This window comes from Acanthopagrus latus, chromosome 13 (assembly GCF_904848185.1).
Source record: "Acanthopagrus latus isolate v.2019 chromosome 13, fAcaLat1.1, whole genome shotgun sequence".
NCBI classification, from domain to species: Eukaryota; Metazoa; Chordata; class Actinopteri; order Spariformes; family Sparidae; genus Acanthopagrus; species Acanthopagrus latus.
In genome coordinates, this window is record NC_051051.1 from 17,698,887 (window position 1) to 17,768,530 (window position 69,644).

The 69,644-nt window shown below is 41.2% G+C and overlaps 2 protein-coding genes and 1 long non-coding RNA gene across 5 annotated transcripts; 1 reads left to right on the forward strand and 2 right to left on the reverse strand.

Annotated features, from left to right (window-relative positions):
- The first annotated feature begins 578 nt into the window (after positions 1–578).
- Positions 579–6,125, forward strand: LOC119030973. The gene is made up of 2 exons (XR_005078479.1): positions 579–951; positions 5,570–6,125. It is a non-coding gene; the product is annotated as an uncharacterized LOC119030973 (long non-coding RNA).
- Positions 6,126–10,130: 4,005 nt separating this feature from the next.
- On the reverse strand, positions 10,131–43,519 carry LOC119030965 (cell adhesion molecule 2). Of its 3 annotated transcripts, none has more exons than XM_037118995.1 (11): positions 43,344–43,519; positions 16,269–16,406; positions 15,982–16,149; positions 15,680–15,799; positions 14,543–14,698; positions 13,789–14,067; positions 11,630–11,680; positions 11,366–11,434; positions 11,056–11,205; positions 10,701–10,787; positions 10,131–10,522 (listed from the first exon to the last, which is right to left on the reverse strand). In XM_037118995.1, exons 1-11 carry the CDS (start codon positions 43,498–43,500, stop codon positions 10,362–10,364), a joined length of 1,536 nt encoding a protein of 511 aa, XP_036974890.1. In that variant the 5' UTR covers positions 43,501–43,519; the 3' UTR covers positions 10,131–10,361. The 3 variants fall into 3 exon arrangements, with proteins under 3 accessions (XP_036974890.1, XP_036974889.1, XP_036974892.1); XM_037118994.1 differs by having other exon boundaries at positions 10,701–10,802; XM_037118997.1 differs by lacking the exon at positions 43,344–43,519 and adding an exon at positions 17,628–17,728 and having other exon boundaries at positions 10,701–10,802.
- On the reverse strand, positions 24,403–25,269 carry LOC119030971 (histone H2A). Its single transcript, XM_037119003.1, has one exon. It carries the CDS (start codon positions 25,176–25,178, stop codon positions 24,792–24,794), a length of 387 nt encoding a protein of 128 aa, XP_036974898.1. The 5' UTR covers positions 25,179–25,269; the 3' UTR covers positions 24,403–24,791.
- Positions 43,520–69,644: the final 26,125 nt, after the last annotated feature.

The following is a 69,644-nucleotide window of genomic DNA, read 5'->3' on the forward strand; positions in this document are numbered from 1 at the left end:
CACATTCAGTAACTGTACTGCTAAAATTAGCGCTGTGTTGCTAACATCCGCATAGTATCATGTTAAGTGATTTTACTGTGCACAGAAGACACTTTCACCATGTAATAATTTTAGTGCATGTATACCACTCAGAGCAGCACTGCGTCTCCCGCAAATGATTGAGCACCATACCTCAGTAACTGAACGTGAACCTCAGGGCTGAATTATTAACTGAATGTCGGATCATTTGGCTGCTTATCAGTTCAGGGAGTTGGAGAGCACTGAACGATTCGGTGAACGAATCTTTTGAATGAATCATTTTACTGAACGGATTCTAGAGATTCAGTTCAGTACAAAAAAAAACTGCCATTCCCATCACTAGTGTTGGAAGCTTTTGGAGCCGCTGGGACGAGGAGGTGAGCTGTCGGACGTCTGAGCCATTGGGATTCTCTGATTGGCGGTGTGCTAGCGAATAAGCGCGGTGTGTGGGAGGGGCGGAATGCTGTGTGCGCATTGGTTTTCTACGCAATCCGATCAGTCATTTCTTGTTTTCATGTTTTGGAGTACTGGCATGAGACTAGCTGTTAGTATGTCCGTTCAGGACGAGTTAATCTGTGTTCGTTTGGTAATGCCTCTCTGCATGTTTAGTATGCAGCTGTTTTTGTCTGAAATAATTAAGTTTCGTTTTGATCGAAAGTAAAGAGAGTCGCGTGCATAAACCTCTCGTTCTGCGTCTTTAACACTAGAGCCACCCGCTTATCGCATCTCGCGCAAAAGCAGAACGTACACGGTACTGTGGAGCTGGCAGCACGTCGAAGCGGTGTATTCAATTCAATTCAACTTTTCTGCCGAACGGTCAGACAAGAGGGAACAGAGTGGTCGGAGAGAGATCGGATATGGCAGTTGGACGTCTGGGCGGTGTGTGTGGGCCTTAAATGTCCGCTGCCGTGTGTAGATTTGACTCTAAAACAGGTATGCTTCCTTAAATCTAGCTCTCAAAAGCCTTGGTAAATGTAGCTTAGCCATGCTAATTTTATGTTTATTGTCAGGGAACGCTCATCAGCTGGCCGAAATCCACCGGTGGCTAATCACTCAACTCTGCCACCAGCTGATTGGGACTGCTGCTGCTTTGTCGCTGCGGCTGTTTTGTCTCTACCACATTTATGCACAACTTTGTCTCTGCTGCTGTTTTGTCGCGGCTGCTTTGTCTGTGCTGCTGCCTTGTCGCTGCGGCTGTCTTCGTATAGGACAGTGGTCGACAATATAAATGGCCCGGTGACCCGGATGTACTTTTAAAACTGTCAGGGCCACTAGAACGACTAGCAATGGCCCGGTGGGGCCAGTGAAAAATAATGTCTTGATAAAAGATACAAAGTAAAAATGTAATAAATCTAATTTCACGTTAATTCCATGTGGTTTGAAATGATTTCTGTGAAATCGTCTCGCCAATCAAAGTCTCAGTGTGCGCAGCGAGCGCTGTGCCCTGGGACGTCAGCATACCACCTGCAAGCAACTGCAATGTGCACAGCTCGCTCGCTCCTGCGGAACGCGTGCCGCTCGCTCACTGCTGCTGATTGAAGGTTGTCACTAGAGCCGATAAGAACCTTTTTTTCGGTGCGGTGAAACTTTGCCCTCAGTGCGCTTCATGTTGGGACCGATGCGGACGTTACACGCGGGCCAGAGTACGCGTTGGGTCTCGGTGCGGCTACAGTCGAGCTCGCGGTCCTTTTATGTGAACGCGGCCGGTCCTCGAGCAGCTCCAGCTGCTCGGTGTGCGCCACAGCGGTGGTGCGTGTTTAGACCATAATATATCCATGGTTTGGAGCAGAGAAAAAACAAACGTGTGTAAACACAAAATAGAGCTGTAAAAAAAGAAACAATGATTAGTTTTGCATCAGTCTGTGGAAGCAGCCTAAAAGTGAATGAATGAGAACAACAGTTCTATCATTGAACTACTGGAAGATAAAAGTAATGACTACATGACTTTCCCTTTGTGTTGAGGCATATTACTGCAGTCAAGCCACCCTCCACTCCGAAATCCCCGGTCAACCTAGCCGCCAGTTAATTTGCAGTGCCTGTATACAGACCATATTATGGTAATGCAGTGCCAGAACAGAATTCAAAATAAAAGCAGACACTTATGAAGGCAGTCTGCAATTTCACACAAATACAATCAATCAACCAGTCTGTTAATTTATTGGTGAATTGTTTAAATGATTAGTTAATTACTTAATTGAGCATTTAAGGAATTAATTCATTGATTATTTATTGTTTGTTTGTTTGTTTGTTTAATTCATATTACCATCCTTATTCTGATCACACTGAAACCTTAGAAGATGGGGGCCATGACATTTCATCTGTTTGTACAATTAGTCCAACATAAAAATAAACACAATAGCTGGAGTTTCTGATGAGAATTTCAAAATAAAAGCCCACTTAATAGTCAAATATTTTCAATATTTCTCTCAAATTCAGATCCACAGAGGGAACTGCCAGTTTCCACAGACTCATTTCACTTCAGACTGATAGAACTCAACCTCAGAGACTCGCTCATAATCCCAGGAAGTTCTGATGTGGATTTTCAAAATAAAACCCCTGTCAAATGTGTCACTTTGGCTAATATTTCCCTTTGATTTCAGATTTACTATAAAAGAAAAATACCTGTTTCTCTTATTTCAAAAATCCACATCAGATCCTCCTGGAATTATCAGAATACAACTCTGACGTTGAGTACTATCAGTCTGAAGTGAAATGAGTCTGTGAAAACAGGCAGTTTTCTTTTGAAGTAAATCTGAAATCAAAGGGAAATATCAGCAACGATGTCACATTTTAGAGGGCTTTAATTTTGAAAATCCACATCAGATGCTCCTGGAATTATCTGAGTGCAACTCTGACATTGAGTACTATCAATCTGAACAGAAATGAGTCTGTGGAAACAGGTAGTTTTCTTTTAAAGTAAATCTTAAATCAAAAGGAAATATTATATAAATCAGATCTTCCTGGAATTATGAGTGAGTCTCTGGGGTTGAGTTCTATCAGTCTGAAGTGTAATGAGTCTATGGAAACTGGTAGTTTCCTCTTAATGTGGATCTGAATTTGAGAAAAATATTTGAGATTATTTATATATTAAGTGGGCTTTTATTTTGAAATTCCTCATCTGAAACTCCAGCTATTGTGTTCATATTTTATGTTGGACTAATTGTACAAACAGATGAAATGTCATGCCCCGCCAAGGCTTCAGTGTGGTCAGAATAAGGATAGTAATATGAATTAAATAATAATTCATCAATCAATCAATTAACTGACTGGCTGATTGATTGTATTTGTGTGAAATTGCAGGCTGCCTTCACAAGTGTCTGCTTTTATTTTGAATTCTGTTCTGGCACTGCATTACCGTAATATGGTCTATATACAGGCACTGCAAATTAACTGGCAGCTAGGTTGACCAGGGATTTCGGAGTGGAGGGTGGCTTGACTGCAGTGGCATATTTACCATTTTAACTCTGTTTTTACTTAATTGTTAAAGCACAGTGGCGCTTAAATACTGCCCGGAGGGCCAGTGCCAAATTTCCCTTGTCTACCCCTGTACGACGTTGTCTGCTGCTTTGCCAGACTTTGTCTCACGCAGTGACTGATTCATTGCTGCCTTTTTCTGCGGCTTTGTGCTGCTTGGCGGCGCTGCTGTCCACCGTCCACCTCTTTTGTGCCACCTACTGCCTCTTCTACTTCCAGTGTCCCTGTAACAGAGAGGCTGGTGTTTGTACCCCCAGCGTCGTGAGTTGAAGCTGTTAGTGCGTAGACAGCCCAATCACACCTTGCTTGCTATTAGATCAGAGGTGATTCAGTGGGAGCTTGAAGGGCTACCTGGTGGTGTGAGGGGCCGCAGTCATTCAGTTGTCAGTGTAGGCTCCGTTGAGGCGATGTTGCATCCCTGCACAGTTGGTGGCACACTGGACACTGTCAGTGTTGTCAGCCTTCCCTCAGGAGTTACTACGATGTCATCAGGTATAGAAAACATGTCCTCTCATACAGTTTCCCCTGCTGTACCCCAGCAGGTGGGAGAGACGGACCTGTCGTCACTGTCTGCTGATCAGCAAAGTCAGGTGAGGTCTCTGCTTGGGCAGGACACCTGTCTTTTCAGCTCACGATGGAGATTTGGGTTGTACTGACCTTATCTCCCATGACATTCCCTTGGTTCATGATGTTCTGGTTAGGCAACGCTATCGCCATATTCCACCCTCAGAATATGAGGTCGTAAAGGAGCACATCAACCAGCTGCTTTCATCACAGGTAATCCGGGAGAGCAGAAGCCCCTATGCGCGCCCCATCATGTTGGTGAGGAAAAAGGATGGCAGCCTGCGCATGTGTATTGATTACAGACAGCTTAACAGCAAAACCAGGTACATTACCTGGGACATGTGATTTCTGGTGAACCCAAGTAAATTTGAAGTTGTAGCTAATTGGCCGATTCCCACTACAGTCCCAGAGTTGCAGTCTTTGCTTGGTTTCGCCAGTTATTACCGGCGTTTTGTGGAAGGCTTTGCTAAGCTGGCAGCACCCCTGCACAAGGCTGTGGCTGAGATTTTCCCCTCCCTTTCATTCTGGAGGTTAACGCGAGCCATGGTGGTTTGGGAGCAGTGCTCTCTCAAGAACAAGCAGGAAAGGTGAGACCAATGGCTTACGCCAGTTGAGGCTTGAGGCCCACCGAAAGGAACATGGTGAAATACAGTTCCATGAAGCTCGATTTTTTGGCTCTTAAGTGGGCCATTACCGAGAAATTCAGTGAATATTTGTTGGGTAATAAGTGTGTTGTCTATACTGACAACAATCCCCTTAGCCACCTGTCTTCTTGTGTCTCAAAAGAGGGACCGGAACTCTTGCTTGCTCCAGGTACTATACTGCTATAACACAACTACCCATCAGGCTACTGGAGAGTCCCCCTTTTTCCTAATGTTTGGCCAGGAACCAAGGCTGACAGTGGACTTCCTGTTGGGCTGAATTGAGAGTCCGGTTAGTGGAACTGTTCATGAGTGGGTTCAGGAGCACCAGGTTTGGCTGCAGGTGGCATTTGAAGGTGCAAGGGAGCGCTTGCAAAATGCTGTCTTACCTTTGTAGTATCACAGCGAAAAGTATAATGCACAGAAATAATAACCACTAAAATGGAAGGACTACATCTCCCAGCATGCTTTGGGGGTCTTTCCGGCTTCTTTGACATGCTTAGCCCACTTTTCAAAGGATCTGATTGGGTCAAAGCGCCTGTCCGTCACATAGTGTCACTCATACTTATCGCTTCGTGATTCGCTAGTGGTTTACTTGGAAAAAAATGTGCAGAACTTGATTTTATTGGCTCTTATGATTCCAACAAGGTGTCATGCTTCAAGATTAACCAATGGGGAATGAAGATATTGCCATGCGAAATGACAACAAGGCTCTGTCGCACTGAAAACTCATAACGCACAGTGACGCACTGGAGGCTGACGACGCACCACTGCTGTTGACACAGAGAACATACGGACTTAGCTGTTTGTTCAATACCCCAGTGCAGTTGTAGGTCAATATATAAATATATTGTCTATGTTTATGTCAACAGTGAGGATGAACATGAGCACCCAGGGCCCTCTACCTCTGGCTCCCAAGGTCTCTTCCTGCTCTGACTCAGAAGGCCCTCAGAGAGCAGCTTGCAACTGAAATGTTGGCTCATCCTCCACATCTGCTCCAGGGTCATCCTCCACGCCTGCTCCAGGGTCATCCTGCATGCCGTGTTATTACAGAACTGACGCGAGTCAAAGTAGGAGGTACTGTAAGAGGTGCCAGAAAACTGGCATAAAAGGGTGAAAACTCCCATTTATTGCAGGAAATGCAATGTCCCCCTGTGCCTCACTTAAAAAAAAAAAAAAAACTGTTTTGAGCAGTGGCGTGACACATCCGGCTGCCTCTACCAGTGGCTGTGTAAGCCAAGGATTTGTGTCTGATTGTAAATAGCTGTTTGCAGAATTTTTTGTTTTTGCACTTTGTTGTTGTTGCTGATTTCCATCATTATTATTGCATTACTATTTTTTATTACTATTTTCCTACTATTATTATATCATTAGTTATTGTTGTATTATAGTGAATAAATAAATCTGCTCATGTTGGAGACAAATGTAGTCCTTTTGTAAGGTTTCTTTGGGGGGGGGGGCTTTTTTTTCAAAAACAGGTTTTTCTTAGACCCATAATGACATTTAAATGAAATGAATTTTACAACTTGGTACCTAAGAAATTTCAAATAGCCAAACTTGAGGACGCCTTGGCATCTCTTTACTAAAACCTCTGTTAAAAACTTCTCATAGGTGATGTCCAGATGTTGTTCCTTGGCTTTATTGAGTTTTTAGGCTACTGTGGCATTATTTTCCAAGGGATATTTACTATAGAATGTTATAATGCAGATAAAACTTGTCATTACAGAGATATACCCTATTTATTCTAAGCATGACATTTTCGAGCAGGAGCCTCAAAAAGGGACTCAGGGAAGACTTGTCGCTGAGTGAAGGTCAGTTGGTGTTCTTGCATGACTTCAGTGCCGGGGGGCCCAATAAGATCCAGGATCGGTGGAGCTCTGTGAGGTATCAAGTGTCAAGAGCACCTAGGGAAGGTGGCTCAGTGTACACCATTGTGCCAGTAGATGACCCGACCAAGGTCAAGCATGTCTACCGCAACATGCTGAAGGCAGTGGTTGGACTGTCCTTGTTGTGCCTCTTCTCACAACTCACCTGCGGAAGAGCAACCCTCCTGTGGATGAGCATTGATTTGAATATGACTTGCTGGTTCTTAGACAACCACCTTCTGTGCACCCTTCTGTTATGCCCTCTACCAGATCAACCACAGTCACCCCAAGTGCCAGTACCATCTGACCCAGGTTTTCCTGCAGGTACCTCCTCAATAACTCCATATGCTGGAGCATCGACATCTCTGGAGGTTCCTCCAGTCAGCTGTCCTGGCCCCAGCCATGAGGCCCCACGCAGGACTATGCGGTCAACTGCTGGCCACCACTCTAATGTTCGGTCTTCCACAGCCAATGGGAGAGGTGGCGCCTGCTGACCCTCCTGCTTTTGTGTCTAATGCAGTTTCTGCTCTTTTCAGACCTTGGAGCTAAATTTGTAGCACTTACCTTGATTCCTCCATCACTGGGGTGACGATGCAAGAAGGGGGGGGGGGGTAGAATGTAGCAGCATAGAAATAGGGCTGTCTTTCTGCAGTTAATTGTGCACAGCTAACCACCAGGGCGGCAGTATATAAGTAAGGCCCTCCTCTGTGCGCTCTCAATGACGTGTCACTTAGTGATGGGAACGGCATTTCTTTTTACTGAACTGAATCTCTAGAATCTGTTCAGTAAAATGAATCGTTAAAAAGATTTGTTCACCGAATCGTTCAGTGCTCACCAACTCCCTGAACTGATAAGCAGCCAAACGATCCGTCATTCAGTTAATAATTCAGCCCTGAGGTTCACGTTCACTTACTGAGGGACGGTGCACAATCATTCGTGGGAGACGCAGCGCTGAAAGTGTCCTCTGTGCACAGTAAAATCACTTAACATGGTGCTACAAGGATGTTAGCAACACAGCGCTAATTTTAGCAGTACGGTTACTGAACGTGAATCATCTCCTCTGGTCTGGCTGAGTGAGAGACACAGCGGCACTTTCAGCACAGTGCGGGAACGACAATCACGTCCTCAGAGTCAGTTCTCTGCCGGCAGTAGGTTCGCGAATCATGAATGAATCACAGCGCGAACGTGATTCACGTCCTGGCGTCCCTTGTTCGCGAACGACCTGCTGAGGACGTGAATCACGTTCGTGCTGTCACTGAATCAGCATGAACGTGAATCACGTTTGTGAACGTGAGTGACGGCAGCTGCTGAGAATCATATTCGCGAACGTGAGTGACTTTTACTGAGCAGTAAAATCACTTAAGATGATGCTATACGGATATGAGCAACACAGCACTAATTTTAGCAGTACGCTTACTGAATTTGAATCATCTGCTCTGCCCTGGGTGAGTGACACAGTGTGATTTTCAGCACAGTACGTGAACGAGAATCACGTCCTCAGCGTCAGTTCTCTGCCTGCAGTAGGTTTGTGAATCATGAACGAATCACAGCGCAAACAAGAATAACGTCTTCACAGTTCTCTGTGTGTGTCACGGCAGTTCCACTCCCGGCCGGCATGATCGCGGCTGAGCTCAGCTGAACTGAGAAAGGAACAAATCAGTCCATGAAGTGATCCCATTCACTTCGTTCACTGAAAAGATCCGTTCGTTCGAACAACACGTTTGCGACCGACACCACACTAGTGTCACTTCTGGGTCAGAGGTGTTTGCCCATGCAGGTGATGCTCCGAGCTGCTGCGGCTACTGCTTCATTTCACTTATCGCTCAGTGTCCTCATGCTTAAGGCCTGTGTTTTCACTGCAGAGCAGCCACCGAGTGCGTCATACTCTGTGTTCCGTTTGATGCCTGGTCTTCCCTCTCTGCGGTTCACTGAATGCTAGTCTGTAGCCAAGCCCGGATCCGAACCGGGCCACCTGAGCCGCGGCCCGGGGGCCTAAATGAAAAGCAAAACAAAACAGGAGAGGGATAAAAGACATTTGCAACTCCGACAGAGCAATCCGAACATCTCAAGCTTTTTCACCGCATCTAACTTTAAGTCTTGTCAGTGAAGAGCAGGACCGCTACCCAGCAGATGCCTCCACTTCACCAGCTCATCCACAGTGGGGCGCCTCGCCCTCGACAGCGACAGGCACCTGTTAATTGGCGGCCCCACCCGCATCTTTGACCAGCCAGGAGGGCCCGCCTGACGGCCGGGATGAAGCCACTGATACCGCGGATGATCTCGTGAGTGATCCCACGGATGCTGTGGATGATGCCATGGATGACAGCAGGGACATGCCAGTGACAATGCCGCTGGGACCGGCGGCCCCCGAAGCTGAACCAGAAATGCAGGAGTGGTACGAGACGACTGCGGATCCGGCAATGTGGAAAGACACAAACAGCGATAAAGACCATTCTTATGCAGAATTTCATAATTGTAGGTCGACCTACCCAGCTTCTGCCAGGGACAGAACTATTGGAGTTAAAAATCACTAGTTGAGTGTAGACTGTTTTTGATAATTTTGGTAAGTCTGGTGTTGAATTTATCAGTCAGTGTGAATCCTGTGCAAGTACAGGAGTTTCCAACAACTACTACATCCACACCTGTGCACTTGTAAACTAGTTGTCTGTTGTGTTGGTGCACATACAAGTGTGTGTGTTTGGATTAAGTAAATTGTTTTGTTTTGGCTCTTGTGTATAGCTTAATTTATGAACTGTTCCTTGCCTTATTTTGTGTGTATACATGTACATTTTGGGTAAATTATTCCCATTATGAATATTTTTTTCACCTTCTCAGTGGCTGCAGGCTGGTGGTGGTGCTGGTGACGTGGTGGTGTCCCTTCTTCTGGTGTGTTGTGCTCCCTTGGATTTTGGTGATATCACAGTGTGTGACTGCCACGTGTGTCTGGGTGAACCCTTTTTTGTTTCATTTAACTTTGAGTCCCCTTCCCCTTCACTAGCTCTTTCCCACCAGTAGGCCTTAGCCCCCGATTAGGCTTCCCCCTTCATTATTTTGTATGACTGTAAATTTTGAGAGAATATATATATTTTATTAATGAAGTATTTTTATAACTGGGAACCACGTGTCTGGCCTGTTGAGTGGAACGAACCTGTGTTTTTGATCATTGTAAAATGATTCTTTGCGTGCAATTCCCAAGGTGGCGTTGTTGGGCAAAATAAGATCGACAATGAGAGCCTTTGCCCCGCCATGCATGCATACATACATACATACAAACATGTCTTTTCAAACGCTAGCAATAATAAAGTCGGGACAGCCTTTGTTCCCAGTCATGTGGTTACAGTAACACATGCACAGCATTTGATTTGAATTCTGTTTCTGTAAAATGACAGAGTATTTAAAGCCTAAAGGCCTGCAGTGTTACACATTGTAGGATACCTTTGGAAATTACGTTTTACTATAAAAAATAATTTCCTACTTTAAAACGATGTGCCACATGCTGCTTTGTAGAGAAACTCACAACATATAGAGAAAGCATCTATAAACACAATCATTCAATCATTCATCCATATTTAAAGTATGCAAAAATACAATTTATTGATACAAAAATGTAAATAATGTACAAAGTATTTATACAGTACAACTGAATAGCCTACTGCAGATATAAGCATTGTGTTAAAACATTTTCTGTGTAAACATGCACATTTTAGTTACAAGTGTAGTAAAAAGAAAAAAGAATTGATCATCTTAATCCGTGAGCGTGGTGCTGGTGATACTGCCCATGTTATATATACATAATTTTTTACAGTTCTGTCTCCTTTATGTCACATTTGGCTGAAGTGTGTCTCTCAGTTTGCTCTTTATTTTCAGTCTCTGTTGTTGGCATCACAGTGGTGTTTATCACTGAGAATATCACTGGTGGTTCTTCAACAACGTACTGTGTAAATGCTGTGTTGAAAAGCCCTGTGAAAAAGAAAGAATTTTATGATCAGTGTTTTAAGTCACAAAGCCAGTCATGGGAGCAGGAGTAATTCAAGTTCTTGCAGTTGGATCACAGTCTCTGTGAGCACAAATGTTTTTCTCTACATTTATGTATTCCTTACAGTGGAAGCCTTAAAAGAGTGCTGAGTCATCTGCCTACCTCTTCGCCTTTGTCCTTGGGAGTTCTTCTCTTCCTGGCTTGATTTGGATTTACTGCTTTCCTCAGATGGATCAGAGTCGTCATTCTCTGCAACAATAAAAACTGTCATATGATTTTTTAAATTTCAAAGTACTTGTGGCTTTTTGCATAACAACAAATCTGCAATAACACAGTCTGTGTATTTTAATGTTTATTACAGTATTTTCCAGCTATAGGAAGACAGTTCTGGACACGCAGAGTAAAACCATCACAAAGGTTTTGCATACATGTATGACCCTGACTCAAGTTCAAGCTGCAGCTTCAGTCTGATGTTGCTGGTTTGTTAATGTGATATGCAGAAAATGGGGCTGCTTACCTCTTTTCCAGGTGATGTGCGCTCTTCTCAACTTCATGGCAAAAAAAATTACCACCACCAGAAGACCAAATATCAGGCATGTCACCAGTAAGACCAGTAAAGGTGAATTTCCTTTGGTTCGTGTCTGCATCTTTGGGCCATTAAAGCTTCCTGGGAAGGCATTCTATAAATTAGTTCACAAAACCTTAAAAAGCCTATTACATGTTTCATGTGCATAAGAAAATACAGTTATCTTATTTTTTCACACAGGAGGAACATCATTTTAGTCTCTACCATGCAGCCACAGGTACTGTTGATGGTGTGAATTTACCTGTTGTGTTTCCCTCTGTATGGTTATAGGATGTGATCACCTCTGTTGTCTCAGAGACTGATGTCCAGCCTTCAAAGAAATTAAGAAGAAGGAAGATACAATGATTAACACAGGCTTAAAAAAATATGATGCTGATGTCAACCCTGTTTTCTGTGGATCAACTCAATTATAATTCTTCAAGATTACCACTAGATGGTGCTAGTCATATTTCTCAATAATGGTTATGCACATAATCTTTCGGTACAAGAAGACAGGATACAATACCTGTCGTTCTTATTGTATTGCTGATTGTGTCATTCCTCTCCCTGAATGAGTCTGAAATGAGAAATAAGCATCATTAGAAAATAAAAGTCAGGAAGGAAAAGGTTGATTTTCAAAGATTAGAAGAGAAGATTACTTCTGTAGACACACACAAAAAATGTTTTATTTCAACAAATTGTTGGATTTTGCTTAAATTTTAAAACCACTGGGTTCAAATATTAGCATTTTCCAAGTTGGTGTATCAAATATCTAATGATGTTCAGCAAACATACTGTCATAGGCGGAAATCCCCCAAATAACCCTAAACCCCCAGAATAATTTGAGACACAACAATTTTTTTAACAATGCCGTAGCATTTATTGAAAGAACAATGTAAGCAGTGCTCATTATAATCGCGCAATAATGTGCTCTCCCCTCCATTCTTAGAAATGGTTGAGTCCAGCCCACACTCTTTCCAGTGGGCGGAGCTAGCAGCTGCAACAGCGAGTGGACAGAGCCTGCTACTCACACTGTGTGGCAGGGTAAGAGATGTGTATACCGCACAGACATAGTTACATAAGTTACAACAGCACACATCCCATGCACAGAAAGCGCCAGATCCAGGCTGTCTGCAACACTTATCCTGCATTGTTCAAAAGCTTACTTAATATTGAGTGCTGTTATGCTAAGTTAAAAGCTACAGATTGTAGTCACAGACAGAGAGGAGAGAAGAGGAGAGGAGAGGGAGAGGACAGGACAGGACAAGAGCAGTAATAATTATTTTTGTCATTCTAAAAGACTGTCTGGATATAAAATGTCAGAATCAGATATTACTGACATTTTAGATTTATTTCCAGGAAGGTTTTATCCAGTTATCCAGAGTTAATTGTCTTGAAATATGTTCAGTTAACTAGTAGATACTGTATCTACTTTGTTTTTTTTGTTTTTTTTTTAATTATTATTATTTCGGAGTCAAATGTTGCAGTCTCTGTCAATCTCCAATTAAATTATCACAACTTAATGAATTTCCAACAGATTTTTTAGCAGTATTGTCACAAGTGTCAGATCCTATTATTACACACGATATAGAGTGTTCATAGAGAGAGACAGAGAGAGAGACTAGCATAATCTGATATCTTTCATCTGGAAAAGGGCAGTTATCTGATTATGAGAAATCTGATAAACAAACTTAGATGTTTGCTAGATAATTAGTTTATTCATTGCATGTGTACATGTTAATTTCAATCGTTTTAAATATTTTAAATACAGATTCTGTATAAAAAGACAGGCTACAACTTTTATTCCTTGTCCCCCCCCTTAAATTACTCTCTAAAATTGGATTTTTGTCCCTGCATACTGTATGTATCATTTAGCCTAGGGACATGTCCCCACCACTTTAAAAGTGGCCAATGTTTTCATTACTTTTTAATACACCATTTTAAAAAGATGTCTTTTAAAATAGCTTGCATCAAGAGATGTTAACAAATGAAATAAAATTACATTTTCAATTTGCCCCCAAATCTACTCTGACCTTGTACAGTTCAACCAGTATGTTGCCAAATATCATGTGTTCAACACAAAGCGATGCCCTTCTCTGTATATAGTGGAAATGCTTTTCACCAACAACGACCCTCACAATTCCATCACCAGAATTTATGAATATGTTTCACAAAACTGAGTTTCATACAATACTCTGAGACATCCATCACAGGAAACAAACTTTGTGGTATCACAACTAATGTGATGAAACGCCTATCTAAATGCAAACATGAAACCCCTAGTTTCCATTCAAGAGGTGAAAGCTTATTCAATATATTTTACATTTAGTATACAATGCAATAAAAAGGCATGTAGCATAGAGTGACCCCATTTAAGGTGAATTTATCCCCATAATTGTATGAACGTTGTAGATATCCCTTGATTCAATACTGTATATCATTAAAGATTAATGTAGATATTACTACATGCAATCTGTTTTATGAGCACTGAATCTTTGAGGCATGCTGTAATTGAGAATTTTAACTGATGGCACATTTATTCTTCCATGTAACTTTTAAAAAAACAACTTGTTCAAAGGCAGCTTTTGTGCTGTTTGTTCCATCTCTGTACACGGCATGCCCAACTGACATGGAATATCTGCCACTTATGGCTCATGAAAATCCCATACAAATGAAAACACTCACCATTAGTGCTGAGAAGTGAGCCTGTGGATGTAACAGGATTCACAGATAATCCAGTGGGTGTTGTAACCGTATTTGGCTCATTAGAGGAAAACAGCTGACTGGAAGGAACAGTTGATAACTTTTTGGAGCTCTCTGATGGAAACCCAGTCACATCTCTGGTTGTGAGGTATACTGTTGTTCTCCCATGTAACCAGCTAGTTGTTGTTCTCCTCACCTCTGTTGGTCTTTGAGGATGAGCTGTGGGTAATCTGGTTGTGGTTGTTTGGCTGGCCTTTATGGCTGTGACAGAGAGGGGCCTTACATTAATAATAAGTAGCAACAACATTCAGTTGATTGAAAATATAAGTAAAAATTCCTGCTTACCAATAATCAATCTACAAATCACACTGTTTTTCAGTCAGGAAATACAGGAAATCAGATGTTTTACAACATACAGAAAGAGGAAATGATACAGCTGTGTTTTTTTTTGTTTTGTTTTTTTTTGGTTGGCCAGTTTGTTGTTGTGAGTCATGGAGAAACTCTTGAGAAAAAAGCCGCCCAGTGCTTTCCCTGTCTCATGACATCCCAACTACACTTTTTCACTGTTCCTCAAATATCTGCCTTCATGCAGAAGTACATTCAAATAAACATGTTTTATTTAATAGAAGGGTCATTTACATTTACTTCCTCTGCTGGTAAAAATATTCTGAAGTTATTACCACAAAAGCCCCTTCGAGGGAGAGTGAGTGGGAGAGAGATAATGAATTGTACTCACCATTTTTTCCAATTTTGACAAAATCAATCAGAGGTTGTGAGTATAGTGCTGGGTGATGAACAAGGCATTCCACAGTGACTCTGTTTTCCACAGACTGAACACTTAACATAGCCTTTGAGACATATCTTTCACTTTCCTGCAGGACTTGGGAATTAGCTGTGGAATGGAATAGATGTCATTAGTACCATTTCTCATCAAGTGTACCAGCTTCCATCCATATTCAAAGAACATACACCAAGAGTCATAATATGACACAGCTGAGCACTCTAATCAAATCAAAATGTATGTTTTTAGAGTTTAAAGTGGTTATAACTACTATCTTTATCGTGAAAGGGGCTCTGCAGCACTCCTGTGTTGTGATAGATGCCAGTCATTAGTCTATATCAGCAGACTCCATCTAAACTAACATTAGCTACTGTTGCCATGTTAGTGGAGTGGAGAGAGGCACTGAGACAAGACTCTTGAGGACCTGCATAGAGTCACATTTTTTGACGTTGCGGAAAATCAGACCACAAAGAAATCCACAGTACTGCAGCATTAAACAATTAAATTCATCCACAGACTTGCACACGCAACCAAGAGAGACATGGTTCATTCACGAGAGACATTTTCTTCACAATCTGCTCATGTGGCCAATAAAAAGTGATTAAATTGCTACAAATCGTCACAAGGAGATCCTTTTAAGGTCAATCAAAAAGGAATGTTGAAGGCTATGGCTGTCGTCAGGGTTTGAAAAAACATCCACCAAACCAAAAGGCCATCAAACGTCAATGTCCCAATGACCAGCATACATTATACTTTGTTTTGTATGCATGTGCAACACAAGATGTGCAAATCTATGATAAAATTAAAAATCAATCAGAAGGTTGTTTCATCTCTCTGGCAGCCGTGGCAGCCTCTGTAACAAGACAAACATATCTCCTCACAAAGACAGCCTCGCGCAGACCACCTTCTTTGAGTAAGAACTTTTTCCCCTGCTGGTTCATAATAGTCATGCACAAGATACAGCACCACAAACATTCATCAAAGAGGATAGGTGATGCATTTTTGTTAGTCAGGTTGTTAGCCTACATGGCTCTCTTTGGTTTACTTCTTCATTACTATGTGGCTTTAGCTATTTAGTTAATACCAACTTACCAAGAATTTCAGGCCCATGATCCAATTTCCAGAAGATCTGTGGAGGATAGTGGTTCCCCTCAGCAATGCATTTCATATCAAACCGTCGTCCACGCTTTACTTTGGTTATTATGGGATTACCTTTGAAATAATGTGTAAATGTTATTTAAGTAATATGAAATGCTCATCCACCTAACAATGCAATGGTCATGACAAGTCAATGATGAAGAGCATAGCTCTAGCAATACATTTACAAAATCATATTCAACAACATTTCTTTGATGTTATCAACCAATATAACCTGTGACCCAGTCAATACTTACCTAACACTGTCAACAGTACTGTTTTCTCTGTTATATGGGTGTCATAGTGAGAGCATGTGTAGTTTCCTCCATCTTTGAAGGTGACATCAGATATACTGATGGTGAATTCTGACTCGGATAGGTCTTTGATGGTGTAGCGTTGATCCTTTACACCTCTGGACACTTCAGCTGAGGAGCGAAGGAAAATAAAGTAAAACGTTTAATATCCTTCTTCAAAAGTGAGATATTTCCGCAATTATGGCCCAAACATTAATTTGCATTGCTACTCCAAGATAATTCATCTTTACCTTGATTGTGCTTGAAGAACATAATATATCCTTCAGGGTTCTTCCACTCCACACTCTGGTGAGCATGAATAATTGGGCAGCTTAAATCGACTGTCTGACCTTTTGTCACAGTCACATGCTGCCACACCGCAAGTGAAACTGCAATCAAATACATAGGAACATCAACTACTTTCACACTGGGTGCACAGTATCATTTAAACACCATACAGATAAAACACTAAATATCTGATAAAATATTTTCATAAAATAACACTAGGAAGTTACCCCAATGCCCTCTACAAACAGATGAGTAACTATCTTTGGCCTTTGGCCTTAAAAGGTAGAGTACAGAACAACTGAGGTTTGTCTCCCTCCTACACAGAGGTGTCTGAAGTCAAACACTGTTTCTGTGAGTGCATGCAGAGGTGGTGTGACAGTTTTTTTTTTCTATTGTAGGTATAAAAGAAGCAGCCCCCTGTCATGAATCTGATACATTTCCGATGTGACAGGAAGTACTGTGGTCAGTACTTTCACAGGGAAAGTGAAAGTAACAGCGAGTGTAAGAGCAAACACGTATATGCTGTGTGGGTTGTTCACGGGGGCTTTTTCTTTCCTATATGGTGAGAATGACAAGCTCTTTGGAAAACACAATTGTGTGGGCATATTGACGCCAGCAGAAAAGGTGGTGGGCTTGAAGGATAAGAGGTCATCAAGACTTTTCCCACGCCTGGGTTGTGTAAGATATTATAACACTTAAACTGACATTGGAACAATTGACCAGCCACTTAAACCAACTTAGATTCATTAGTTGTACAGTGTGGCAACAGGTTGTTTGCGTTTTCTTTAGACTTTGGTCACTGGACTTTTTTCTTTCATTTCTAATGCCTGAAATATAAAGAACATTTCTTTCAACAGGAAACACTAAATGCAATATAATATAAGCATCACTGTAGCAAATAGAGGGGAGTGTATACATATATAAATATGCATGCATTCATACACATACTGTACTCAAGAAGCAATTAAATATAGAGAAATTAAATGACAATCCAAAATAGGTACTAATGATTAAATATAAATAGAATTACAAATCTAACATATCAAATAATATGAGCTCAGGAAACAATGCTTTTCATTGAAGATAAATGCAACCATTTGACGTGTCAGCACCTACGTTTGTAATTTTGTCCTATTTTTCATCAGAAGACATCAGATTTTGAAGCACAACACAATGGCAGAGAAAGACTTTCCTGTCAGTAGGTTCATTTGTCCGTTTTAGTGATAAGATTTGTTTAGATTCATATATCATTTCATTTCAGCATTATCTACCTTTCATAACAAAGTCTGCCTGGCAACAAGTATTGGAAGTAAAAGACTCACCCTCTATAAGGAGCATGAAGATGTAAAGCGGCAGCTTCTGTTCCATCTCTGTCACTCACCAACAATCACACTTCAACTCTGCTGTGTTTCCTCATCACTTGATCTATTTGTACTCCACCGAGGGACCTTCCATGACATCACAGTCCTGTGGTTTCCACAGAAGTTTTCATTCAAGGGATTTTCATGTGATACTTTATCTCTATATAGTAGAAGTACAAGGCTCAGTTCAGGTTCATACATTTAGGACTTATATGAACTATCTCCAAAACTGAATTGTGTAATCATACTACCCCTTGCACACTTAAAGTTGTTTAATGATAGAGAGGAAATGCCTAAAACATTTTTGTTGTCCTTCTGACAGTTAGGTACAACAGAAATAATCAAAAGTGAAAGCTTAATAAAAATATACATCTAAGAAAAGTATTATATTATAAATATATTTTGCTAATGCACAATGCTTTAACATAGAGCATACAAGTTAACTCTTTTGGGGTAAACTTCAGGATGAAAGGCTGTAATTGTAACCACTAAGCCACCATGTCACTTAGGTAAAGAGAGAGGTCTACTTAGCAAAACATCACCTGTGTGCACTGGAAAGCCTTGTGAAAGCAGAGAGGTGTGAAGGGAAAAACAGAATGACTGTATTAATTCAGACAACCATAATAAGTATTTATATAAAAAGTGTATCATATTAGTGGAGCTGATAAGTGAAAAAAAAAAATACTTCAGTTTGTGATACAAACATGAAAATTGGCACAAGTGCTCACTATAACCCACTCTTTTGAAAAGTTTGGGTGTCCACACAAAATTTCAAGATGGCCGCCAATAGCACCGATTTTAGACCATATTAGACACTTTCAGGGCCCAATCTTTTATGATATGAGGTCATGATGTTGACATTGACATTAAAAACTAATAAATAAATGAATAAATAAATAAATAAATAAATGGATGAATGAATGAATGAATGAATGAATGAATGAATGAATGAATGAATGAATTTAAAAAACCAAGCGGCCGCTCCAGAGGCTACTTACAACTCACATTTGCAGCTGCATAAAGCTGTACATGCCAGCCCAAGCCTGTAGCATTTGAATCTGCCATGGCAGGCAGACTTGCAGACACATGTAGTGAGTTGTTCGCAACACTTTGCAATGGTAGAGATGGCTGTCCAGAAGACTTTCCATTCCTCACCAACCTTTTCCCAACCCCAGTCAGCAGGACTCTCTGCTTCTGGCTGGCACAGAATTGCCTGAGCCCATACACCTGCCTGATATATTGAGCATTTGGTGTGTTGGAGCAGAGCTGCTCTGGTTGGGGGGGTGGCATCATAACGTCTCTGTTTTCTGGCAAATAGATCAAGTCTGGCCTCATCTACACTGTCTAGCGTGCTTGACTTATCATACATGAGTGCCACAAACCTCTCCAGAATCTTCATGTCAGCATCCTCGATGGTTGCCGGGTACTTGCTCAGTTGTCTAAGACTGAGGTGGCTTCAGGAAATATGTTCCATGTTTGCCAGGCTGTTTTCTTTCATTTGTTTCTGAAGGCTGAGACAACATCACAACCTGTAAATGCATGTTTGAATAGCATGCCTTTAGCCATCTCTGCACCAACATTGTTGTACAGGTTGTGAATACCTATCCATCGAAGGCTCTGACCTTGTCCAAATGTGAGCCACAGCTTCTCCAGTCCTAAGCCTTGCAGAATTGGGAACATACTTAGGCCAGTTACAAGGACATCTGTGTCTTTGGCTTTGACCATGATAGATTTGCTCCCCTGTGATGCAGCATATCTGTCATGGACAAAGATGCGGCTGTCTGCCTCCTCTTGAGAACTTTTATTTAGTTCAAGCAGACTCACTTTGTGATTGCTGAGCGCTTTGGTTCCTTTGGTCACAATAACCAAATTTGGCACACACATCTCAGTAGTCTTGTCTGCCAGGAAGTCAAACAGCTCTGACTTGTTGCTGTTGTGTTGGAGGAAGTTGTGCCAGTTTGAAGGAATGCAGTTAGAATGAAGTTATACCTTTGTTTTCTTGTCTTCCTGGCAAAGACAACATTTGCTCCAGTCAGGCTTCCTTCTGCTTGTGATTGTACTTGCCATTATGAGCTCTTAAATAAGGTTGAGGGGTTCAGTCACCCTACACCTAGCCTGATCATTCATCCAGTGCCATTTAAGTCCGGTATGATCTGTAGACCATCTGGGTAAGTACATGAAAAAGCCATGTATAGCCCCACTTACCCTTGGCTCGGCTCTCCTGTGCTGGCACAACCTGTCAATTCAGGTGCGGCTGTCTAACAAATCTACCAATTCCTTCCTAAGCTCTAATTGATATGGGGCTATTAGACAGCATTTGGGACACTAGATTGAACTAAACTACACTACAACTAGTACTAGTCTACCATTTTGGAGTTAGTAAAGCTATGTACAGCATTAGTAAAGCACAATTAGCTGACACTGAAACCCATGCTGAGTTACACAGCAGTGAAGTCACCAGTGTGCCCTGGTTGTGCGCTGACATTCACTCTTTTAAACTAAAACTAACTAAAGTGCCATCACCTAAATTGAACTTAGACATGCAAAACTGAACTTAGACTTGCAGATTTATAGCAAAAATATTTGTAGTGATGGTGTGGTGTGATAAAAGAGCATTTTTCTATGCTGAACATATTTTTGGACAATATAATTTCATGATTTTGGCTGCCATATTTGAAGCCATCTTTGTTTTTACATGCCATATGACCTCTTTAACAGAAATACATCATACTTGTGCAAATGTCCTCTACCTAAAGTATGTTAAGCAAAAAAATGTGATCAAAAGATTAGCAAAGGCAAAAACACCCGCGGCCATCTTGAAAAAACAGCCACCATTTTGAAATTTTGAGTGGACACCCAGGATTTTCTTTTTTGCTCCAGACAGTGCACATTGATCCACATGGTAACTTCCACTATCAGCCAAAAGCCAGTAGTGGGGCAGCTTAACAGCACAATTCCAAAGAATCGTGCACTTTGTGATAAAAGCGTGACATTTGGTAAACTTATAGCCAAAGACAGTCCAAAAAGATTTGATATCGGGCCATTGCAAATTTTCAATATGGTGGCCGTGGTAGCCATTTTTAAAAATGGCCGCCATTGACTACCATTTCCACGTGAATTTTCTTACGTGTGTTGATCATAATATATGTTGATCATATAGTTCAGCACCGCCCCTCCCTACACGCAGCACATGCGCGTAGGGCCCCACGATCCATGGGGGGCCCCATTTTTGCGCAGTGGGAGGCATTCTCTGCAAATGCACAAAGGATGTGCATCGCTGCAGTGAGGCGCGCATAGAGCACCAAGTCAGCCTGAGGCAGTAGAGAAAAAAAAGAGACAAGTAATCTGACACCGTACACGTTGCTGCAGTGATTGTCAGCACGCAGCATCTGACCAATCGGCAGCCGACAGGCAGTTGGATGCAGGTGGAGAGATGGCCTCCAAATGGCAATATGAATCGGGAGCAAGCAAAATAAAGAAAAAGTCAAAACAAGAGGAGGCTTGTGCTTCACTTGAAGGTGGGTGTGTTGTTGAAATAAAAAAGAAAACTTTGTGGCATAAACACCTCAGTCTGCTAATCATGAGACAGAAGAGAGGATAATTCTGCCTAGATGTGGACTGGAGATTACATTTTCCAGCAGCCGTGATTATCATTTATTGAATGTCTTGTTAACTGCATATACTGTGGTGGAAATTTCTGTCAATCAAAGAGTAAAGTCAGATCTGTCTTTTCGGTAAGTTTAATCCAACCATCTGCAGATGGACTCACCACACAGTCAAATTCATGAGCTGAGTGAATGAGCCCCGAGTAAAGGAGTGTTCACAATTTTATACACAGATATCAACAAGGTCAGGGGAAGAGACAAGCACTCTCGGTGCCAGCAGTGATTAAGCTACACACACACGTACATACGACTATCCCAATCAGACAGGCTTCTCATCGACACAAGACGTAAAGTTAAAACTTCATGACGCATGACCTGGGACTCTGTGCAAAGCATAAAATTATCAGACATAAAACATAAGACACGAAGACGACTTTCTATCTGAGTTTTGGCTGGTTCGTGACTCTGTTACAATCATATAGGGCAGAGGTTAGGTGTTCATGCATTTGCATAAGATATCAGTCACATGAAGCAAGTTAGATAAATGTTTTTAAGAAATCATATTCAACAAAATAGTTCAAAATTCATCAACCCATAATGAAAAGGAATTTTTCCATCACAATACCTACCACCTCTGTTGAAAAAGGAGTGGCTATTTGACCAGTTGGTTGTCGTATGTTGGCTCAGGTTTATAGCCTATCAATCTATGCTGTTAATAGATGTTTTGGGCTATATTTATAGAGGTAAAATGTGTGTGTGTGTGTGTGTGTGTGTGTGTGTGTGTGTGTGTGTATTAATTAATTAATTAATTAATTAATAACATGTTCCGTAATATTGAATGAATTAATAAATGTTTAATTACGTTTTGTATTTCATTGCTAATTTAACGTTAGCCTACATTTACGTTAACTTAGCTGAAGCAGCCGGATAAATGGGGGTTTGTCAGCCTCTCACCTGCTTACTGGTAGCCCCTTAACAAACCCAGACAAGTAAACAATCTAACATGAAGTGTAACTTACCGGTAGGCTACAGCTACAGCTGGCTACGGAAGCCATTCGTGGCAGCTCTTGTAGCTTGAAATCAAGACGAACACAATTAATTCGTTATCACAAGAAAACAATCTTTGTTATATGGAAATAACGAAATAAATTAATCATTATCACGAGAAAACAACTTTTGTTATATTATATAACGAGATAATAAGTCGTTATCATTAGATAACAGTGTATAAAACAAAACGAAAAATCCATGGCCATTCTCGGCTTCTGTAAAATTCAATATACAAAACTATATTACAAATATAGCCACAAGCAGCAGTCCGTGGGTTCTAACCCCTTTTCCCCCAAATCGGCCACCCTGATCCTCATCCCCCGCAGTTGATGACATCAGCTGCCATGTTCCTCAAAGATCTGTGCAACACATACCCATGTTAAGCCCCAGATTTCTCCAAATTGTTTTTTCAGCTACATGCTAATGGCATTTACCGTGCCCCCTATAGGCTATAGGTCCTTCCAGCTCGCCATAAATTAATAAAATGCAAACAATGATGGTTAATGATAAATAGGCCATGCCCACTTTGGGGTTAGAACCCTAAAAATAAATAAATAATCCTTTGAAAAACAATAGGGACCTCGCAGTTCAAGACCTGCTCGGGCCCTAATAAATAATCCTTAGAAAAACAATAATGACCTTGCAGGTTCCCTGCTCGGGCCCAAATAATAATCATTTGAAAAACAACAGGGACTTCGCAGGTCGAGACCTGCTCGGGTCCTAATAAATAATAATTTGAAAAACAATAGGGACCTTGCAGGTTCCCTGCTCGGGCCCTGATAATAAGAAGAATCATTCAAAAAACAATAGGGACCTCACAGGTCGAGACCTGCTTGGGCCCTAATAAAAACAAATAATCCTTTGAAAAAGCATCACAAACAGGCCAATAAAGAGATGGACCGAAAAGCACATCTGCAGCAGGCACAGGTTTGGAGAGGTGACCATGGCAACCAGGCAGAACATGCATAGGAGTTGTGACTAATTAAGACTGATGATTTGAAGAAAAGAAACTCTTTTAAGTTAATCACTGATAATGCATTATACATCACCCATCAAAAAGTAACTAAAACTCTGAGTTTTATGCAAGTATTATTTTAAAACCAGTCATTTTAATCATTTAATCATTATTTTAGTGATGTTCTTGTACTTGAGCACAGATCACAGGTCAGTTCTCTTTCCAGCACTGCCAAATACCAAATGAAGAAAAGGCAGGCATCAAAAGATGTCACCACTGTTACCTTTACACAGCCTATCAAATATTGTGAACTTTATTGCAACATGTACATAATTCCCATAGAAAATGACATAGCAACTTTCACCTCAATCATAAAGTGTAAAGTATCACCCTGAAAGGGTACTTTCAAATACATATTTTATACTGAATGTAACCAGACTCAACTTTTGTGGCTGATGCTAATATTAGGGAGGGGGAAAGATTGAATCATAATATAGGTATATACTTATATTATACACGCACACTTGCAACAATCCCTAAAATGTGGTTATCAACCACATGAAAGATACATTTGTATTGGAAGCAGTATATTTTAGTTTAATAATTAATCTCATTGTCCAAAATGAATCAAAATCAGTGCATCAAAACCTTAAAGTACACTGGGAATGTGAAAATTATAAATTTGTCATTATAAAGTGCTTTTTTCTGCATCTTGCTCTGTATAAAAAAAATCTCAGCACATTCCTGGCAATATGCCGATACCACTTTAAATTACTGTAAATGGCCACTACTGGCCAATAATATCCAATTTAGCAGTATACCGCTAACTTCAATGGTATCCCAACAAAAAACAAAAAAGTGTGTTGGAGCTACAAACAAGCATAACAGCCATACTTGTATGAACCTTGACAGATTGCCATCAGTTCCTTTAACTGATATCCATGATGATGAATTGAGCCCTATGTATAAAATGTAATTCAAGAAGGCTCAATGCCTACAAATATTCATAAACAGCGCCAGTTTACAAACCATAATAGATGCTGCCCATATATGCAACCCTGTACCGTGTACTCTGTTACACCAAGCGCCAAGTTCCCGGATGAAAACAATAAGAAGAAAGACTGGATGGTTTGCCCTGTGCCGAAAGGCCGAGGAAATTTATTGAAACATGAAACAACAACACATTTGCACGTTTTGTAGCAGCGTTGCGAAACGCAAAACAACTTCAGAGTTGGTCCACATTAATGTGATTTTTTTTCCCCACGGCCTTCATCATCCAGAGCCTTCAAAAAGCGGCTCAATTTTCCAGAGCCAACGAACCAACAGTGGCGACTGAGCAGTTTATAAATAGTCCCGATGAAACGCGAGTTTATATTGCCATTGTAGAAATAAACACCAAACACGACCCCCAATTGAAAAGTTGCTTATCCAAAAAAATAAACACCGACATGAAAAACTGGCTGGCTCCGTGCTGAGCCCTTTGTCCCGGCTCTTTCCGGGCCTGTGAATAGTCTTTTACTTGCTCTTCGCTGGTTTCTCCGTCTTCTTAGGAAGGAGGACAGCCTGGATGTTGGGTAGCACTCCTCCCTGGGCGATGGTCACTCCTCCCAGCAGCTTGTTGAGCTCCTCGTCGTTGCGCACGGCCAGCTGGAGGTGCCGGGGAATGATCCTGGTCTTCTTGTTGTCCCTTGCTGCGTTGCCTGCTAGCTCCAGAATCTCAGCGGTCAGATACTCCAGCACGGCCGCCAGATACACTGGAGCCCCAGCGCCGACGCGCTCCGCGTAGTTGCCCTTGCGTAGCAGCCTGTGGACTCGACCCACTGGGAACTGGAGCCCAGCCCGAGAGGAGCGGGATTTAGCCTTTGCTCGGGCTTTGCCTCCGGTTTTCCCTCTACCAGACATGGTCACGGAATGTGTGTTCACTGATCGCGATGCACCGTTACACGACAACGGATGGAAGAAATTGGACCTTTACGTAATCTGTATGTGTGGAGAGATATAAACCCCAATGGCTTTTCCGATTGGTCCACTAAAACTGGAACACACGATCCAATTGTAAAGCGCGTTGTCCCATAATGCCTGTCCACTGGTGAGCAGTGGTCCAATCGCAGAGAAGAAATGGCACACAGACATTTGCACAACCATGTTATAATAAGGGGACTCGCGTGTGGGCGGTATTGTATGCTGTATGCTGAAACTGAAGATAAAATGCCTGCTCCTTCGAAATGAGCCACTGCTCCCAACCAGTGGCAGTTTTAGACAGATTTTACTGAGGGGGCAAGGTGGGGCCATTGATTAATTAGAGGGGCACATAAAATAATGGAAACAAATTATATTCAAACATTAAATACTTTAATTTTGCTTTACATAAAGATCATACTGAAGATTATTTTGTACATAAAGAGTACACCGATTGAAACAATGACGTGGGTCCATCAGAAATTAGAAATTAAATAAAGTAGGACAATGGCAAAAGGTGGGCATGAACCCCTTGCCCAACTGTACCAGTTTGGCCAAAAGCTCTGTCTCCTGTCCCCCATCAAAGTGGTTGAGAATATGTTCAACTTGGGCTGTACTGCTACATTGTTCTTGGACTTGCTTATATCTGTGGAAAGATGTACAGTAAACATAGGGCACAACTATAAACAACATTTATTTACTGTTGTATGCATTTATTAAAAAATGTAAGCCAAGTATTTTTTTTTTTTTTTAACATAAGAATCACTTATCAATGACGAAAAGAAAAATTGTGGCAGAAAGCACCATTTTATGGACACACTGTGCTGTGTTTTCTTCCTAGTCACCCTCTTCTTCATCCTCACCCTCTGGAATGTCCTTCTCTGTGTCAGTGCCCTCACTTTCATCACCTGCCTTCTCTCCAACCTCCACCAACTCATCTGGCTCTCCCCCTCTAGCTCCTCAGCTCTCTAAATACCTTGATATGTTTCTCTCACTTTTTTGTTTAATGGGACAAAAAAGCCTGCAATGTCCCTTCCTCATTTTATGATGACTACTAGAAGAAGAAAGACATAATTGACCGCTGCTAAGCGTATTTGACAGGAAAGTGGCCTTTTTGCCTCTGATTCACATATTTCGTAGCACTTGGCGCTCTACAATCTTTGCTCTGCAAGTAGTCCAGTTACTTATCACCCCAGCGTTTTTGGTTGCTAAGCAGCATCAGGTGAGCTGTAGTCTACTTCGTATCTGAAAAAATGTACTCCAAGGCCACTATTATGGATGAGTTTCACATTAATTTTAATATTTTTGGAAAATATGGTGATTTTGAGTCTTGGCAAAAGGCTGAGTTGACATCACCGGTCAAGAAAAGCAAAAGAGAGGAAAGCAGAGAAGAGGGAGAAGCGAAACGGCACAAAGTTTTGGGTGACAGAGATGTTGATAAAATAAAAGAGGATCAACATAAACTGAGCTCCAAAAAGAGCACGGTATGGGCCAAGTCAGTTTTAAAAGACTGTTTAGAGGATTTTAATTTCAGCGGACGATTGTTCAACATCTTTGTTGTCGGTTTGGCGAACTATATTTCTCTACTGAAAAACACTATGAATGTTAAAAGGTAAATTGTAAAAAAACACACTGTGTTAAGTTTTTTACATGTTTGCAAGTAGTTGTGTAATAAGCGAAACAAGGTATAGAATGGTGGTCATTATCGGGAAAATAAGTCTGGTTCGTCCTGTTGGGACTTATTTTCCCAATAATGACCACAGTTATATACATTATCCCTTACTTACTTTACTCCATACATGTATTATTTATCAAAATGCAACAGCCAAGACTGATACAGTTACGTGGTTTATGTCACAACATTGTATAGAACTAGCTAGGATACTGACATTTGGATATTTGCTTCTGCTTTGGTGAGTTTGCTTTGATATTTAAACATAGCGAGACCAGACATTTACAAACTTGATTTTCTTATCGGAGTGAGGAACAACAGCACCAAGACATTAGCAGCTCCTCTCTTCAAAACTTGTTGCTGCCATTCTCATTCTCATCTTGACCCCCGCAACACAGTGTTTGGATGCGTCGCTCTAATTAATACATGTAGAACGCTGAGTCACATTAGTTCCGCTTTTGTCACCAGTGTGTAAAATCTTAATAACTTGATCAATTTATTTTGTGTAATTTTATTATTCAGTCAGCTCAGGGGGGCCACAGCAGTGCCCAGGGAGTGGCAACAACAGAAGTTCAAAACGCTGGCTGATCGTGGTCCATGTAGCCTCCAAAAGTTACAGGAAGTGCTTAGCGGGCAATAAAAAACAATAGGAAAACCAGAACTCCCATTCCCCACGCTGTCTTACTTTCATTTTTAAAAATCCAATTTTCAGTACCAATTTATAATGGGTTGGCTCAGGTAGCTACAGAATGTAATTTGTGCTAATGGGTCGGACGCAGTATTAAGTATGGCGGGTTCGGGTGGGTTTGCAAAATAAGATCCTGGTGGTGCCCCTGTCCCACCCACAGGATTAAATGTTACAAACTCTCCTTTGTATGCACTGCCATTAATATGCTGAGTTTGCTCTAAATGACGTCACTATTGCAGTTTGGACTTCGGGTGGCAGTAGCTCAGTTGGTAGAGCATTGCCCTTGACTTGGGGACCGGAGGGTGGCCGGTTCAAGTCCAGCTGCAGACCACAATATGGAAGTGAACTGGCAGCTGTAGAGGATTTTCAGATTACTGTTTATCTTGGCCTTTCCATATAGTGATTCTGCACTGTATTTTATTTCATGTCTTTATCTATCTGTGTTGTAATACTAAAATTCAAAATTGAAGAGGTGAAATGTAACTGTACACTATTTGCACCGCCACACTGCTATGCAGGGATGTGCACATGATTATAGAGGGGCAGAGGCTCAAAGTCAGAAAAGGGTAGTATGTGAATTGTTTTAAAAAAAATGTTCAGGCCTTGATAACACAATATGTAGATTATTGTAAAATTAATAACCAAAGTACTTATAGAAAGCTAACTACTTCGCTGTGTATACTGTGTCAGTGTTATCCCTATAATTTATGCATTCTGCGGTAGCCGCCACCAAAAAAATTGAAGAAAAAGAAAAAAAGATCTGGAAACAATTATTACTGTCATTACTGCTATTTGTATAATTTCTACAAGTCACCATTTAAGTTGAGTGGCTGAAATCCTTGTGGTTCTATTCAAAGGCTGCAACAGGTGACTCATCTCGGCCAGATGTGATGCAGACAACAACATTTGTATAGTTAGGCAGCCTAACTTAGGTTATAATAAAAACAAGTGCCAAATAAATATCCTATTGATTTTTTATTAACCGTCTCAGATTTTACTGTTTACCCCATGTCTTGAGAAAATTACTGCACTTGTTGGATTAATGTTACATTCATTAGACCCAAGTTGCTAGCTTGCATTAAAAGTTGCTAGCAGCTAGCTAGATAAACTTGACAGAGCCATCTAAAGCATAGACATATACACAGACACCTCACTGAGCGGGTTGGCCCACTGTTGTGATACGTCGACGTTGCTGATGTTGCAGTAGGCTACTATGATAAATATGCACCATATAGGCCATAGTTTTCATTATTATTATTATTATTATTAGTAGTAGTAGTAGTAGTAGTAGTAGTACTATTTTTCTGCATATTCTTGACTTTGAATGGGAGCCTCTGTAACGCTGCTATTTCTCGTCAGGCATCAATAAAGTATTTCTGATTCATATATTACGAAGTCAGTTGTCCATATTAAAACTTAGATTTAATGAAACAAGTTGACATGGTGGACAGATGTCACATTTACATGGCAGGATCTGGTTATTATGGACACAGATTAAATATATAACTGTCATGTATAATCACAGTAACAGCGTTACATACATTAGCAGCTATAAACACTCGTAAAAACATTGTAAAATGTTTTGGTGCTGACCTGTACACTGAACATAAGGAGTAGTTAACGTTTATAATCATCAGAGAATTAATGTTATTGTTTTTGGTTCCTCACTGTTTCCTGAATATATCCCTACATATGTGAGTGTATAAATGAGAGGCATTAACTTATAGCACTTTGTAGAAGTGAACTTTATAAAGATCCCTCCATTGACTTGTATTAGTTCATGGGGCGGATCTGTCATGTCATGTCATGTCATGTCATGTCATTGTCCGTAACCACTTAACCCTTTCCATGGGGTCGCGGGGTGTTGCTGCTGGAACCAATCCCAGTCTTGTCTCAGGGCGAGGGCAGGGTACTCCCTGGACAAGTCACCAGCTCATCGCAGGGCCCTCATTGATGAGCAATGTGGGGTTCAGTATCTCGCTCAAGGACACTTCGCCATGCAGCTCAGCCTTGCCTGTAGTCGGGATTTTAACCAGCGACCTTCCGATCACTAGTCGACCTGCTCTACCGGCCTCTTCCAAATTGGCAGAGGCGTCTACGTATGGTCCAGTGCTCAATGAGGCGTCTATGTATATATATCTGTGGTCTGAAGCCCCCTCAGACCTGCTGTCCACACTCTGAGGCAAAACAGTACTGTTCGTAAACCACCGGGGTGAAGTTCATTTATCTTCCATGTCATGTGACCCAGTGACTCCAAACCAGCAGCAGATTGTATTAGTAAACTGGATGAACAGGACACACCTATTTTTAATATATTTTATTGCTTCCTGTATTTTATATGAATAGAAATATAAAGAAATTATGATTTTTTGTCAATAGTGTCCATGTCATGTCACTGACTCCGAACCAGCGGTATATAAGCAGCGGTATTTAAAATGAATTAGATTCAGCAGATAGGTTGCAGCATTGTTCCACCTCATTTTTATTTTCTTTTAAGGCTTATGATAAATATAAGAAACTTGAGCTGAAAATTCACACATATTATTAAATTTATTTCTGCCCAGTTCTTTCTCTCATGCAGGAGTGTCAAGACAGTGTTGGTCAGGCCTGCTTTTTGATTGGTCCTGCTCCAAAATATGCTGATCATGCAGATCACAATCACATGTGCAGCTAATTTGTTTGTTTACCTATATATACTGCTTTTAAACAGCGTGCAGAACATGGTGCAGACATTACCTTTTTTTGCATCCAGGTAATATCAGAAATGTATTTTTGTCCATTATTAGGTTAAATAATTAGCTCGTATTTTTTGAAGTGGGGTCAGATAAACTACATATCTACAGTCGATCTGTTCCCTACTGTAATCACCAATAAGCGCAGCCTCTGTTTGGAGAAGTAGAGAGCCACTCCAGCCCAGACGCTCAGCTTTGTACTGCAGTGAATTACACTTGAACTGTTATAGATCTTTTTAGGTGAGCCATGTTTTAAGTGCTTAAAATTCACTTTGCAATAAAGCTTTAATAATGAATCACAATTACTTTAGCATTTGGGTGGAATAAACCTTTAATACCATAGTTAGACAGGAAGTAGTATTTTGCTGTCATCTAGTTCGATAGGTGGCGCTGTTGCGGAATGGTCCTGAACTGCAGCCACCGGTACTGCAGGCACATACTCCTCTCAGTTGGTGGCACTGTTGCAAAAACATGAGAGGCCTAGAACTGCGGTCCCAGAACTGCGGGTCTGAATTAAAATGCCTTAAGAGAGAGAGTGGCGACAACAGAAGTTTGAGGAGGTCTTGACCTGCGAGGTCCCTATCGATTTTCAATTGATTATCTATTAGGGCCCGAGCAGGGAGCCTGCAAGGTCCCTATTGTTTTTCTAATGATTATTAGGGCCCGAGCAGGTCTCGACCTTGTTTTGGTTATGTTCAGGCAGTGAAAAAATTTAATAACCACTTGCAAAGAAAAAAAACAAACTTGGAATGTTGGTCACACCTGGCAAATTGTTTTAAAATCTTTTGTTGTTGTGAATGCCCACCACTAGATGGGGCTATAATCAAGGAAAGTGCATTTTGCCTCATAACTCCCATACACTTTGTTGCACATAAAAAAAACAAACAAAAACGTATATCCACGTGTTCAGTGAATTGTGCTAAAAAGTCTGGGGTGTGCAAGTGCATAACTGAAAGATATTTAAGATAAACAGTACAAGTAAGTCAGACAGTGGAAGCAGTAAAGACTTTTCCTTTGGAAAAAAAAATATGTGAAGATAGAAAACCTGTATCACAGTAGTATTACACAGCATTTTTAATATAAATTAAGATAATAACCTAAATGTAGGCAATTCATTTTCTTTCTTTTAGCAGCATTGCAACATAACATATTATTTATGAAGGCCTACTTTTATTCATGTAATCTTATTTACATGTTCAAAATAAAATCATAATTGGCAATGAAATGAATGAACAAACGGTGATATGAATCAGTTAAAATTATTGAGGGATTAATCAAGAAACCATGAAAGTTAATGCAAAAATGTGTCATGTAAATGCTATCTGGAGCTAGCCTAATTCAACTTTGACAATTGTTAACATTCATAAACTAAACCTTGGCATCTCAATAGCAGCCTTCCCAAACAGCGTCATCAGGCATCTCTGGCAGTTGTAACCCACTATTGGTAAAGGCTGTTATAATCATACAAGAAAGTACACTGACAACAAAATAAGTTGCAAAGTAGCCTATAGTTTTAGTCTATTAAGTTGCAGGTGATAATCCACTCAACATCTGAAGAAATTAATGAAAATAGTGATATCTCCCCCCAACAGCGGCATCTGCCACAACATCTCGCCCAAACAGCAGCATTTGCCGCGACATGTGCCGCGACATCCCTGCTGGTCCTCCTAGATGCCATGGCAGATGTCACGGGTAGCGGCACAAGCACTGGCACCTCCCAGCAGATGTCACCGGTAGCGGCACAAGCACTGGCACCTCTCGGCAAACAGTGACACAAGCAGTGGCACCTCCCGGCAGATGTCACGGGTAGCGACACAAGCAGTAGCACCTCCCGGCAGATGTCAGAGCAGCACCTAGCTGCGGTATCTGGGGGTGCCACCAGAGATGCTGCAGCTAGGTGCTGCTGCCACAAATTGAACCAGCCCCTGCAGAATGCATGTGCTCTCTCAACCTCAAAGAAGTCTTAGTGTTTCTTGATGACCTCATCGTGTTCGCTGACTCACTTGAGGAACATGAACGTCACCTCATTCATGTCTTAAACAGACTGAAGGAGTTTGGCCTCAAGTTATCACCTGAGCAGTGCCATTTCTTAAAAAAGTTTGTGAAATATTTGGGTCATGTTGTCTGAGAAAATGGAGTAGAGACAGACCCAGGAAAAATTTCCCCTCTGACGACCTGGCCCCGTCCAACCAACATTAGTGAGCTGAAATCTTTCTGTCGAGAGATGTGCTCTCGTTAATTTATTGTGCCCCTTTAAATGAGTTTTGTTTTGTTGTGGCAACCGTGGATTTATATTGATGACGTATGATGTGTGGTCATGTGACCCACCTGTTCTGTTGATTACCTGCAGCTGTACAGAATAAAATCCATGTGTGCCGTGATTGCGGTTATTGCAAAGAGATCTAATGTGTGCAGTGTGATGCCTTAAACGCTGTGTAAGAAAACTCTGTCAACAGGTAATGGGCCCAGGTCCATAATGCACAGTTTGGCTGAATTGCTGGGTGAAGGTCGCGACAATTGCAGTGTGCACCTGGGAGCTGAGATTGGTCAGCGAGCAACATGAACACAAAGGATAGAGGCGCCATGTCAAGCAGCTGCAGGGCAAGGTTCATTTTCGACAGCGATGAGAAAAAATATGAGTTATAGGAAACAAAGTTTTTGGGGCACCTCTGTCTGCAAGGGTTAAAAGACACCATTTTAAATGGACCCGCTGCCGCTGACGAGGATGACGGGAGAAATGCCAAGGCCTACGCGGAGCTGATACAGTTCCTTGATGATAAGAGCCTATTGCTGGTGATGCGCGACACAGCAGATGACAGACGCGCGGCGCTGAAGATTCTCTGAGGATACTATGCCAGAGCCTGTCCGCGCAAACAGTGGTGCAACCACTGCAAAAGTAGCACACACAACAATGCAGACAAAAGAAACAGCGGGACAATGCGCGGAAAGCCTCCGAGCATTCCGGATAAGCGACGCAGAGGTGCGAGTGCCAGACGTTAGGGTGACAGGTCTGATGGTCGATGCAGGTGCAACACAGAATCCCACAGAATTACTGACATCTCCAAGTTTAAGGAGTTTGACAGTACTTTCCAGGCTGGGATGCATTGTGTGGAGCTGGCAGATGGCTCCAGGCATAGACATATAAAGAGTAGACGCCGCGTCGAACGCTGCTGCCTGTTGGCGCTGATGAGAATTGGGGCGGCCATCTTGGGGCGGTCACCCGTTCCACTCAGTGTAATCTGTTCAGCAGGCGCGATTAGGTGTCAGCGCATTTAATCAATCGTAACTCTGATATAGAAACTGATTTTCACGCGTTTTTTTTTTGCTGTAAACTTCATACATTATAGCATACATTATATTATTATATGACACAGGACACATGGGCTGGCATATTTTATTCATTATAAATGGATTAACAATAATAGAATAATCTGATGTATGATATATGTTATGTATGATAGGTATTTTGCAAACACTATAAACACAACAGAAATCATATAGTCTCTCTCTCTCTCTCTCTATATATATATATATATATATATATATATATATACACACACACACACACACACACACACACACACACACACACACACACACACACACACACATCTATTATAGATACGTTTATATATCAGAGAAAATTAAAAATATATAAATCATCTAGAGTATCAATATGTTCATATATATATTATATATACATTTATATATCAGAGAATATGAAAAAAAATATAAATCATATATATCTATCCATATATGTAATAGATACATTTATATATCAGAGAAAATTAAAAATATATAAATCATGTAGAGTATCAATATGATTCATATATATATAATATAATATATATATATATATATATATATATATATATATATATATATATATACATATATATATATATACATATATATATATATATATATATATATATATATATATATATATATATATATATAGATAGATACATTTATATATCAGAGAATATGAAAATATATATAAATCATATATAGTATCAATATAACTCATATCAGGTCAATGAGTGAGAAATGAGAGAGAGAGAATCATGAGTGACTAAAACAAAACCTGGATAACAAATGGGGACGGGAAGGAAGTGGAATGCCTCTTTCTTCGTTCTTCTTAGTAGCCTACATTCATTCAACTCGGAGTAGAATGACCGCCCCAAGATGGCCGCCGCATTTCTCCCTGCCCGGCAGCCGTTGCGGCGTCTACTCTTTATATGTCTATGGCTCCAGGTGCACCGGAGTGGCTAAGGGCAGAGGTGACGCGGAGGTGTGGCTACTTGACAGCAGGGGACGGCGTTTCCGAACAACACAGAGGAGCGCCCTGTACATCCCAACATATCCCCAGGATACATTTTCTGTGAAAGCTGCTACCTTCAATGGAGCCAGGGTGATTTTCAGTGAGAGGAAGAATGTTCTGCTCCATAAAGACGGTACCAGTTTCCCCATACATGTACATAACAAACTTTACTATCTGCACACATCAGAATATGACTGTGATGATCACTGTAAGAAAAGTCTTGATTTGCAGAGTTGGCATGAACTCCTAGGACAGGGGTGTCAAACTGATCCAGTAAAGGGCCATGTGGCTGCAGGTTTTCATTCCAACCAAGCAAGAACACACCTGATCCAAATCAGGTGTATTCTTGCTTGGTTAGCTGATTGGTTGGCTGATCCAAATCAGGTGTGTTCTTGCTTGGTTGGAATGAAAACCTGCAGCCACATGGCCCTTTACTGGATCAGTTTGACACCACTGTCCTAGGACATTGCAATTTTGCTGATATAAAGAAACTGAGAAATGTTGTTGATGGGATGGACATTAAGGAAGAGGGTAAAAATCCTATCCCATGTTGTGAACTCTGCACTCAAGCGAAGTTTGTTCAAACTTGGAACAGGGGCCAGATATAAGGGCTAAGGCTCCACTTGACATAGTGCACACAGATTTAGTTGGTCCCATAGATCCAGTGTCTCATAGTGGACATAGGTATGCCCTATTATTTACAGATGATTATTCCAGTGCTGTGTTTGTTTATTTTTTGAGAAATAAAAGCGACACCGTCTGAGGCACTGAAAGGTTTATAGCTGATGTGGCTCCCTATGGTAAAATAAAATGCATGAGATCTGATAATGGGACGGAGTACACAGACAGAGAGTTTCAGGCATTAATGAACAGGAGCAGTATCAGACATGAGACCTCAGCTCCATATTCTCCACACCAAACCGTACTGCCGAGCGAAATTGGAGAGCCCTGTTTGAGATGGCCCAGTGTATGCTGATAGAGAGTGAACTGCCAAAAACGTTGTGGACCTACACTGTCCAGACAGCTGAAGTGGTGAGGAATAGGTGCTCCAACAACCATACTAAACAGACCCCATTTTACATGTTAACTGGCAGACAGCCCAATATTGCCAGAATGCAGAAGTTTGGAAAAGTGTGTTATGCTTACAAGCGTCCAAAGGGTAAGTTACACTCTAGATGTGAGAGAGGCATTTTTGTAGGCTATGATAAGAATAGTTCAGCCTATATGGTGTACTACCTGAGTAACAGGAAAATACAAAAACACAGACTTGTGGAGTTTATGTCTAGAATGAATAAAGAAATGCTGGATGCTGAGGATGATGACCTTGTAGTCCAAAGTAAAAGAAAATCTGTAAAAACCCAACCTTTTGTCTCCCAGATGGCAGAAAGCCAAGAAGTGGACACAGAAAAAGACACAGCGGAGTGTGACACCAACACAGTAAAAATGGAAGAACAGAGAGAAGAACTTATAGAAAACCGCTACCCTGACAGAGGAGAAAGCCAGATTATGGTTTTATGGTGACTATGTTTGTGGTTTTGAAGAAGACATGACCAATGTTGACTACTGTCACAGACTTATGTGTAGAAAGGTGTGAACTATGACAAGACTTTCTCTCCTACGGCCAGCATGACCAGCATTAGGGTGCTTGCAGAGAAAGCAGCACAGAATGATCTGATTGTCCTCCAGATGGATGTAAAGACTGCGTATTTATATGCCCCAATTGAACATGAAATCTACATTGAACAGCCTGAAGGTTATGAAGTTCAATCAAAGGGAAATGGTAAACTAGTCTGTAAACTGAAGAAATCTCTGTACGGACTGAAACAGTCAGGGCACAACTGGAACAAAATGTTGCATGACTATTTGTGTGAGATGCAGTTTGTGCAAAACCCAGCTGATCATTGTGTCTATAGCAAGATTACTGACAAAGAAAAAGTACACATAATCATATGGGTAGATGATTTGATTATTGCTGCCAGTGATGATGAAGTATTGAGATGTGTTAAGGAAATGCTGAAGTCCAAGTTTAGAATGAAAGATCTTGGGAAGCTAACTCATTTTCTAGGTATTGGCTTTGAGCAAAGTAGTGATTGTGTTAAGATGTCACAATGCAAATATGTACAGAAAATACTGGAGAGTTTTCATATGCTAGACTGTAAACCGAGAGCTACTCCCTGTGAACAAAAACTTGACGACAGTGATGATGCTAAAGAAATAAGTGATGTCACAAAATACAGGGAAGCAGTTGGTAGCTTAATTTATCTGGCAACCTGTAAAAGGCCAGATTTAAGCTTTATAGTGAGCAAACTGTCTCAGTATTATGCCAAACCAAGTGTTGAACAGTAGACAACTGTCAAGCATGCTTTAAGGTATTTAAAAGGGACCCAAAACAAAGAACTCTGTTTTAGAAAATACAGAGAAGATAACCTAATACATGCTTACAGTGATGCTAAATGGGCTGCTGATGCTAGTGATCAAAAAATTATGACAGGGTACTGTGTTAGCTTGAACAGCAGTGGCCCATTGGTCGCATGGAAAACTAAACGACAGCCTACAGTCGCATTATCCACCTGTGAGGCTGAGTATATGGCATTAGCTGTGACTATGCAAGAATGCATATACTTACAACAGTTGTTTGAATGGTTTGATGGTCAGAAGTACAAATGTAATGTCTATGAAGACAATCAAGGCGCTATAGCCTTGGCCAGAAATCCCGTTCATCAACAACGGTGTAAGCATGTGGATATTAAATACCACTTCATTAGGTCTCTGATAGAGGGAGACAAGATCAGCTTGGAGTACTGTCCAACAAATGATATGGTTGCAGATATACTAACCAAGCCTGCTACTAAACTTAAACTGACAAGGTTTGAAATGTTTTTGTTTGGTGCATGATGTTTTTTTTTCTCTTATGAATTGTACAGTGAGTATTGGAGAATAGATTCCTCCTTAAATGTGAGCAAGTGGGGGTGTTGAGAGATGTGCTCTCATTAATTTACCGTGTCCATTTAAATTAGTTTTGTTTTTTGTGGCAACCATGGATTTATGTTGATGACGTATGTGTGGTCATGGGACCCACCTGTTCTGTTGATTACCTGCAGCTGTACAGAATAAAACCCATGTGTGCCATGATTGTGGTTATTCACAAAAAGAGAGCTAACGTGTGCAGTGTGATGCGTTAAACGCTGTGTAAGAAAACTCTGTCAACACCCTTTTAGGACTCACTGGATATTATAGGAGGTTCGTCAAGGATAACTCAAAAATTGCCAAACCACTCAATGCCTTGACTGCTGGTTACCTTTCATCCCAGAAGAAGTCTACAAGTTCAAAGTGCTTCTTGAACTCTGACCTAAAATGTCCTTTCAATGAGCGATGGATGATCAGATGGACGATCAGACTGTGAGGATGCATTCAAAGCACTCATCGAAAGTTGACAACTGCCCCGGTGCTTGGCTTTGCCAATCCTAGTAAGCCATATATCTTACACACTGATGCCAGCCTCCATGGGCTTTGGGCAGCTCTTTATCATGCAAGTCGAGGGTTGTTGAGCGGCGTTACCCCACTCACAAAATTGAATTTTTAGCTCTAAAATGGGCTGTCACTGACAAATTTTTCGATTACCTTTACGGTGCAGAGTTCACGGTCATGATGGATAACAACCCTCTGACTTATGTTTTGACATCAGCTGAGCTCGATGCTGCTCACTGCCTTGTCCAATTTCAACTTCAGTATACAGTACAGAGCTGGCAAACATAATGCTGACGCCGACGGATTATCCAGACGGCCACATGATCCAGCTGAAACTGATCAAAGTGCTCAAGTCGAGGACGACAGAGTTAGACAGTTCAGTTCCATGTGTGGAAGGGGAAGCAAGGGGATGAGCTCAGTTTCTCTAAAGAAGGTTTCAAAGCTTTTTGTCAGAGACAGGAGCTACACAGTGTCCCAGATAATGAAGAGGGCAGCCACTCATCTGTCACAGTAGAGTGTCTTGCCATTGATGTGAGTGCTATTCCAACTCAATTCTCTCAGGCTGACCTGCTGCCTGGTTCCAGCACCCTATCCCAGATGTCTGCAGAGCAAAGAGACGATCCCCTAATCAGCAGAGTCATAGACATTGTCAGTAAGGAAACGTCGAGAAGTTCAACTCATGCTTCGAGTGTTTGACCAACTCATACTAGACAATGGCGTCCTGTACAGGAAAAGCATGAACCAAGGTGAGCCATTCTTTTAGCTGGTTCTGCCCGCAAAATTCAGTCCACTGCACTCGAAGGCCTCCACAGCTCACTTGGTCATATGGGAATGGACAGAATGTTGGACCTTGTCCACACATGTTTCTACTGGCCAAGAATGTCTACGGATGTTGACAGGAAAGTCAGAACCTGTGAAAGGTGTGTTCGCCGTAAGGCCAAGACCGAGAAAACCGGAACCTGATGGACAAAGAACATTTTGGTCATAACCGACCACTTCACCAAATACGCTGTTGCTGTACCCACTGCTGATCAAAGAGCCAAGACAGTAGCCAAGACTTTGTGGAACAATTTCTTTGTCCATTACGGTCTACCGAAACATCTTCACAGTGACCAAGGTTGGGATTTTGAGTCTGCTCTTATCAAAGACCTTTGTCAACGCTTGGGAATAAGAAAGACCAGAACAACTCCTTACCACCCTCGCGATAATCCCATCGAGAGGTTCAACAGGACACTCCTGGAGATGTTGGGAACTCTCCAAGAATAGGACAAAGTCAATTGGCGTGATCACTACTGAGTTCTCCCCTTACCAGTTGATGTTCGGGAGACAGCCAAACCTCCCCATCGACTTGGCATTCCGACTTAATCCAGAAGGACGCAAGAAAGTCACACATGACGATTATGTGAAAAAACTGAAGGAAAATGTGCAAGAGAACTACAAGCTTGCTGTTGAAGATAGTGAAAAAACTGCTCAGCGTAACAAGCAGAGATATGATCTCAAAGTCAGAGTCCATCCTCGAGAAAGGAGACCATCTCCTCGTCAAAAATGTCTCTTTCAGAAGTAAACAAGATAGCAGACAGATGGAGTAGCACAGTCTACAAAGTCGTCAAGCATATTGACAATTTTCCAGTCTATGTTGTTGTTCCAGTGAACTCTGAGGGTCCTGAGAGGACACTTCATAGAGACTTGTTGCTACCCTGTGGACTTCTAGCTTCCTCTATTCAGGGTGAGTTGGGGCAAGAAACAGAAAAGGAGGGGGAGAGTTCCAACTCCCCAGGCAAGTGAAATGCATCAAGAGGCTGTCGAATCAGAGCAGCAATGGGATGGTGAAGAGGAAGTAGATTACTACTACCCACAAACTGCTAAAGAGGATGCCACATTCAGAGCAATAACCACTGTCCATGAAATCCCTTATTCAGGAGTTGACTTGTCTGGAGGAAATGACAAAGATGAGCTGAGCGCTGAAGGGTCAAGTCTCAACCCAGAGGCTGACATGTTTCATCCCATGAGAGTCCTGGGAGACAGTAAAAAAATGAAAGAGACTCATCTGTTTAGAGAAATCCACCTCTTGAGAGAAATGTACCTGTTGAGGATGATCGAGGAGTCGAAAGTGAATCAGTCCAAGATGAATCTGTGGACGGAAACGCAGCTGAAACTAGTGAAGGAAATGTGGAGGAGGAAAAAGATGATGATACAACTCGCCTGATCATGGAAGAGGAATCCAGAGTGGAGGGGGAAAAAAAGGAGATGAGTTGAAAGTGAGTGAAGATGCTCCTGAATCAGTTACTCGGGAAGAAATTAAAGAGTCAGAGGTCAGAAGGTCAACAAGACAGAGCCTGAACAATTGACATATCACTAGGGAACCACTTAGCCTTTGTTATGCACTTTGTCCTTAACAGTTTAGACCAAGTTGTTACGCAAGCTCTTGACTTTACTTCTACACCTGAGACTGGTCAGATGTTACATCTATAAACTTAAGCATGCATGGATGCACGCTGATTCAGGGGAGGAGGGTGAAACGCCCATTAGTTACACACACACACAGTGTTATCCCCAAATGTTTACAGTTGAACAGTGTGTACAGCTATACAGCCTTGTAGATTTTAAATGTAGTTGTTTAGTTTCACCAGCAGGGGTGCGCATTCATGCCAGACAAACACTGACAGAGCCTTTAGTTGTCTTGTTTTCTATGTTCTCTGTCTATTTTCCATGCACCGCTGCAGACAAGAGAACCACATGAGAGACAAGCTAGTTTGAGAAGGTTGATAACAGCCTGTGAAGTTGTTAGACAACAATTTTGTTCGAGTTATCAGTTCGGAGGACTTCCGTAGAAGGAAGAGGGTTTTTTTTCTTGCTGAACCTGACCGTGTGGATATTGATTTTTTGTCGAGTGAAAACTCGAGTAAATGAGTAACTGAGTAAATGCTATGAATGACTAGCATAGCATGCTAGCGATGCCGACGACGGCTAATTAGCTGCTAATTTTATTTAATATGTCTCCACTGTGTATAGTAATGTTCTGTGATATAGTGTAAAAAGCCAACCGGAGACAGATAAATATGTGTGTTGAGGTTAAATTTGTATTTTACTGTGTGTTTCTGTGGAGAAGGGATAACAAATGTGTTAACTGTGCTAGCACATGCTATACAGCTAAGGAAGCTGGTTCAAACTGGTTTGAGCCTGTTGAGCGAAAACATACGCAGCTGTGTGCATTTGAGTTACAGAAGTTACATAAATTGTGTACATTTAGCTGTGATGAGTTAAGAAGTTAAGAAACAATTTAGAACTCATACATTGTGTGTTTGGCTGTTAAAAAAGTTATTGTGCAGCTGTATATGATACTTTGTCATTGAATAATTCATGTTTATTGATTTAAGGTAAAATGAGAATTAATACTATAAGTTAGTAGACATTCATAAAGAAGAGAGATTAATGAGATAAATAAGACTGCATTTAAAGATGTATTTAAAGATGTTGCTACTACTGCCCTATGCAGGTTTTTTTTTGTATGAGTGGATTCTGATGATGAGCCAGAGCCTAGACCGGTGGATCGTGGAGCAGGACGCAGGCCTACACGCGTGGAGGGTGTGACGTCAGTGGGAGCTTCACTGTGCACTGAAAAGATTATTTCTTCATACAGATAAGACATAGAGCAAGGTCAAAGAGGCCGTGGAATACTTTCACAGAAGCACTGTGGGGGCACAAAAACTGAAGGAGACTCAACTACAAATGAAGATGGAGGAGCTCTGACCCAAACAGGATTGTCCTACAAGGTGGAATTCCACCTACTACATGTTGAAAAGCTTTATTGCCAGTAAAAATGCCATAATCTCCACCCTGGCCGTCACCAGTGCACCTGTCCGTCACCTGTCCCAGGAGGAATTGACCACAGTGCAAGAATTGTGCACAATCTTGCAACCATTTGAGGAAGTCACTGTGGAACTCAGTGCAGAAAGGTATGTAGCTCAGCTGCTCTGCAGTATATTTCTTTAGCATGCATGCATATTACCTGATAAGTGAAGTATATATCATTGTCAGTAGATTTCTGTAGCCTGCATGCCAATTTAATGATAATAAATTATGGATATTTTATAATAGATATCTGTTTAATACATTGTACATTGTTTCTGTTTTAAAATTCTAACATTATTTTTTTTTCTCACTAGCTACTTGACAGCCTCGAAGGTCATAGTGCTGGCCAGGGGACTTCAAAGAGCCACCGTTGATTTCCGGCGAAACATTACAACAGCAGCAGCGCAAGGTGTGATCAACAGTCTGTGTGCAAGTATGTCAACGCGATTCCACAAGATTCATGCCAACCACATACTAGCAGATACTGCTGCACTTGACCCTCGTTTTAAGAGGATGGCCTTCCCTGATGGCAGAACAGCAGATGAGACGTTTCAAAGGCTGTCAACTGCAGCAGCAAGAATAAGCAGTGGCACACCCATCCAGCAGCAACCAGCTGTGGAAGGACCGGAAGGAGCAGGCAGTGGTGCTGGATCAATAGTCTGGAGCTATTTCCATGAGGAAGTAAGGGTGGCAACAATTATTCACATTTTTTCTCTAAAAATCTCTAGAATGAAATCAGTCTAATATCTCAGTCTAAAACTTCCACTAGCTGTAAATCACATTTAATCTGTATATACTGCACATGCTGTACATATGCAAATCTACTATTGTCACTTTTAATTAAATGCTAAACTGGGACTTCTGGTTAGGCCAATGTCGGAGTAGGTCACACGCCGGGAGAGCTCTGTTGAAATCCTGACTAATTTTTTGAGTTAAAGTGCTTTATTACCAGAAATAACAAATTTCAAAAGGCGCATAACTCTTGCAAACATGGGGAAACCGTCTAAAAAACAAAACCAGCCTACAGACGAACATTCTGCGGAGAATAGCCAAGACGACTGGTCTCAAGCTAGCCAAGCCGAGCAACATGCTAATGCTGCTAACAACGCGCCGCTAACCCTGGCAGATATGGAGAAACTTCTCACATCAATGGAGGACCGCATCATAGCCAAGCTGTCCGACCAACTCTCTGCCGACCGACATGACCAAACAATTCAACACATGGAGATGGCCTTAAACGATATGGAGACCAGGCTAGCAACACTTGAATCGACCTGCTTAATCCTGTCTAATGAAAACGCCGCTCTCAAACTCAAGACGGATTATCTTGAAAACAGGTCCAGGCGCAACAACATCCGCATAACCGGCTTACCTGAAAAAGTTGAGGGCTCGCAGCCATCCGCTTTTACTGAGATATTCCTGAAAGAAACTTTTGGCGCGGAGGCTTTCTCAACTCCTCTGACAGTTGACAGGGTGCACAGAGTTTCCAGTGGCCGTATGAAACAGAATGGCCCCCCTCGATCACTCATTGCGCGGATTCCACCACTACCAAACCAAGGAACGTGTCCTGAAGTTGGCCAGGGAGGCAGGATCGCTTTCCTTCCGTGGGTCTGAAATACACATCTACCCGGATTACAGCGCTGAGGTGTCCAGGAGAAGATCGGCTTATTCCGCGGTCAAATTACAACTAAGAAATGCTGGCTTCGGGTACAGGATGCTCTTTCCTGCTAAACTTCAGGTTACCGACAGGAATGGTCAGAAACACACCTTTGCATCTCCCAGAGAAGTTTCTTCCTTTCTTCAAAACAACCAGCCTGAATCATCTCCTGCCCGTTCGCCTTCAGGAATCACTGGCTGAAAACTTTTCCAGGGCAGCCAAATTTTAAGGTACTTACTGACTACTTTACAACTTATTCTCACAAGAGGTTCAATATTAGCTTTTAGGACTGTTCATGTTAGAAGTTAAAGCTATTCCAGCGAAATGTTAAACCTACTCCTGCGAGATATTAAAGCTACTCCTTCGAGTTGTTGAAGCTACTCCAGCGAGATGTTGAAGCTATTCCAGCGAGATGTTAAAGCTACTCCTGCGAGATGCTGAAGCTACTCCAGAGAGATATTGGAGCTACTCCGATGAAAAGTCAAAACTACACCTGTGAGAAGTTAAAGCTGCTCCTTTGAGGAATTAAAGCCACCCCAGCAAGATGTTAAAGCTACTCTGAGACACTATAACCACCCCTGTGAGATGTTAAAGCCACTTCTGTGAGATGTTAAAGCTACACCAGAGACCTTAAAGCTACTCTGAGATACTATAACCATCCCTGTGAGATGTTAAAGCCACTCCTGTGAGAGGTTAAAGCTACGCCAGGGACCTTAAAGCTACTCTTGTGAGATACTGAAGCTGCATCAGAGACCTTAAAGCTACTCCTGTGAGGTATTAAAGTTACTTTTGTGAGATGTTAAAGCTACATCAGAGATTTTAAAACTACTTCTGTGAGACGTTAAAGCTACTTCAGAGACTTTAAAGCCACCATTGTGAGATGTTAAGGCTACTTTTGTTAGATATTAATACTGCGCCAGAGTCCTTAAAGCTACTTCTACAAGATGTTAGAGCTACACCAGAGACTTTAAAGCTGCTCCTGTGAGACATTAAAGCTGCATCAGAGACCTTAAAGTTACTCTTGTGAGATGTTAAAGTTACTTCTGTGAGATGTTAAAGCTACGTCAGAGACCTTAAAGTTACTCTTGTGAGATGTTAAAGCTACTTCTGTAAGATGTTAAGCTATATCAGAGACCTTAAAGTTACTCTTGTGTGATGTTAAAGCTACGTCAGAGACTTCAAAGCTACTCCTGTGAGATGTTAAAACTACTCCTGTGAGATGTTGAAACTTATGCGCTTTATATAACTCTCTTTTTTTTGTTAAGACTTCTTTAATCTGGTTGTGTAGTTACTGAAGTTAATGCATTAACCTTATTGTTATCCTAGTTACTAGTATGGCTGTGTGCAGCACTGTTGCACAGAGTTCCATGCTAGATACAGCACTTTTTATATATTTGTGTAAAACAGAGTTCTAGTGAAAGTTAGCTGCTCTCAAGCTGTTAGTGAAGAGCACTTTTCGATCCCTCAGTACTTGCCAAGTCTTTCTTCTGCTTATCATTATTAGCTTCAATTTGCCCCCCCCCCCTTTTTTTTTTTTTTCTTTTTCCTTTACCTCCCCCTTCCTAACTGCCTCTGTCATCTGCATAACTCGCCCTCATAACCGTTAGGACATGGCAACTGCATCAAACCATAACTCTAATTGCAATGTAAATTTTGTATCTCTAAATGTTAAAGGTATGAATGCCTGGCTGAAAAGACAAAAAATATGGTCCTACCTTCAGCAATTAAAATCAGACGTAGTTTTTCTACAGGAAACGCATCTTAAAAACAACCATGTCAACTACCTTAGAAAAAGCTGGGTGGGTCAAGTATTTCACTCACAGTTCAATGCCAAAGCCAGGGGAACAGCTATTCTTATAAGTAAGAATATCCCTTTTCAAGTTAAGAAGGTCATTTCTGATGCACATGGTAGATTTGTCATCGTTTCGGGCCAGCTATTTAACAGTCTTGTTACTTTAGTCAACGTTTACGCCCCAAACTATGATGACTGTAATTTTTTTTACCAAACTGTTCTCCACAATACCTGGTGAAGACAACTACAACTTGATAATAGGAGGCGACTTTAACTGTGTTCTCAACACTGTGCTGGACAGATCATCAACCAGAACCCAATCTCTCACTAAATCCGCAAAAGTCATCAATGATTTAATGCTTCAGAATGGTGTTTCGGATATTTGGAGATGCAGCATCACCATATCAGATCATGGAGCTGTTTTTTTTTGTATTCAACTGCCAAACTGTTACAGGCCGTCTCGTAACTGGAGACTTAACCCTCTTCTCATTGCTGATGAAGATTTTGTTAACCATCTTCCATCATCTGTACACATTATATGTACGCCGCTTAATCCTCTGCAGGGTCGTGGGGGGGCTGGAGCCTATCCCAGCTGACTTAGGGCGAAGGCAGGGGACACCCTGGACAGGTCGCTATGTATCGCAGGGCGATACATAGAGACGAACAACCAGGCACACTCTCATAATAATCTCAGAATAATCAATTAACGTATGTTTTTGGACTGTGGGAGGAAGCCGGAGTACCCGGTGAAAACCCACGCTTGCACAGGGAGAACATACAAACTCCACACAGAAAGATCCCAGGCGTCCCAACCGGGACGCGAACCGGGGATCTTCTAGCTGTGAGGCAGCAGTGCTAGCCACTGGGCCACTGTGCAGCCCTTGTTAACCATCTTTCCTCTCAAATTTCTTTTTTTCTTGAAACCAATACCACCCCAGAAATTTCTCATGCGACACTATGGGAGACCCTCAAGGTTTATCTTCGTGGACAAATAATTGAATATGCATCCAGAGCTAAAAAAGCAAGGAACTCCAAACTTGATGACATTTCAAAGTCAATAGCTGAAATTGATAGTCAGTATTCATCTTCTCCATGCCCAACTCTATTTAAAGAAAGACTACGACTACAAACAGAATATGATTTACTTTCCACAGACAAAGCCACATATCTACTTTTAAAAGCCCAATCCAATATTTACGACTCAGGTGACAAGGCCAGTAAGCTACTAGCTCAACAAGCTCGCCAAGCTCAATCCTCTCGCCTTATCACTAAAATTAACAACAAATCAGGTGAAACAATTACGGACCATATAGAAATAAATAATATTTTTAAACAGTATTACAGTAATTTATACAGCTCAGAATGTGACAATAACCTCATGCATCTCAATTACTTTTTTGATAACCTTACCCTCCCTTCAGTCACAACGGCGCAAAACTCTTTACTGAGCGGGGAAATTTCAGATGCAGAGATTTTAGAAGCAATCAAATCCCTGAAATGTAACAAGACACCTGGCCCAGACGGCTATATATCTGAATTTTATAAAAAATTTGCCCTCATCCTGTGCCCCTTGCTCCGAAATATGTTCAATGAATCCTTGTCATCTGGATCTCTTCCACCGACTTTGAGACAAGCGGCAATAACACTTTTGCTAAAAGGCGGGAAAGATCCTCTCCAGTGCGCCTCCTATCGCCCTATCTCTCTACTGAATGTGTACTACAAAATTTTATCTAAGGTTCTTGCTGCAAGACTAGAGAAGGTCATCCCACAAATAATTTCGACAGATCAAACAGGCTTTATCCAGAATAGGCACTCAAGTTCAAATTTCAGAAGACTATTTAACATTATTTACTCCTCTCCATCACACTTGCCAGAAATGGTGCTTTCTCTGGACGTAGAGAAAGCGTTTGATCGAGTGGAGTGGCAATATTTATTTCTGACCCTAAAAAAATTTGGATTTGAAGATTCTTTTATCTCCTGGATAAAACTCCTGTATTATCACCCGCTATCCGCAGTAATCACTAACGGGATACAATCTGAATACTTCCTCCTCGGCAGAGGCACATGCCAGGGCTGTAATCTTTCCCCTCTACTCTTTGCCGTTGCTGTTGAACCCTTAGCCATTGCCCTTAGACAATCTAAGGAATTTCACGGCATAGAACGAGGCGGCCTCACGCATAAAGTATCCTTATATGCAGAGGACATTCTCCTATATATCTCTGAGCCATTAAAATCTGTCCCCACCATCCTCAACATCCTAACTCAATTTGGGAAGCTCTCTGGATATAAAACCAACTTTGATAAAAGTGAAATGTTCCCTCTTAACCAATCAGCCTCTTTAATACCTGTTTCAAATTTCCCGTTTAGAGTAGTCAACAAAGGATTCAAATACCTTGGGGTTGAGATTACATCAGCTTTTTCAAGCCTTTTTACAAAGAATTTCGGTATTTTATTTGAGAAATGTAAAAAAGACATGGATAGATGGTCAAACCTTCCACTGTCAATAACTGGCCGAATTAATCTAATTAAGATGATTGTGTTACCAAAATCTTTGTATTTCTTTCAAAATATTCCTATTCTGATAAAGAAAACATTTTTCAACTCGCTGGAGAGGAGCATTTGATCATTTATCTGGAATGGTAATCCACACAGAATTAAAAAAAAGAGCACTTCAAAGACCTAAAAAACTTGCCGGACTTGCCCTTCCCAATTTTATTTATTATTGGGCATGTAATATCAAAGCAATGCTGAATTGGATTGAGAGGGACATACCTGGTAAATGTGAGAGCTGGGTGCAAATAGAACGCACCTGTTGTCCATATAATCTGAGCTCTGTACTTGGTGCCCCTTCTCCCCCCCCTCAAACACAATTTTGCTCCAACCCAGTTGTCAGTCACTCTATCAGAATCTGGTTGCAATTTAGGAGACATTTTAAGTTACAAAACACATCAGTGCACTCCCCCATTAACAATAATTATAACTTCCCACCCTCTCTTTCTGACTCCACCTTTGGAACTTGGTTCTCAAAGGGCATTCATTCTGTCTCTAACCTTTATGTAGATGGAAAATTTGGGTCCTTTGCTCAGCTTTCCCAGATGTTTGATTTACCTAAAACTCATTTTTTTCGGTATCTCCAAATCAGGCATTTTGTACAGAAAAATATTCCCTCCTTCCCTAATTTTCCAGCATACAATGAACTTGATCATATTCTCTCGCTTTCTCCGTATTGCAGAGGTCTCATCTCCACTCTCTATAACACAATATGTGATATTGCCCCTTACACGCCCCATGAAACTAAGAGACTTTGGGAAAATGATCTAGATGTGGAGTTGACAGATGACCAGTGGGAGGCAATTCTTAATTTAATTAATACCTCTTCCCCTTGTGCTAGGCACAGCTTGATACAACTCAAAATTGTCTTGAGGGTACACTTGACCAAGGCAAGACTGGCAAAGATGTTCTCAAATGTAGACCCATCTTGTCCTCGCTGTAAAGGCCAACCAGCTGATTATTTACATATGTTCTGGTTTTGTCCTAAACTCAGCACTTTTTGGGCCAACATTTTTAGTGCTTATTCGACAATGTTTAAAAAAAAACATGATGCCTAATCTCATGACTGCTTTATTCGGACTCAGACCTGAAACCTGCCCTCTTGAGAGTAAAGCTGCTGTGATCATAGCATTTTCCTCCTTAATTGCCAGACGTCTCATTCTCCTCTCCTGGAAGAAACAAGCACCTCCAAGCTTTACTAGATGGATTAGAGATACCATGCACTTCCTTAAACTTGAAAAAATTAGATATACCCTTAAAGGCTCCTTGCAAAAATTTAGAAAGACCTGGACTCCCTTTTTAGAATATTATGAGAGTTTACAAGAACCACTGAATAAGGATGAATAATTGAATGGCGAGGCACCCCCCCCCCCCCCCCCCCTTTTTCTTTTCTATTTATTTTGCTTAATTTAGAATTTATTTATTTATTTTTATTATTTTTATTTCTCTTTTTTTATTTTTTTTTTGTTCTCTCTTATTATGACTGCCTTTATATCCTCTTATCTGTGATTATTATGTCATATTTTGGGCACCTCCTTTGTAATCTCCTTTCCTAATTAAGAGAATGAAATCCTCCTTGTAGATTTGGACTCGGTAGTACTAGTGGGATAATTGGGAGGGTATGACTGGGTGGTTGGGTGGGTGGGAAATGGGCACATTGTTCTCATAGCTATACTCATTAAATAATGTATGTATCCTATTCTTTACAGATACATTGTTTGTTACTGTATACTGCATACAAACATGCTATTCTCTGAAAATGTTAATAAAAACTGTTAAACAAAAAAAATGCTAAACTGCATTTCATTACTCTGTTCTCTTACACTGTGTAATGACAAAAGTTGAATCTAATTTAATCTCTCACCCCTATGAGCAGGTGGCTGGAACAGTGGAAGCCAGGAATCCCACCGCCGATGCTGTCATGGAGGTGCGAGCCTACCTGGAGGAGCCTCTTCTTCCAACACATGAGGATCCCCTCAAGTGGTGGGAGAGTCGAGCCCCTGTTTACCCCAGGCTTAGCAAGCTGATGGCCAGGAAGCTTTGTGTTGTGGCGACATCAGTTCCCTCTGAGAGAATATTCTCGAAAACTGGCCAGATAGTCTCAGAGAGGAGAAGTCGCCTTAAGCCCAAAAAGGTCAGAGCTCTTGTCTTCCTTAATGCAAATTTGCTCAAGGACAAGAGAGAGAGGCAGAAAAAGCCATAAAGTCAGGAACTGCTTTGTATTTATTTACATAGGATTTTGTGTCATTTAAAACTTGAAGGGGCTGATGTCCTATTTGCAAAGTTTACAGTAGTAATAGTAGTAATAGTTGACTGTATGTAAACATTTCCATTTTATTTATTCTAATTTTATCTACAGTATATGACTGATACTTTAAATATTTTTTGTTTTCTATCAAAATTTTCTTTTTTGTGATACTGTTCTTGTAGACATTTTTGCACTAAAAGCTGTTTTGCACAGACATTCATTGCAGCCCACTTTGTTATTGTTCATTTAAGACTTGAAGGGACTGATGTCCTATTTGCAAAGATTACAGTAGTAATAGTGGACTATATGTAGACATTTTCATTTAATTTATTCTAATTTTATTTACAGTATATGTCTAATATTTTAAATATTTTTTGTTTTCTATCAAAATATTCTTTAAGTAATACTGTTCTTGTAGACATCTTTGCACTAAAAGCTGTTTTGCACAGACATTCATTGCAGCCCACTTTGTTATTGTTCATTTAAGACTTGAAAGGGCTTATCTTCTGTTTCCAAGTAGTAGTAATAGTGGACTGTATGCAGACATTTACCTTTCATTTTCTCAAATTTTATCTATTTGTCTAATATTTAAAATATCTTTTGTTTTCTATCAAAATGTTCTTGTGTGATAACAATGTTCTTGTGTGGAAGTGTTCATATTAAAAGCTGTTTTGCACAGAAATTCATTGCTGCCGGCTTTGTTTTTAAGTCAGCATAGCTTTACACATACACACACTCACATTATACTAAAGGTAGCCTAAATCCAAAATAGTGATGTCACTGTCTAAGCAGAGGGATGTTGTGCCACCCTATGGAATATAGTCCACACATGACAAATGAGGTAATAATCAATATTTCAGAATAACTCAAACTCAGATATTGGTGTGTAATTTCTGAGTTTTAATTATTTGACTACAAATCTCAAATCATCATTCCTCCCAGTGATTATTTCCAGGGTAAACTGAGATGCCCCCAAGCTGGATTCTTAAAACTGACTAAATATTTAAAAAGAGCCAAAAGAGCCATTCTTTTGAACGGCTCTTTGAAGGGAACGGATTGCCAAGATCCGGATCCCCTCAAAGAGCCATAAATCCCATAACTGATTTGTAAAAGCAAATGCCCATATCGAAACTAACTGCGATAGCCACGGATGGAGCGCCAGCCATGATCGGATCTGTGAACGGGCTTGTGGGGCTGTGCAAAGCTGACCGAACTTTTCCAGAGTTTTGGAATTTCCACTGCATCATCCACATGGAGCAACTCGTGTCTAAATCACTGAATTTAGATAACGTCATGAAGCCTGTGATGGAAATTGTCAACTACATTCGCACACACTGCACTGTGAGGTAGCTGTCAAAAGGCAAGGTACTTTGTCGCTTCTTTGAGCTTTTGGATGCTGTGAAACTGTTCATGGAAGAGAAGGATAAGCACTATCCCAAGCTCTCAGACCTTAAGTGGACTATGGATCTGGCTTTTTTTGGTCGACATGCTGTGCCACTTGGACAGACTGAACCTGACCCTGCAGGGTAAGTCAAAAATACTGCCTGACCTGGTGCAAAGTGTGTTTGCGTTCGCCAACAAATTGAAGCTGTTCAAGACGCATATTCAGAAGAAAGATTTAACGCATTTTCCCACTCTGCTAAAAGCCAGCGGGCAAGTCACCAACACCGTCCTGAATAAGCAAACAGCCAGATATGCAACAATGGTTGAAAACCTGTACGAAAGCTTTGTGACCCGGTTCCGTGATCTTCAACTGAAAAGGCCACAGATTACATTCATCGTTGACCCGTTTAATGCGGAGACGGGCTGTTTGAAAACACCGCTGGTCACAGATGAGGCTGCAGCTGAGTTGGAGATGATCGATCTTTGAGAAGAGGACCAACTGAAACCTGCTTTGAGAGAAGGGACCATTGAATTCTGGAAAAGTGTGCCAATGGAAAAGTACCCAAATGTCAAACGGGCTGCGCTGAAGATACTGTCAATGTTTGGGTCAACATACGTCTGCGAGTCTCTGTTTTCTACCCTGAAACATGTGAAATCAAAGCATCGCTCTGTTCTGACAGACACACATGTGAAGGAATTGCTTAGAGTGGCAACAACTGACTATAAACCAGATTTGAAAAGGATTGTTGAGGGCAAGGAATGCCAGAAGTCCCACTAAGCAACATGCATGGTAAGAGAAAAAATGCTATTGTAAATTATAGGGTTTTTCTATCAAAGTGCACACTTTTATAATAATCAAAAACATATTTTACAGTGAAGGCAAATTATTTTTAATACTTTTAAAGTTTAAACTCAGCTGCCTACAGAACAGCTGGTCACAATGGTTATTGCAGTTGTGGATTTGCTGAGAAAAAGTATAAAAGTAAAGTTTAAAAGTATTAAGTGTTTTTTTTTTATTATAAAAGTGTGCACTTTGAGAAATTGTGCACTTTGGTTGAGAAAGTCTGCACTTTGAGAGTGTTCACTTATAGAAAAACCCTATATTATATTTTTGTTTGTAGACATGAACTGAACATTGAAGAGAGTTGAGAGTTTGTTTGTGAGACAGTGCATACAGTGTTCATTGTTGAAAATGACTGACCTGTGGTCTTAGTTCTGTGGGAGTCAGTTTTTGTCATTATCATGTTGATGTGTGACATTTACAGTAAATCTGGCAGAGCAGAGGTCTCTGTGTGTAAGAGAGAGCAAGAGAGTGAGGGGAAGGGATTGGGGTAGTTCATGTGTATGATGTGGCTCTTTGTAGTAACACAGTAAAAACTGTGGCTCTTAGCCTCTGACTGGTTGGCCACCCCTGACATAGAACATAAAGTCACACTACCCGGGTAGATGAACAAACTCTGAACATTGACTTAAACCCAGATTTGACTTTACTTGGACTCTTTTTGGACTCTACTGAATTTTCTCTCTTGTTTTGTTTATTATTTTGGGCCCATATTTCACAACTCATACTGTGAAGTGTTTTGTTGCTCTATTAAGCATTTTGCAGCGAAATATACTGAGTTGTTGATAACTTCTGATACAAGAAGGGATTTCAGTCACATCTGAAATATTTTATGTTTTGCACTTAAAGGTGGCACTGTTGCCAATAAAGCCATTTTGTAACTACTCTTTCTAAACCATTGTCCTGTCCCATCAATCCTCCCTGAACGTACCTATTTCTTCTGATTAGCCTAAACAGAGCGTATATGACCGTAAATTTTATTATATGTACATTAGACAGTGTTACAACAGGAAAAAACAACACTTAAAAGATGGCCATCTTGGAAGCAAGAGCCAAACCAAGAAGCTGAGTAAGAACAGTGGCCTAGGTTCAACATCAAGGAACCCCAGAAGAGCTGATAGTGTTTGAGGATAAAGCCAGCATCACTTCGCCTCCACCTACCTGTATCTGGCAAACATCACTGTTCCACCAACTACCATCATTATAAAGAGACATGTAACATCCTTGTCATCATTACATTCTTCATTTATGAAATTTGCATCATATTCATCAGTGCTCCTGATATTTTGCCCTCTCCATTAAAATACTTGAAGGTAAAATATAAGCAACAGTTGTTGAGATAATGCTGTCCAGCACACCACCACCACCCACTGTGACCTCAGCAAATAACATAAAGCAGAATGAACACCTTACTGATAATGTCAACAAAAACTGAACATGTATAAGATTTATAAAAGCAGAATTTATCTCACAGCTGTTGTATTGCACTGCATGATGTTGCACAGGTGTATCAAATAATATGACTAATAGCAATAGTAATGTTTAGTATGATTCCTTTAATAATATCGCAAGGTAATACCCATTTAGTATGTTTTATTATGCCTGACCCACCTTACTATATTTTCAGTCTCACTGTGGTCCACCCAGTACTCCTGGCCTGCAGCTTCACTGATGCTCCACAATGAAGTGCTCCTTCTGTAAGTTCCCAAATATACACAAGATGATGTCACCCGTTAGGGACATATGTATAGTATGACTGCTTGAAAAACATCACATTCATTGTGTGTTTTCAGTCTCACCATTTTCTTCTCAGCACTCCTGGCCTGCAGCATGCAAAATAAAGTTGTGATGTGGCATCACTGCACCTATATTCGAATATCAAATAAAAACTGACAACCCTAATATAGTAGGCTAATTGTATGGGCTGCAATATTTCACAAAATAGCTCTCTTTCTAGAAACATAAACTGACGATGGTGTTGAGTCAGTGCAGTGCAGTGGTGAGAGACAATATGAGATCACAGTTCATTATCAATGTCCTCATATCATAAGCTTCACCCATCATTCCGCAGCCTCAATGATATTAAATTGATTTTAACTACAACCACACTCCCTACACATTAACCTCGCTACTAGCATAAACTGATAGCGTTGGATTAAGTTATATTTAGAGAACAGGTGCATCCTCCAAAAAGAGGATAAAGAAGGCGGCTTCTGAAGGATGCAGACCCTGAATTGAGACACAGCATGTGTCTTCCCATCTCCCTTAAAACCTATATAGTTCCTGAGAAAGAACATCATGGAATGGATAGTACACCTTCACTCTGTAGTACTTTCAGAACCGTGTTTATACTTTGCAGGCACCTTCCTCTGCCTTTGCTGTCCATGGGGGACTGTGAGAATGCTGATCCCAGCAGCCTCTGCCTTTTCTGTGGCATTCTTGAGCAATTTGGAAAACCGTTCTTCTCTTGTAGTGGAAAAAATTCTCCTTATGAGGCTGAGAGTGGCTAAGTCTCTGAAGAATTTTAGACTTGAGCGTATGAATCAGATCTCTTTAATAACACGCCACATGGAGGGAAAACAAGAGTGTTCTTTCCTGTCCTCCAAATGTTACTGACTTAACTGACCTTCATTTACAACAGTCATCATTCATCTTTTCCCAAAACAGTGACTCGCTGAGGTTTGAGTTGACCATGCTTTTCCCGGGACAGTGACTCTTTGATGTTTCATTAGCACAGTAAATGTCATCTTATCTACCTTCCTGTAACCCCCCCATGTAGAGAATTGCTCGACATGTGGCTTTCTGACACCTTAACCAAAAGGCATTCTCCCCTCCTCCTCTCATATCCTGGTTCTGGTCTTTAAAGCACATTGATTACTGAATTGACAAGCTATGTAATTTCTCACACTGTAGATTGGACAAGATATCCATCATTCCACCAACAACACTATATGCCATGGACAGGTCAATACCCTTGTTCTGCGGTGCATCAGAGGCAAGTGCAGTGATGTCAAAAACTGGTGTGGCTATCTCAAGGTAAAGTAAGAACTCAAAGTCGATGGCTTTAAGGTACATTCTTGCATCACCAGCAGTACTGTCTGGAGGCTCCTGGACTGTTAAATTAGTGAGGACCTTCACCACAGCATCCATCCACTTTGTCAGAGAGCTTCTGTGGTTGAATGACACGTTCTCCAGGGTGCAGGTCCTCTTGGCATTTTACAAATGCTGTCTGTGTTTTTGGAGAGGCAGTGAAGAACACATAGTGCTTCTCTACGAGGTTGAAAAATGCAATGAGATTTTTGCTTCCTCCATTACTTTCCTTATCTCTCAGTTTCTTTGAAATGATCGTCTATCTGCATTCTTGAGACATCTATGTACAGGTTGACATGGTCCTCTATCAACACACATTTTGACACAGCCAGTATTACATCTTAGATCAAAAGCTTGTTGGTGGGCAGGATCTGGGTGCAATTTTTCGATTTTCGATAAGACCTTTTCTCCTACATTAATTGTAGCCCCCTCAACTTCACTGTCATCTATGGCTTCGCCAACAGTATCATGTTTCCCTTCTTGTGGACTCTTCCTCCCCAAAATTTACCAGGATTTCTATGGCTTCCTCTGTGTCAGGCGTTGTATCTAATGTCTCTCCCCTCTCAGGTGCTGCTTGTAAGGTCTCTGCCTCTCTCTCAGGTAGTTGCATGCAACTAGTACTACTAGTACACTAGTCCTACTACCACTAAACCAACCCGACAGTAAGCCAGCATCTAAAATGGTACAGTATAATTACTGCTTGATCTCACACACACACACACACACACACACACACACACACACACACACACACACACACACACACAGCTAACGTAGCAGGAAACCTACATTAGCAAGACAGTAAGCTAGACCAATTTCCCGACTTTCGAGTCATGACTTCCAAAATGGTAGGCTAAGATTAATATGATTTCATGCTTTATGATGATATGATCTTCCAAGGTTGCACATCAACACAGTTTGCATAACAAAAAGAAAATCATGGGAGTGCAAGTGCAGACTAGAAATACAGGCTACACATCTAAAAATGTGACAAAACCAAGAAATTACCACTGTGACTGCTACTGTGAATGTTAGTAGGAACAGCAGTGTTTACAACAGCAAAGTCACAATAAATTCTATCTGGAAGACGTTTAAGATTTGTAGCAAGATAAACAGCCAACAGACAGCTGTCATATTGGATTATTCTTAACTCTCATTAACAAGCAGTTAACTTAACTTCAGCTTTTCTGAAATATGACTGATATTCAAGTGGAAGGTGACTTGTTTTCCCCCACAAGGAAGTTATGTTAATGGAGTTCTTGATCAGTCAGCAGCTTCTCTCTCTCAATTCAATTGGCTTTATTCTCTCTTTCCTGGGCAGCAGGGTTGATATAACCACTCTACTGTTGGAGAAGGTACTGGAGGCTTTTTCTATCACTCCTTTGAGTGACTCTGACACTGTCTCCTGCTGCGTCCTCAGCTTGTTGTAGCCGGTGTGGATGATGATGTGACTTGGAGAATCCAGACTAACACACTCACTCTCTCAATTCAATTTCAATTTCAACAAGGTCTGTTGTCATGACTGTGGTTCACAATATTGCCAAAGTGTACAGGAATACAGAACAAGAATATTATTAATAACAATAATAATGATAATAATAAACAATATATCACTTTGCAGGTATGAACGTAGTCAGGAGCAGCTGGTTCATGTGGAGGAGATCAGGTGTTGTGCAGCTTGTCTCTTCTCCCGTGGCAGGCATTCACATATCACACTTTGTTCTTCCTGTAAATTATGTACTTTTGATTGGTCTGAGAGATTGTGGTTGTACATGTGATTTTGGTGTAGAGCTGGGTTCTGAGGTCTGTGCATGTGTTACAGTGCAGCAGGAAGTGCTGCTCTGTCTCCACCTGTGAGTGTGGACAGAGCCAACACAGTTGCTCCTCTCTGGGCAGCCATGTCTGTCTGTGTCTGCCACTCTCTAAGGCCAGGCTGTGATCGCTGAGTCTGTACATAGTCAACATTTTCCTCAGTCTTGGGTCAGTTACAGTTGGGTTTTGGTTGTGGATGTCCAATAGTTGATGTAATTGTCTTTTTCTTTGACTATAATTTGGTGCGGCTGGATTGTGTGAGGGCGGTCTTGGTGCCTGATGCTGTTGGAGCTGAGCCTGTGGACCAGCTGGCTGAGGGGACTCCCTTCTTTGTTCTCCTCTTGGCATTGTAGGGCTTTGTAGTGGTAGGAGCTGGGCTCACTGGATTTGAGGTGTTGGTAGAACTTTAAAGTTCTTTTTTGGATCCGAATTACCAGGGGAAATTGGCCTAATTCAGCTCTGCATCCGTTAGTGGGGGTGTTCCTGTTGACTTTAAGGATGCTTTTGCAGATCTCTGTGCAAGGTTTCTGTGCAAGGTTTCCATAGGGTGCTCACTTAGAGTGGTGTGGAATTTGGGTAAGCACAAGAACACATTCTCAGATGCAGAAATGATAAAAGAATGCATGACTGAAGTGATGGACACAATGTTTGAAGGTAAACAAAGAGGAAATATTCAACTATGTATTTTAATTTGTCAAAATGGAAATGACATTTTATTTTAGTTTGTATTTTTGTTGTTTTGAATGAAAAGGATATTTTGTTTTGAATATTTCAGTATTATTGCATGTGGCCTGACCATCCTCAACACATGGACCTTTGAGTCACTGAAAAAAATCTGGCCCTTTAAGATTTGTATGAGAGTACCCCTGGTATATACAGTGTGTGTGTCGGTCACTCACTGTCCTTCAGGCTGTGGCATGTTGATATATATTGGGCAGCAAGATACGCCCTGTCTGCTTCTCCCAGGTGTATTTTTAGGGCACGAGCAGGTAGACCTGCAAGGTCCCCATTGTTTCTCTACGGATTATTTGTTTTGATTCTTATTTTTCTTCTGCCAAAATGATCGCATTTTTCACTGCCTGAACATACCCCAAACCTCATCAAACTTGGAATAAAAGTCATACCTGGCGAAAAATGTTATAATCTGTTGTCGTTGTGAATTTCAACCACTAGGTGGCACTATAACCAAGGCAAGTGCATTTTGGCTTGTAACTCCCAGATACTTCAGAAACCATTATATATATCCACGTGTTCTCTGGATTGTGCTGAGTCTAGCGGTATAAGCCACGCCCATTTCCACATAACGGTTTTTTTTGCTACATTGCGAAATGTCGAAAACTTACTTTTTCGAACTCCTCCTAGGGGATTTTACCGATTTGCACAAAACTTGTCACACAGCATCTGTGGACCCTCTCGACAAAAGTTATTTCAATAATTTTGATCTGCCAAACAATACTCAAGTTATTAAATTACTTCCTGCAGATTTGATTCAAAACAGGAAGTTTTGCATATCTCCACATTGGTGTGGTCTAATGACTTTAAACTCACATTACTACTTCCCCCATGAGCCCTTGAGGCCCTGTCCAAAATTTTAGGCGATGACCACAAAGTGGCACTCTTTAAATTGAAGTATTTTATATCTCCACAACGAAAATTTGGCGCAAATCGGCCAATAGGTGGCGCTCTGGTCGCAGTCTAATTAGTGTGAATGGAAAGTAAATGGGAAAATCTTCAAATCCTCTTCAGAACTCATTGACTTTGAACCTCTTCTTGTGCTTCATACTTTGAGCTACAGACACCATTCCACCTTTTAACGAGTCAGAAGCTAGAGTGCGTGACATCAGAGCGGAGAGCAGCTAGAAAAAAATATTTTGGCCATAACCATTCATTTTTTTCTAAAAATGGCAGGAGTTTGGGAGGCATTTTCCCATTCATTCTAATGGGGACATTTTCTACTTTGCCCCTGCTACTGCTCCAGCATAGCCACAGAAAGTGTAAGAAAGCACTACAGGTAAAGGTCCCACAGCACCCTCTAGTGGCGCAAAGACAACTAGCAGTGAACAAGTCAGGACGTGCTCAGTCACACTGAAATGCAGCAGACCAATCAGTGAGCAGACCCTGTGAAGCTGCATTGACTTTCTGTGTGTTTCCCTAATGATGTGTGCGTTCTTGAGGAAATGTAAGTGGTTTCTACGCGTAGTTATGGATAATTTGATCACTATTATAGTTTGTGTTATTTTACATTGAAATATGTTGTGTGAGTTTGAGTTAGCTCAGTAGCCTGTGTCTCTGTAGTCGTTAGCTGCACTTTGCTTGCACTGCAGCTACATTTGGTTTGTGAGGACTTAATGATGAATATTTCCTTTGTAATGCCGATTTTGCAACTCAGTCTATTTGTTGTGATTGTGACCATACTCATTAGAGTTTAAAGATCGAATGATTTACTGTGGTGAAGCTATCATGCTCTTTAGCAATCTATAGGGTCAAATACTGTACTCCTCTCATTATTTGTTCTTTGAGTAGATTGCAGGGAGATCTTCTGATTTCAGCATACATTGTTTATACCGGCAGGAGGAGCAGCCCACCAAATCACAGGAAAAACATCCTCAACGGAAGGTGTTGCATTGACAAGCCCAGCGGCAGCATGCATCAACAGCAGCATGCCAAGACACGCATGGACTGCGAGGACCCGTTCATCGCTGCTTGCAGCTTTGATTAGTTTTGATTTGTCATTTAGCTCTTTGAAATCTGAGGTTATAGAGCTGAATTTGTTCAAATAAATGTGTCTCGTGTCATCGAATTTTTCACATAGGAGAAAGTGCATCTCTGTCCCAACCTCACCTGTCAAACGTGCATTATCACACAGTGGCTGCTAATGCTAAGATCTCACTTCCACTGCAAACACAAAATGGATTGGAGAGGAAACCCTATGGTATCCGCATCCAAAAATAAAGTTGACCATTGATAGCAAAAACAACCCAGAACTGTAAGTCCGGATGATCAGGAGTGCTAAAATATGCATTTGTTAAATCTATAATTGAAAATTCAGTCTGATAACAATTTTTAACATTAATATCACACCATCTGTTGACCAGCTTCACCTATGACTCTAAGGTGTTTTAATGATCTCCGCCTCCCTTTGATTCATTTTCCAACAAGATGAAACATGGCGAGATTAGCAATTCAAAATGGCACCTTGATTTATAATAGACAGGTGCGATGACTTCAACAACTTTAGGGCTAAGTGGATATTTGAGTGGAGCAACGCACCCTTGTAGCATACAGGCTGAATAACTAGTCACTGAATGTCACCACAAAGTGTATTCTCTATATTTATTTTGTATATATTTCATCCCATTTTATTGTAGTGGGGCCTGGGATGGGGCGAAAACAAAGTGTAGGCATCCGTCTACCCATGACCAATTCATGAGGTTGTCATATGTAAATCTCAAAGTTCACTCGAGTGACATTCCATTAATGCAATGCTACACAATTTAGACCTGTATGTTGGCAGATTTTGACAATGCGGTTTTTCAGAACACCATTCATTTTTTTTTTCCTTCTCACAAATACCTTGGCTTTGAGGATGATAGACCTCTTGAATTCCCAATTGTTGTAGAATTTATTTTACAGTGTTATCCACAAACTCTCCCTCATTATCTGAGGATATGTGATCTGGAAGTCCCCAGCGGCTTATGACCTCCCGACATTAGAACTTGGCAATAGACTGAGCATCCTTCCACTTGGTAGGACAAGCTTTAGGCCATGACGAAAATCTGTCTACATCGGCTAGCATGTATCTCTAACCTCCAATTGGTTTTATCATGTCAACAAAGTCCATAACTAGCTCACGCATGGGGTCTTTTGGAGTTGGAATGTAGCCAGGAGGGACTATCACACCCAGTGACATGCAGTAAGGTTCATGACTGGTGAGGCACTGACTGGAGTCCGATGTAAAAATATATGAATTCAAATATGAACCCAAAATAGAAACCTGTACAGGGTACCTTGACTTACGAGTGTCCCAACTAACACATTTTTCGAGATATAATAAATCATTAGAGTACCTGTTGATAATTTCTTAAATTAAAAAAGTAATCTCAAATTAAAGCTGCGAGCAGTGTTGGTCGGGCCCTCGCAGTTCACGCACCTCGGTGCATGCTGCCGTCAGGGCTTCCGCACGCAACGCCTCGAAGAAGGTGTTTCTGTATAATTTGGTGGCCTGCTCCCGCTGGTATGAAGTAATGTACGCTGGAGTCAAAAATAGTGCGTGTACTGCTGCATGATTCCCCAGACAAAGACTGAGTTGATGGTCCACTTCTGGAGCTGGCTGACGAAAATGTCCACATGAGGCATAATGCAAAGACATAGTTTCGGGAAGAAGCTGAAAGTATCATCGTCCAGTAGCTGAAGAGAAATTTTTCTCCAGTTCTTCCAGCTGCTCTACACTGTAGCGATGATGTCAGGCACTCTAGCTCACGCAATACACACCCATTATAAAATCACAAGATAGCCTAAAAGATCCTTGAAACTAAAACTGTGATGATTTGAAAACCGTTAAAGATTGTTAGAAACTGAATACATGCCCAATAGTTCAAGGTCTTCTGACTCTTTAAAATGTGGAATAGTATCTGTAGCTCAAAGCAAGAAGCACAACAAGAGGTTGAAAGGCGATGAGTTTTGAAGAGGATTTTAAGATTTTCCCATTTACTTTCCATTCAAACTAATTAGACTGCGACCAAATCGCCACCTATTGGCCGATCTGCACCAAATTTTACACAGAGCCTCATCAAAGTATATGGGAGTTATTAGCCAAAACGCGCTGTGCTTAATAACAGCGCCACCTAGTGGTGGAAATTAAGGACGACAATAGATTATAACATTTTTCGCTGGATGGGACTTATATTCCAAGTTTGGTGAGTTTTGGGGTATGTTCAGGTAGTCAAAAATGCAATCATTTCGTTGCGTTGGTCGGGCCCTCGCAGTCCACGCACCTCGGGGCATGCTGCCGTCAGGGCTTCTGCACGCAACGCCTCGAAGAAGCCGTTTCTGAATAATTTGGTGGCCTGCTCCCGCTGGCATTAACCCTCATGTTGTGTTCCGGTCAAATCTGACTGATTTAAAAGTTTTATCTCTGAAAAATGTACTTAATTTGATCAGACTGACCTAAGAGTCCATGACTTTGTCCACAAAGAGGATTTCAACACACAAAATAAATAGTATTTATTTACATACAATTTTGTGTATTTTATTCAACTTTTGTACACTCTTGGTGTTCCCAGTCAAAAATGACCAGTCATTAGAAATGAATGGGGGTGACTACATTTAGTGTAAAAAACTGATCTCAGGTACATCCTCATTTGTCATATGGACACACACACACGCCAACACACACACACACACACACACACACACACACACGCACGCACACACACACACACACCTTGGGTCCCAGGCAACCACCATGGGAACCTTAGCCCAGCAGAGTCTCTCTCCCACGGGAACATCACCTGTTCTCATAAAGTTGCAGCATTGTTTCAATAATATTGGACTTTTCTCGCAGCTTTGGCAGCCTATATGAATGCTTTTTTGAGCCCTTGCTCACAGTTCATTGTGTGGCAGCACCATGGCATGTCGATATACCATAAGTGAGGATATTGATTACATATGTGATCACCACACTGGTGAGGAGGAGAGATGCCAGGAAACTGACAGTGAGGACACTCTTGTGTCCTACTGTCCAAAGAAAAGGAAAAATATGCTCCTGATGACGACTCTGCACATGCCGCTGTGATCACCAGGGAGGACAAGAAACCCAATGCCATCCCGGATTACAACAGGAACAAAGGCAGAGTTGACAACCTTGATAAGGTATGTTGATTTTTATTTTTCATGTATATCTTTCTATCATCAGATTGTTTGAACTGCACTATAAAAGTAAGACTTGGTTTTGGTGGAGTACACATTACATTCATGAACAACACTGAGTTAGTTATTTCCATTTCAATATGATAAATGAGGTATCATTTGTATGTATTTATGATTTTATCTACTTTGTGTACTTTAGCAGGTGACTGGCACATACTCTTGTCAGAGGAAGACAGCTCGTTGGCCCATGGTGGTGTTTTTCAACATGTTAGATGTGTCTATATATTCCATGCATTTGTGCTGTGGATGGAGGTGAATCCAAGATGGAAGCAGGGGAAAAACATCTGATAGAGTCATGAATATTGTAATGTTATTGTTCTTGTTAGTTGTTCTTTAATGTATTAAGACATTGATCTTGTAATATTGTGAAACTGTTTTGGGATAATTTCCTCTGTACACAAATAAAATATTCCGGTCACTTTTGACCAGGAACACGACTAGTGTTACTTTATGTGACTATATAAAAAAATGAAATGGTTTCAAAACAAATGTCCTTGGTAAATTTGACCCAAAGTAGTCTGTGATAAACAATATACTATGTTTCATCTGATTATATTTTATAGTCAAAATAATCCAGAAATTATGCTTTTTAGAACTCGAATTCAAGATGTATACGGTCAGATCAGTGAGGTATACAGGCCATAAATAACAAATAGAAGTTCAAAACTTGTAATGTTCACAAGAACTGAAGTTGATAAAAAAGATCTAACACAACAAATAGTGATAATTATGTATTTTTACAATTCTAATGATGAGTTTAAATGGAACGGTCATTTTTGACCGGGAACACAAAATTGTTTAACATGAAACGAACACAACATGAGGGTTAAGTAATGCACGCTGAAGACAGAAAAAAAGAGCGTGTACTGCTGCACAATTCCCCAGACAAAGACTGAGTTGATGGTCCGCTTCTGGAGCTAGCTGACGAAAATGTCCACACGAGGCATAATGCAATGAAATAGTTTCAGGAAGAGGCTGAAAGTATCATCGTCCAGTAGCTGAAGAGAATTTTTTCTCCAGTTCTTCCAGCTGCTCTACACTGTAGCAATGATGTCACACACTCTAGCTCACGCAATACACACCCGTGATAAAATCAGAAGAAGGCCTAAAAATCCTTAAACTAAAACTGTGATGGTTTGGAAACCGTAAGAGATTTTTAAAAACTGAATACAGGCCCAACAGTTTAAGGTCTTCTGACTCTTTAAAAGGTGGAATGGTATCTGTAGCTCAAAGCATGAAGCACAAGAAGAGGTCGAAAGTCGATGAGTTTTGAAGAGGATTTTAAGAATTTCCCATTTACTTTCCATTCAAACTAATCAGACTGCGACCTGATCGCTTTCTATTGGCTGATTTGCACCAAAATTTACACAGAGCTTCAACAGTCAATGGAACACAATTATGAACATTTACGTGATAATCAGACAATATTTTTTTTAGATGTGCAAGATTGTCTGCTTTCAACACAATATGCAGGAATTTGTTGTTTTATCTTTCGGCCGTTTTAAGGACTATCAAAATTCTTTTGATAACTTTTTGTCAGGGGGGTCCATAGATGCTTCACGCAAAATGTAATGCAAATTGGTCAAATGGCCTAGGAGGAGTTCGAAAAAGTAGGTTTTGCATTTGTTGCAATTTTGCGAACGGAAACTTAGCTCGAAAGTGGGCGTGGCCTACACCAAATAATTCAGCTGAATGCAGGGAATAAGTAGATATAAGGTTTAACAATGTGTGACACATTATGTGTGAGTTATGGGCCAAAATCGCTTACACATAAAAAATAGTGCCACCTGCTGGTCATTTTTGGTGTGTAAGTTGCAGGGGCTAGTCTATACCAAGCCTATGAATTTCATTTCCACAAGTGTTATGGTGTGGGCACAGGGCCAAATATGAAATTAAACTGGCACCAGAGCGCCACCTAGAGACCGATTGATAAGCATTTTGTGAGATATGCTGAAGAGGCCAGTGGCAATAAGTATACCAAGATTGGTGTCAATCCGCCCAACCGATGTGGAGATATAAACTATTTGAATCTAAAGAGCGCCACCTTGTGGTCATCACCTAGACTTTTGGACACATGCTCATTTAGTCATGTAGAAGTATAAACTTAAGTTTCATGTCTATTGGACACACCGTTGTGGAGATATCCAACACTTCCAGTTTGGCAGGAAATCTGCAGGAAATTGTAATTTAATAACTTGAGTATTGTTTGGCCTATCAAAATTCTTTTAATAACTTTTTGTCAGGAGGGTCCACAGATGCTGTGTACCAAGTTTCGTGCAAATCGGTGAAATCGCCTCGGACGAGTTCGAAAAAGTAGGTTTTCCATTTGTCGCAATTTTGCGAACTGAAAGTTAACTCGAAAGTGGGCGTGGCCTACACCAAATAATTCAGCTGGATGCAGGGAACATGGAGATATAAGGTTTATCAATGTGTGACACATTATGTGCGAGTTATGGGCCAAAAACTCTTCAAGTGGAAAATAGCGCCACCTGCTGGTCATTTTTGGTGTGTAAGTTGCAGGGGCCAGTCTATACCACCTCTATGAATTTCATTCCCATAAGTGTTATGGTGTGGTCACAAGGCCAAAAATAAAATTAAACTGGCACCAGAGCACCACCTAGTGGCCGATTGATAAGTCCTTTGTCAGATATCCTCAAGAGGCCAGTGGCAATGACTATACCAAGTTTGGTGTCAATCCGCCCAACCGATGTGGAGATATAAACTATTCGAATTTAAAGAGCGCCACCTTGTGGTAATCACCTAGACTTTTGGACGCACGCTCATTTAGTCATGTAGAAGTATAAACTTAAGTGTCATGTCATTTGGACACACCGTTGTGGAGATATCCAACACTTCCAGTTTGGCAGGAAATCTGCAGGAAGTTGTTATTTAATAACGTGAGTATTGTTTGGCCTATCAAAATTCTTTTAATAACTTTTTGTCAGGAGGGTCCACAGATGCTGTGTGCCAAGTTTCGTGCAAATCGGTGAAATCGCCTGGGAGGAGTTCGAAAAAGTAGGTTTTCGACATTTTGCAACGTAGCAAAAAAAAACGGTGGGCGGAAATGGGCGTGGCCTATACCACGAGACTCAGCCCACTTCACTGAACGTGTGGATATAAGGTTTTTGAATGTGCGAACAAGGTATATGGGAGTTATTAGCCAAAACGCACTGTGCTTAATAACAGCGCCACCTAGTGTTGGAAATTCAGGACGACAATAGATTATAAAATTTTTCGCCCGGTGGGACTTATATTCCAAGTTTGGTGAGTTTTGGGGTATGTTCAGGCAGTGAAAAAGGCAATCATTTCATCCGAAGAAAAATAAATAAATAAATAAAAAAAATTAAAAAATAAAGAATTCCTTCAGATACAATAGGGTCCTCGCAGGTTCCCTGCTCGGGCCCTAATAAAGAATCCCTTGAAATACAATAGGGTCCTCGCAGGGGTTCCCTGCTCGGGCCCTAATAAAGAATTCCTTCAGATACAATAGGGTCCTCGCAGGGGTTCCCTGCTCGGGCCCTAAAAATAAAAAAATAAAGAATCCCTTCAAATACAATAGGGTCCTCGCAGGGGTTCCCTGCTCGGGCCCTAATAAAGAATCCCTTGAAATACAATAGGGTCCTCACAGGGGTTCCCTGCTCGGGCCCTAATAAAGAATCCCTTGAAATACAATAGGGTCCTCGCAGGGGTTCCCTGCTCGGGCCCTAATTAAAAAATCTGACCAGGGTGAGACTCCGAAAGAACGGTGCGTCAGACATTGGCTACCCGCCTCCGCAGCTCCGACGGTGTTTCCCCGGCGCATCACCCTCCGACCCTTGAGCAAGGTTGCAGACGAGGCGCTTCCAGCTGCTGGAGGCGGGGACCGAGAAGCGTCAGGCGAGGGACAGCGGATGGTCGGGGCCGCTGTTTGCCTGAATAGATTTAGAGGATTTTCTGACTTGATATTGAATTGGGAAAAAAATGTATTGCAACGCATAGATGAATCGATATTTTTACCCACCCCTACACATGCACGTTAGCAAATTGATTTGACATACGAGCTCTGTCACGGAACAAATTAAACTCGTAAGTCAAGGCACCCACTGTATTTCAATTTCCTCTGCGTAGAAGAAGAGCATGCAGCGACGTGCGTTGTGCCTATGGAGCTCCGCACCAGTGCGGCACGGTACTTTCTGCCTCACCCTGTGCATTGTCACTGCGCCTTTATGGCCTATCATAAGGTCTAAGTATGTCACATACATTCATTAAATATATTAGACTGTGGAAGGTCAGCATGTGTAGCACATGTGTAATCAAATGTGCCAACTGCCTGTGTCAGTCAGTGTGTGTGGCACAGCACCTTCAGAGGTGAGGCACGGGTGATCGCTGCTTTAACTCGCCGTTCTCTCATGTATTTGAACAGGAAATTTGTACATTTAGCTATTTTGACCATAGAAATGTTGAAATCATGCAGAAAGAAAATTTATAGAACAGTCATGAGTTTAAGTCCAACTTTGAATGAATAATCCACAGCAAGTTTTTTTTAAATAATCAGTCAGGGGAATAATAATAGTAATAATAATAATAATAATAATAATAATAATGATAATAATGATAATAATAATACAATTTGATGAACACCTTAATTGATTAAATACATTGGTGAACACCTTAATTGAATTTATAGTGCCTATATCGAACATTTGTCATTAATCAACATATAATATAGCTGCAAATATATGCAATTATTATCCATTTTTATGTAAACATTAATATGTCAATTCGTATTTACATGTAACTGAAAGCATTTCATATGGTTACTACTCCTCATCCTCCACAACATTGCTCACAGGCAGGGAATACCAGAACACCAGAGGACAAAGATTGTTGATAATGTTGCTCTTCTTGAACTCCTCAACCCCTCTATCCTGTGGTCGCAAAAGAGTGGGCAACTTCAGTGTGAATCTCTTCATGAGGAAGTCCAATTCTGTGAATTCGGTTTCCGTATGGGATAGCTTGAAAAACAGACTCTTGGAGTCACGCTGCACCTGGATCTCCGCCATCTCCCCAAGTTTTGGTGCTTGTGCCTTCTTCACCTTGGTAGTGGAATGGCCATCCCTCCAATCCAGCACATTGGCATTCTGCAGTTGGACAACATCCACCTTCTGGAGATGGAGCTTGCCACAACACTGACAAAGTCCTCAAAGTCATACACCACAACACATGGATGGTTCCTCATTTGCTGCTCGACACCATGGTAGAAACTGTTGGCGCTCATAAAAGCGTGTCCCTGCTCAAAGAAATTCAGGGTGATGAGTGAGGATATCAGGCCCCAGTTTTTATTTTGCACACTGCAATTGTCCACCCAGAATATGCTGTGGCGTACATCCCTCTCCTTCTCCAATGCTGTTATGTATGCCGATGTTATTTCTGCTGCACTTCGCCCTGCTGTTCCCTCATGCCACAAGACAGACATGGTGTTCTTCTTGTTTTTTCTCTTTCCCATTGAGGCAAAGGTTTCATGGTATGCCATAATGCGGTGGGTAAATACAGACTACTTGACCCCTGGCATGCATGGCAGCATTATGAACTTCTGGAGGTCCACACTCCTAACGGATGTGTTGTCAGGCCAGTCCCACTCTGCATCTGCCTGGTGGCTGAGGCGGCTCTCTAGCGGAGACTGCTTGTGTTTTTGCCACCTTTGGCACTCCGGGCAATCTGTGTTTGTATTCTCTCCTGTGTGACCTGTCTCATGTTCAGCATGTTCCAATCAGTCCCAGTCACTCCCCCTTCCCCAAGTTTGGCGAAGCTGATTTTCTTGTCCTTTACAACCTTCCTGTGTGTTTCGTATGAGCAGGCATTTCCTTTATCCAGGTAGTCTGAATGCATCATCTTTATGGTGATGTCACTTGGGAAGTAATGTTGATTTGAACTTCTGCCTATATCAGGTAGGCCCATATAAAAAGTGTTAAAAAATGTGTTCTAACCCACTTAAAATCACTGACCACACCTTGAAGGGAGATAACTTATTATTATAATTAATGAAATTTAAATTAAATATACTCTTATATTGAGAAGAAGAAACCGTGCAATAAATAAATGGTTAGGAACAGGAACCAATGTGTCTGAGCCTAAGAGCCAAGGGGACGTAAATAATGTTGTAATGATGTAATGTTTCAATGTTTATTGAAAGCACTGATGCATAAAGACAGAAGTTTGTGCTCTCCGAGTGCTTTTTCTGGTTATTTGATATTTTTTCACTGCTGGTGGGAGTATGACTTTGAACAACAAAACGATGACATCGCATCGGCGATGATGTGAAGTTACAGAGGATAAAGTTACAGCTAGGAGCAGGGAGGCGCGGGAGCTGGGAGCAGGTAAGCAAACGCAAAC

Excerpts from the sequence above, each read along its gene's own strand:
- LOC119030971 (XM_037119003.1), bottom strand. The coding sequence starts at position 25,178 with ATGTCTGGTAGAGGGAAAACCGGAGGCAAAGCCCGAGCAAAGGCTAAA.
- LOC119030965 (XM_037118994.1), bottom strand. The coding sequence starts at position 43,500 with ATGAGTGATCGAGGGGGGCCATTCTGTTTCATACGGCCACTGGAAACT. Across the intron at positions 11,206-11,365 it reads TACAGAGGGAAACACAACAG|GAAGCTTTAATGGCCCAAAG; the intron begins GTAAATTCACAC and ends ATGCCTTCCCAG. Across the intron at positions 10,803-11,055 it reads GCACATCACCTGGAAAAGAG|TTTTTATTGTTGCAGAGAAT; the intron begins GTAAGCAGCCCC and ends ATCATATGACAG.